Genomic DNA, 72,089 nt, shown 5'->3' on the forward strand with positions numbered 1-72,089 from the left:
CAAACACATAGATAGATAGACAGACAGACAGAGAGATACATAGATGGATATAAAGATAGACAGACAGACAGAGAGATACATAGATGGATATATAGATAGACAGACAGACAGAGAGATACATAGATGGATATATAAATAGACAGACAGATAGATGCACATATGGATATATACATAGGCAGGCAGACAGACAGACAGATAGATAGATACATAGGCAGACAGACACATAGATGAATAGACAGACAGACAGACAGATAGATAAATAAATAGATAGACAGATAGCCAGACTGATTGATTGATTCATTGACAAACAGACAGACTGATTGGTTGATTGATTCATTGCTAGACAGATAGACAGACAGATAGACAGACACACAGACAGACACACACAGACTGATTGATTGGTTGATTGATTGATTGATTGATTTATTCCTGACAGACAGACAGATACATAGATAGGTAAATAGAGTGACGGATAGATAGACATACAGACAGACTGATTGATTGATTTATTGCTAGACAAACAGACAGACAGATAAATAGATAGGTAGATAGAGTGACAGACAGACAGACATACAGACAGACTGATTGGTTGATTGATTCATAGACAGACAGACAGACAGACAGATCTCAGAGAAGCTGTATTACTCTGTAGCTTAGCGATGTCCTGGGACAAACCCCGGCTTCTGCGCTCAGCCACTCAAAATAGCGCTGAAACATCCTGGGTCTTTTAGGCGCTGTCGAACCCTCTTCTGTCCAGGGGCAGAAATATTCCCAGCAAGCCCAGCCACTCTAAATGTCACCCCAGCTCTGTCACCGACTTTCCCACTAGAGTCATTACAGTCCTGTGTGCATTATTTACACAGCAGATACCACAGCCCCTCCATCAGAGCTCCATCAAACAGCAGTGCTAGAAAAGAGCCCGAACCGAGCCTCCTGCTGTCCCGTCCGGGCTGCCGGTCACCCCGAGCTCCAGTAAGGGCGAGAGGTTTCGGATGCACTGCTGGGATCTGACTGCGACTGAAGTCGGAGAAAACAACACTTTTTAAAAACGCTTTATAAAAAAAGAGTCATTATGATGATGAATGGCTGCGGATCTGATGAGACTGCGTCTGGAACAGCCACAAATCTCGATTTTATGACTTTCGCTGCCGACGCTGATTTATGATCCTCTAATAGAAGATTCCAAAGACATTAGAGGAGCGAGCTGGAGCGTCTGTGGCTGAGTGTGCAGAGCTTCAACCATAGCAACCACCTGGGATACAATAGCAACATCCTAGCCATCACTAAGCAACTCCATAGCGTCGCCATGGGGACCACCGGGAAGATCATAGCAGCCATCCAGATATCATAGCAAAGTTTCACGATAGCAACCATCTGACAACTCCCTAGCAACCCTATAGTAAGCACCTGGGATGCTATAGCAGCTGCATATAAACCATCAACCATCAACAGCATGGCATTCACCAGGAATAGCATAGTAACCAACTTTCAACACCGTAGCTCAGATACACCCACCTCAGATACCAAAGTAAGGTCTCACCACAGCAACCACCTGGCAACTCCCTAGCAGCCCTATAGCAACTGCCTAGAAACCCTTTAGCAAAATTCTGGCAGCCACTAAGCCGATCAGTAGCAGCACCATGACAACCATCTGGAAAACTATAGCAACCACCCAGCAATACCATAGCAACAGAATGGCATTCACCAGGAATAGCATAGCAACCAAGTTGCAACACCGTAGCAACCACCTCAGATAGCAAAGGCAGGTCTCACCACAGCAACAACCTGGCAACTCCCCAGCAACCCTAAGGCAACCACCTAGGATGCGATAGCAACTGTTTGGGAACAGTTTAGCGACCTCCTAGAAACCACTAATCAGCCCAATAGAAACCACCTAGCTAAACCTTAGCAACATCATGGCATTCACCAGGAATAGCATAGTAACCAAATTTCAACACCACAGCAACCATCTGTCAACTCCCTAGCAATCCTAACGCAACCACCTACGAAGTGATGGCAACTTTCTGTCTAATCGTTTAGCAACATTCTAGCAACCACTAAGCAGCTCCATAGAAACCACCTAGCTAAACCTTAGCAACACCATGGCAACCACCTGGAACTCTCAAGCTACCCTAATGCAACCACCTAGGATGCGATAGCAACTGTCTAGCAACTATTTAGCAACATTCCAGCAGCCACTAAGCATATCCATAGAAAGCATTCATTGATACCTTAACGACACCGCGGCAACCACCTGTAATAGCATAAAAACAACCTGGCAACTCCCTGGCAACCCTAATGCAACCACCTATGAAGTGATGGCAACTTTCTGGCAACCATTTAGCAACATCCTAGCAACCACTAAGCAGCCCAATAGAAACCACCTAGCTAAACCTTAGCAACACCATGGCAACCACCTAGAACTCTCAAGCAACCCTAATGCAACCACCTAGGATGCGATAGCAACTGTCTAGCAACTATTTAGCAACATTCCAGCAGCCACTAAGCAGATCCATAGAAAGCACTCATTGACACCTTGACACAACCACCTGGCAACTCCCTGGCAACCCTAATGCAACCACCTAGGATGCGATAACAACTGTCTAGCAACTAAACCTTAGTAACACCATAGCAACACCATGGCAACCACCTATCATCACCATAGCAACCACCTCAGTTACCATAGCAATATTTCGCAATAGTGTCAGTGTAGCAACTATGTAGCCCCTCACTGCCCCCTCACTCTCCTCGGCTGACTGATCAGACGTCTAGACCAGGGCTGGCACGGACGCAGGCCGTGATTGGAAGCTGTTATCCAGGGAGAGGTCATTTAAAATAACCCAGGCTTACACCAGACTGAGAGTGGGGCTGTTCAAACATAGTGTGTGTGTGTGTGTGTGTGTGTGTGTGTGTGTGTGTGTGTGTGTGTGTGTGTGTGTATCAGGCAAGGCTTCCCGAAGCGCGAGAGCGTGTTTTCACGCATTTTGTCTGGAAGGAAATCCGCCGGGGCGCTCCCGTATCCTCCTGCATGCGGAACATTATTTCTCTTCCACAAACAAATCTAACGTGAAGCTTCTCTTCATTCCGAAAAGAGCCTCAGATCGCTCCAGGGACCGAGCTGTGTAGTTCTCATTTCTACACCCTTCCTTCCTCCCTCTCTCGCTCCCCCTATCGCTCTCGCTCTCTCTCTCTCTCTCTCTCTCGCGCTCTCTCACAGCCTTCCTTCTGCATTCATGAAAAATTCATCCCTCGTTCTGCCTCCAGGAAGAGAGGAGAGAGGGAGCCGTGGAGGGAAGGCGAAGAGAGGAGTCATGAACCTCATCTGTGTCCAGAAATGTTCCGAATATTTCACCGAACCCCCAACTCCCCCCCACCCCCAGCTTCGCCCTGCTGTGCTGCGCCTCGGAAAAAACAATAGCCGCAGTTCCGTGAGCTTGTAAATGTGAACCCCACATTTCTTTATTTAAGGAACATTGGGCCTCGTTCCCCAACCGCCCTGAAGAACCCAGCTTTCAGGAAGATTCCCCCGGACGTTCCCCAGGAATGTTTTCCGGTTAGGAGAGCAGTGGGATCAGATCATCATTCTAACATCAGAGCTGTGATCAGTCCTGCTCCTTAAAACACATCATCAGTCTGGCCTGGGCTTCCGCTGAGGACTTTTCTCAACAGCTCATTTAGGAACGTCCTTCAGAGGATCTGGAGAACATCACTGTCTTGCTGCAGAACCAGAACCAGACACTGAAGAATTCTCGGAGGTGGAACGGAAACAGCAAGCTGTTCAGGTCTGAGGAGGACAAACATCCCCACGCCCACATCCTACCAACACTAGGCATGTCCCAATCCGATCTGATTCCAGTCCCTTAATGTCGAGTATCAACCGATATTGATCCGATCTGATCCCAGTCTCTTAATGTCAAGTATCAACCGATATTGATCCGATCCCATCCCAGTCTCATCATTTTGAGTATTAACTGATATTGACCCGATCTGATCCGAGTTCCTTAATGTTGAGTATCAACCGATATTGATCCGATCTGATCCCGGTCTCTTAATGTTGAGTATCAACCGATATTCATCCGATCTGATCTCAGTCTCTTAATGTTGAGTATCAACCGACATTGATCCGATCTGATCTCAGTCTCTTAATGTTGAGTATCAACCGATATTGATCCGATCGGATCCCAGTCCCTTAATGTTGAGTATCAACTGATTTTTATCCGATCTGATTCCAGTCTCTTAATGTTGAGTACCAACCGATATTGAGCCTATCTGATCCCAGTCTCTTAATGTTGAGTATCAACAGATATTGATCCGATCCGATCCCAGTCCCTTAATGTTGAGTATCAACTGATTTTTATCCAATCTGATTCCAGTCTCTTAATGTTGAGTATCAACTGATTTTTATCCGATCTGATTCCAGTCTCTTAATGTTGAGTATCAACCGATATTGATCCGATCCGATCCCAGTCTCTTAATGTTGAGTATCAACTGATTTTTATCCGATCTGATTCCAGTCTCTTAATGTTGAGTATCAACTGATTTTTATCCGATCTGATTCCAGTCTTTTAATGTTGAGTACCAACCGATATTGAGCCGATCTGATCTGTCTCTTAATGTTGAGTACCAACCGATATTGATCCGATCCGATCCCAGTCCCTTAATGTTGAGTATCAACTGATTTTTATCCGATCTGATTCCAGTCTCCTAATGTTGAGTACCAACCGATATTGAGCCGATCTGATCCCAGTCTCTTAATGTTGAGTATCAACCAATATTGATCCGATCTGATCCCAGTCCCTTAATGTTGAGTATCAACTGATTTTTATCCGATCTGATTCCAGTCTCTTAATGTTGAGTACCAACCGATATTGATCCGATCGGATCCCAGTCTCTTAATGTTGAGTATCAATCAATATTCATTCGATCTGATCTCAGTCCCTTAATGTTGAGTATCAACTGATATTGATCTGATCCGATCCCAGTTTCATAATGTTGAGTATCAACCGATATTGATCCGATCGGATCCCGGTCTCTTAATGTTGAGTATCAGCTGATATTGATCTGATCGGATCCCAGTCTCTTATTGTTAAGTATAAACCAATATTGACCTGATCTGATTCTCTCAAGGCTGAGTTTCCACCAATACCAATCTGAGTCTTAAAGCCGAGTATCAACTGATCTGATCCGACTTTTTAAATGAAGAGTATCAACCGACAGTGATCTGATCCGAGTCTCTTAATGCTGAGTATCAACTGATATCATTCTGATCAGACTTTTCTAATTATGATCATCAACCAATATTGATCTGATCCGAGTCTCTTAATGCTGAGCATCAACTGATCTTGATCTGATCAGTCTCTTAATGCTGATTATCAACCGATGACAATCTGAGACTTTTAATGTTGAGTATCAACCGATATTGATCTGATCAGAGTCTCTTAATACTTACTATCAAATTATATTGTTCTAATCAAGTATCTTAACGCTGAGTATGAACTGATATCAGTCTGATCTAAGTCTCTTGATGCTGTGCTTATGCTTTTGGGTCAGTAGAGGTGGACGGGCATTAAGCCGGTGGTAGCTTGCTCGCTGTGCCACGTCCAGGTAGTGTAGCCAGTGTTCCTCTGACTCTCTGTGATCGATGAAGCCCTTGGTTTCCCACCTGATTTGCTCTGATGAGGAATTCTGTTCAGGAGTTTGAGCGATTCTCATACATCTGAGTTGTTTCTGTACGAATTCTGAGAGATTTCAGTTGGGCGTGTTTGATTGGTTCAACGGCAACTGCTGTATTTCCTGGTTCCCGAATCCTCATATTAGCATTCTAGCATCTAGACAGTATTCCTTTCAAGTGTATTCACAATATAGTGAGGGAGGCTCTCTGTGGTGGCCTACTGATCCATTTTTTGAAGGCAACACTGATGATAAGAGTGCGTCTCCAAGGACACAAACATCAAAGCGTGTAACCATAACAAGCCATCACACCGGTGCTAACTGTGAAACGCCACGGTCTAAATCAGAGCTGAATCAGACCCTGTAGGTCAGTACAAGGGTGCTGGAGGGAGCACTGCTGCGTTAGGCGTCTGAGCTACGCCCTCCTGGGTGTTATCGGGGTATGGAGGTTGAGGGCGTAGCTTTGTTGTGCTGCTCCAGGCGGCTAGAATTATGCCTTGTCAGAATAGCTGCTGGTCTATGCATTAAAGATGAGCCGGGGTGCAGCGAGCGTGTGTGTGTGTGTGTGTGAGACAGTTTTAGTGCCTTGTGTAGGAGTGTGGGTGTGTATGTGTCAGTTTTGCTGAGTGCCGTTGTAAAGCCTGCAGGACAGCCAAACACTGAAACTGAGAATATGGGCCTCAACCACCACCCCCACCCACCCCCTCCATCAGTTATACAGCTGATAGCTTATCTCCGTAGCTACATAGCTTCTCCATAGGTGTTCATCTGCTGGGGAAAGGCCACAGGTGCTTAATGACCTACCCCCTGATTGGCTAAGGTCACCAAGGCCGGACCCAAAGAGCTCCTTGAGGCCTTCAGAAAGAAAGTAGGAGATGCAGAGGAGTCTGGGAAGGAGTTCATATAATTGTTGCTAAGGGATGCAAGGTTGCAGTGCAGAATAGAAAATAGATGCTTTATTTGATTGAATGCTTTAAACCCATGTAGATTAGAAAAACTGAGCCACATCCCAATACAGATTAGATCTTCTACTCGCATTGAAATTCTTAGCCAGTGAAGAATTAGCATTTTGTAGCACTCAGGCCAACAGAGTAACAGAGCGGACTTCAAACGCTGAGAAAAGAGAGGAAGAAATTCATCTCCTTTGCTCGCCCCCCTGGTCCTACGAAAGCTCCCCGCCTAAACATAGGCTAATCAAAGAACCCGGCTCCTCAAATACGCTTGGTGAAATGAAACGGATCAAAACAGAAGTGATCAATCTTCAAATCCAATCAGCAGATTGACAAATTACAAATTCCGATTCCACAGGTAAACTAATGAGAGAGCGAGTCGCGCCCTCGAACCTCGGGGGGTTGAGGGAGGGACGACTATTTGGGAAATGTGGGTTTTTTTGTCATTCAGGAATCGCTGAGAAACTTTCAGACCTATAAATAACTGTACATGTGAAAGTGCTAATTTTGTACACACTGTCTAGCTGCTGATTGTTGCTGCTTTGAGGAGTCGGTGGCTGCAAATTGTTACTGCTTAGATGATCCCATGGCTGCTGATTGTTGCTGCTTTGAGGAGCCAATGGCTGCTGATTGTTGCTGCTTAGATGAGCCCATGGCTGCTGTATGTTGTTGCTTAGATGAGCCCATGGCTGCTGATTGTTGTTGCTTAGATGAGCCCATTCCTGCTGGTTTTGCTGCTTCGAGGAGCCCATGGCTGCTGTTTGTTGTTGCTTATATGAGCACATGGCTGCTGATTGTTGCTGTTTAGAGGAGCACATGTCTGCTGTTTGTTGCTGTTTAGAGGAGCACATGGCTGCTGATTGTTGCTGCTTCGAGGAGCCGATGGCTGCTAATTGTTACTGCTTAGATGATCCCATGGCTGCTGGTTGTTGCTGCTTTGAGGAGCCAATGGCTGCAAATTGTTACTGCTTAGATGATCCCATGGCTGCTGATTGTTGCTGCTTTGAGGAGCCAATGGCTGCAGGTTGTTGCTGCTTTGAGGAGCCAATGTTGCTGATTGTTGCTGATTTAGATGAGCCCATGGCTGCTGGTTGTTGCTGCTTTGAGGAGCTCATGGCTGCTGATTGTTGCTGATTAGATGAGCCCATGGCTGCTGATTGTTGCTGCTTTGAGGAGCTCATGATTGCTGATTGTTGGGACGAGGTTTGAGGAGTCTTAGAAATTCGTATCACCTGGACTTTCTTAATTGATCTGAGAGCTCAAATCTAATAATTTATTAAACTAGAGTCAGTATTCTTTGTCTATTATTGAACAAAATATGTTATTAACCCCTTAAACGTTGCAGAAGCACAAGGGATTCTGGGTGTTTTCTTACCACTAGTATAACTGAAGAACAGCTCAGCCAGTCTGCACTGCTTTGCATGTAGTTTTCGATTCGTAACCCTTAGAGTGTAATAAAAGTCACAGAGCGCAAGGGGTTAATAATCCCTCTATTCTATCACCTAGCACACCTGAGCCAGGTAATCAAAAAATACACAGCACTTCACCTTTTTTCCAGCTCCCCAAACACTTGAGCAAGGAAAGCGATGAAGTGAAGTGAAGTGGTTGGGGGTCCCGGAGGACTGGCAGGGAAGCTTCTGCCTTATTGAACAGAAGTGGAGAAGGATTCTATCAGCCTGAGAAGCTGCCAGGCAGCTCCGGAGCCGAGGTAGAAAGTGGTTGTTTAAGTGGACTGTGTCTGATCTCATTTCTGTGAGCTGCTGGGTGTTCTAATGGGCTGAACCTGCTCAGAACCCTCCTTTTGGATCGCAGCTTCTGCTTCGCTAAGCAGACAGAGGACATGGGGAGGAATGGCTGATGAGGTGAGGTGTGGAGAAGACGTGGTGGAGGCCAGCCTGTTATGTAGTCTGTTGCCCAAGATGAAGTATCGCCATCGATTTCTGTTTGTGCCGGATTTTAAATTCATTCAAAGAGGAAACAAGAGAAAGAGGAAAACTGGATGTGTTTGAAGTCCCCCCCCCCCCCATCACCACCACCCGACCCTCAGAATCCCAAACCCCAACAGCACACTCTTCAAACACCCACTTTTACATCCTAACAGGCATTTCCTCTGCTGTAAGACTCTTCACGGGGGAGCTCTCGTACAACGCAGGCAGCTTTGGCTTGCTTGGTTGAAAGGAAGGAAACTGGAGTGAACCCTCTGAACATCAGAAGATGTTCTGACAGAAGTCTGATGCCATTTCTCATCAAGAACAAATAATAACTAAAATAAAAATCACAGCATGAAGGAGACGATCATCCTCTAGAAAAACAGAGTTCCCCACCTCAGCCATAAAATCCTTATTATTATTGTCTTTTTTTTATTCAGACATTGGAGCTACGCACAACAGAATGTGACGGGGTGGTGAACTACACCCTGAAGTCTCTGCAGCTCTTTCTGTGATCAGGTTCCTGACCTAGCAATCTACTCTATGTACTCTATTCTACTCCTCTCTTTTCTATTCCAGTCCGTACAGTCCCATCTAACCTGAAGGATACTGTTACCACAGTGCTACGGCTCCAGTGACAGGTGTGTAGCCTGTGGTTCGATTAGATGAGGTCTAATGTGTCTGACTGAAGGAGATTCAGAACAGTATGTATACGCCCCTGACTTGCGCTCGCTCTCTCTCTCTCTCTCTCTCTCTCTCTGTTTGTTCCTTAAGGAATGCTGGTGATCAAAGCTGGAGCCAAGCCTCTGCTCCTTCTGAACGACCTTGCTTATTATTATCCGTGCTTATGGAAATTCATAAATGCCTTGTGGAGTATTGTTTATTCGGGGTTTCACCCTCCGGCACTGTCGGGTCCCAGATGTAGAAAAAAAGACCGGTTCAGAGAAATAATGAACATGTCAGAGCACCACACTGTTGGAGATCTTCACCTGGGGGTTATATTGGGTCAAGAGGTTATAATAAACACACCCATACATGTACAAACACACACACCCCATATTATTTTTCATTAGCATTAATGCCCCATATATGTAGGAAGCATATATATGGCCTTCTACCATCTCTGGTTTCATACAAAGTAAAACGAAAAACACACAGACAAACACAAACACACACACACACAGTATGTCGCTCTTTTAGCATATTGCCACCTGAGGGTTTGCTCGTCTGCCATGCTGACTGACTCATGCTCTGACATCATCGCTGTGGGACATCTGGACCAAATTACTGGACGCTCAGTTTCTCTGTGAGTGAAAAGGCCACAGCACCCCGTCTCCTATCAATATGGAGAGATAAAATGCAATAGTAGTGCCAAGAAAGTGTGTGTGTGTGGTGGGGGTAAAGCTTCCCCCTGAAGTTTCTGAAGTATTGTAAATTCACCAGATAGTGTTTCCATTCCTGTCAAATTATATTATAGAAGTTCTGTTCAGAGTAATACAGTGAATAAATAAACCTTGTGCACAGTGTTGTGGGAAATATAGGGTTAAAGTTTTGAGAGCTTTGCATTATGAGTATTGTAGTGATGGTACTGGAGTCCCTGCCGCAAGGAAAAAGTCATTTGCAATAAATGTGATGCTAACAAAAACGCATGAGCGTTCCCCCAGTGTTGGTATGGTGTTTTCTGACCTTTGGGTCAAGACTGGTTTCCAACCTCTGGATCAACAGTATTATCCACAAGAGTACACATGTGGACAAAATTGTTGGTACCCCTCGGTTAATGAAAGAAAAAACCCACAATGGTCACAGAAATAACTATAAAACTAAATAAAAGAAAAGCTATAAAAATGAACAAATACAAATCCGACATTGATTTTGAATCATGCTTCAACAGAATTATTTAAAAAAATAAACTCATGAAACAGGCCTGGACGGAAATGATGGTACCCTTAACTTAAGATTTTGTTGCACAACCTTTTAAGGCAATCACAGCAATCAAACGATTCCTGTAACTGTCAGTGAGACTTCTGCACCTCTCAGCAGGTATTTTAGCCCACTCCTCATGAGCAAACTGCTCCAGTTGTCTCAGGTTTGAAGGGAGCCTTTTCCAGACGGCATGTTTCAGCTCCTTCCAAAGATGCTCAATAGGATTTAGGTCAGGGCTCATAGAAGGCCATTTCAGAATAGTCCAATGTTTCCCTCTTAGCCATTCTTGGGTGTTTTTAGCTGTGTGTTTTGGGTCATTATCCTGTTGCAAGACCCATGATTTGTAACTGAGACCAAGCTTTCTGACACTGGGCAGCACATTTCTCTCTAGAATCCCTTGATAGTCTTGAGATTTTATTGTACCCTGCACAGATTCAAGACACCCTGTGCCAGATGCAGCAAAGCAGCCCCAGAACATAACAGAGCATCCTCCATGTTTCACAGTAGGGACAGTGTTCTTTACCTGATATGCTTCATTTTTCCATCTGTGCACATAGAGCTGATGTGCCTTGGCAAAACATTCATCTGTCCATAGGACATTCTCCCAGAAGCTTTGGGGCTTGTCAATATATAGTTTGGCAAATTCCAGTCTGGCTTTTTTATGATTTGTTTTCAACAATGGTGTCCTCCTTGGCCATCTCCCATGAAGTCCACTTTGGCTCAAACAACAACAGATGGTGTGATCTGACACTGATGTTCCTTGAGCTTGAAGTTCACCTTTAATCTCTTTAGAAGTTTTTTTTTCAAACAGCACTACCTGTAGCCCTATATATAGGCCCACTGACAGATTCAAGTTATTTCTGTGACCATTGTGGGTTTTTCTTTCATTAACTGGGGGGTACCAACAATTTTGTCCATGTGTGTAGTTTCCAACATTTTGGTCAGCAGTGGTTTCCAACCTCTTGGACAACAATGGTTTCCAGATTCTTGGTCAACAGTAATTTCTAACTTCTGGGTCAACACTGGTATTCAGCCTTTGGGTCAACATGTGTTTCCAACCTCTGGATCAACAGTGTTTTCCAACCTCTGAATCAATAGTGTTTTCCAACCTCTTGGTCAACATTGGTTTCCAACTTCTTGGTCAACAGTAGTTTCCTAGCAATGGGTCAACAGTGGTTTCCAACCTCTGGGTCAACAGTGGCCCAAGGTGTGCTATGGTTTCTAATTAGGGGATTTTTTTATTTCTGATAGCTGTTTTGGATTTCTGGATTTCTGACCCTGTGAAGCTTGTTTAGCCTATCACAGCAATCATTTAAACACAGTTGTATGGGGGGGACATGGAGAGGTCCTTGGATTGCTGATATTTAATAAAAATCATTATTTCAATATAGCTCAAAATGTAAAGACAACTTAGACAAAAAAAAATTCAGAATCTCCAGAAAATTAAACCTTTAGACAAACTGGAGAAAGTGATGAGCAAAACTGAGGAAGGGAGAGAGAAAATCTGGCATTCCTGGAAAGGGCAGATGGCCTGAGTGGCCATATGGGACAAAGTGTGTGTAAGTGCCTCACTGGGGACAAGGCGACAGTGACAAGGCGAGGCAAAGCTGGTTCCATTTAAGAGCATGCTTCACTGTGCTTGGTCTTAACCCTGGGCAAGACTTTACTGACTATTCCCTAATGATCTGAGAGTTCTGCTCGGTTCACATTCCTGCAGCAGTTCAGATAAATAACCTGGTTCTATGCCAGTATGATCGGTAATAGAGTAGACCAGTTAGAAGAATGTTACAGTAGTCATATGGAGGTACGGTTGAGTTTCTGTAGGCCTGACTATCCCATCCTATATTACTGATATAGGGACTGTAGCTGTGGGCTGAATAACTGGCTGCTGACTTGTGGGAAGATCTCCCATAGTTTTGTAGGATCTGGCTGAGAGGAAGCATGTCAAAATGAAATAAGAGTGGGCAAGGAACTGAACTCCGGGGGACACCACAGGTCACCAGCATGGTCCCAGAAGTTAATTACTTTCTATTTATACAAAATAATTCCTGCCTGAAGCATTTTAGTACTGGCCCAAATATCATCAATCCTTTCCCGTTCTAGCTACATGTAATCATGCACCCAAGTGCAGCTGCTGTTCTGTAACATTTGATTGTATCTGCACCATATAAAGTGAAACAGGATGGTCTTGCAATTTTGGGATGCGCTGTATGTTGTGTAAAGTCTAATTGTAAGGGTTCAGTCCACACCGCCGGTCAACAGCAAGGAGCCAAAGCGGTGTAGTAAGAAAGCAGCTGGGAGTAACTCTGAAAACTTCATTTCCCAGAATCTCCAGCGCTGATTACTTCTGATAACTGCTGATTGGGCACACTTGCTGGGCTCTGCATTAAAGCTCTCTCAAACAGTGGCTCAGTGCTGCATCTTTGTAGAGGGGCAGACGGTACTCAGGTTAAAAGAAAACTAGAACAAGAGGAAAGAAAAAGTAAATAAAAGAAGTCAGCTGAGTCTTAATTTAGGAGGAAAACTACTTCCACTAATATCTGGAGGGATTTGACAAATGAGAGGAAGCATGTACAAATTAAATAAGAGTGGCCCAAGAACCGAACCCTGGGAGTCACCACAGGTCACCCACATGATCACAGAAAAGTTCCTTTCTATTTAGACAAAGTAATGTGTAAGGTGAAACAGGCAATTCTTGCATTTTCGGGATGCGCTGTATGTTGTGGGAAGACTAATCGCTGGACTGGACTGATTTGATGAATAAGCAGAAGGAAAGCTGAGCGTTGCCTCTTATTTTTGCAGGATCTGGCCAAGAAGAAACATGTAAAAAATAAATAAGAGTGGCCCAAGAACTGATCCCTGGGGGACGCCACATGTCACCAGCTTAGTCCCACATTCTTGTGTTTTTTGGATGCGCTGTATGTTGTGGAAAGACTAATCACCGGACTGAACACGACTGGACGGGTTTGATGAATCGGCTGAATTAAAGCTGAGTGTTGCCTCATATTTAAAGTGGTTGAGAGTGTATTTGTGAATTGTTTAATAGCCATAATTAGACAAGTCTTGGTGCCATCCTGACTGGGATTTGTCCAGACGGATATTTGAAGATAGAAACCCAGCAAGTTGTTTGAAGAATTTTTTTTTCTCTGTGATTTTTCATTAATGCTTCCCAGAGGCTTCACAGGTGCAGTGTTACTGAGTTACCCAGCACTACCCAGCAGGAGTGGAGCGTGTCTAAAGCTACTGAGTGAAACACATTCTTTAAAACATCGGTTGGAAACGTGCCGAGACTGTGGGCGGTTTATTTGAGAGAACTCAGTGTATCGGTTCAGGTTTCATGGGTGATGGGACTAAACCACAGCATTGTAATCAGGACATAATGATGGGAGTAGACTCTTATTGGTGACTGGAGACCTGTTAACTTTTAAGGCCCCTTTATTAAAGCCTCAGTTAAGCAGCAGCAGTAGCAGATCCACACGTGAGGTTTTATTGAATTGCGATAAAAGGATTTTCATCATAGCAGAATCGCCAGTGGAATAGCAACACCCCAGCATCATTCACAGATACAACCAACAGCCACACAGGCACAGAAAGTGGGTAAACAGAAGGTCCACTGGTTAGAGGATCCGGCCCAAGAGTGGGACTAATGGAAGAAGCATGATGGACTGTATCTGGATTCTGGCAAAACACAGTCACTGTTGGGTACAGAGTCCTCCACTGAGGGTCTCCAGAGTGTTTGGGCAGAGGGCACTCCTACAGGAACCTTAATGAAGGCCTCAGGTCTTCAGGAACCGAGAGGTGGGCTGTCCCTCTTTCCCTCTAACACAGCGTCTGGTACAGGGCCTTCTTTCCGAAGATAAAGAGAGCGAGAGAGAAAGCGAGAGAGAGAGAGAGAGGGGCTGAGAGAGGGATAGCACAGAGAGCATTCAACCCCCTTGGGTAAGACACACACACAGCACAGCCCAGCAGGACACACTGACCCACAGCTTGAGAGAACAATTGACAAGACAGCAATTAGAGGAGCTTACACACACACACACACACACACACACACACACACACACACACACACACACTCGCGTGTGATATCCAGTTAAAAGGCCCTGAGTGCTTTTTTGTGTTTGTACTAGTGAGGTCCTTACAAGGTAAGCAATACAAACACATAGTATGCACACATACTCACAGAGGTCATATGGATGAATGGATGGATGTGTGTGTGTGTGTGTGTGTGTAAATGTTAATGTTTATTTTTCAGCTTCCTGATCTGAATATTAATACAGACATACAACCCCCCCGCCCCCCCATCTCTCTCATGTTACAAAAAACGGAACATTATTCTCCTTGAAGCAACCACTCTCACACACACACTCTCTCACACACTCTCACACACACACTCTCAGGCCTGTGGTGTGAGGGAACGATGGATCAGAGAGAGAGAAAGGAGCCGAGTCTAAATCAGAGTTTAAAGGAAAACATAATAAAATGCATCACTTATTTATACCAGCTCAGACCACACACACACACACACACACACACACACACACCAGTGAAACATGGGAGAAAGACACTAAAAAGGGAAACGAAGAGATAAAGAGAGACCCTACCAAAACTGAGACATAAAAACAATAAGAGAGGCAAGTTGAGCAACACTACTGAGACAGAGACACTGAGAAAGAGAAAGACACTACTGAGACATATACAATAAGAGAGAGATAAAGAGAGACACTACTGAGACATAGAGACAATGAGAATGAGAGACCAAGAGAAAGAGACACTACTGAGACATACAGACAATGAGAATGAGAGACCAAGAGATAGAGACACTACTGAGACTGAGACAATGAGAATGAGAGACCAAGACATAAAGAGACACTACTGAGACATAGAGACAATGAGAATGAGAGACCAAGAGATAGAGAGACACGACTGAGACATAGAGACAATGAAAATGAGAGACCAAGAGACATGGAGACAAGACTGAGACAAAGACATAGAGACAATGAGAATGAGAGACCAAGACATAGAGAGAGTACTGAGACATAGAGACAATGAGAATGAGAGACCAAGAGATAAAGAGAGACACTACTGGGACAGAACCATAGAGAAAGAGAGAGGGTGACAATGAGAAAGAGAGAGTGAGATGGACACTACTGAGGCAGAGACATGGAGACTAAGAGAGATCGAGAGACACTGAAACAGAAAGCAAACGAGACGAGGGAGAGAGAGAAAGAGACATAAGAATAGAATAATAGAGGGAGAGACAAAGCTCACTGAATTAGTTCAAAAGAGAGAGAGAGAGAGAGAGAGAGAGAGATATACATAAACAGACATGGGTAGAGAGAGACCTTCTACCTCTGCTGAATGTTTTGTGGGTTCTACCCCATATTGGCACCTGGAACCTGACACCTGGAAATGATATCCAATAGCCCGGAGTGAGCAAGCAAGAGCGAGAGAGAGAAATGTCCCATATTGCGATATCACCCTCTCATCACTCACTTATGAGACCCACTCAGTCCCAATACTTCTGTCCCCATAGCATAGGTGCAGAGACTGTAGCTCGGCCCCTCAACAACCCCCATACCTCATCAATCAACCTCTGCTGTCCAGTGACCGTTTCTGGCCCTTGTGGTGTGGCCTGCACATTCACCCGACATTAATCAGCTGATCGAGCATTTATGGGATGTGGTGGAGAGGCCCCCAGATCCCGCACCTGCAAATACCACAGAGCTGTGGGTGGCTGTCCAGACGGCACGCCTCAGCTTCACTCGAGACGTCTTCTGTCCACTTGTGGAACTGATGCCACGTTGAATTGCTGCACTTTGCTGGGCTAGAGAAGGTCCTGGAGGATGCTAGGTCTGTCCCATGACTTTTGACAGTGTCCGAGTGGTTCCCTGGAAGTCCTACTGTCTCTTAAACAAAAGGTCTGCATCTGGATGGGGGTTTGAGTGGGTGTCAGATTTGGGTGACTGCTGACTAGTCTAGAAAATGTGTAAATCTGAAGAACATCTGGACCAGGACGTCCTCAGCAGTTACAGGATCATTTATAGGTACTGAATTAGAAGGCTGTGGTTTCGGGGATTAAAAGGGGCTTTGAAATGAAAGGCTCTGCTCTCCTTGTCGTTGAATAATTTAAAAGATTCCATAAACGTTTAATCAGTCCCGAGATCAATACCTGGCAACAGGACTCATAAAATAATAAGCCGATATTCCGCCCCTGCTCGCAACTAATGTCGGAACAAAGTGAGGGAATTCGCCTTTTCCTTCCGTGAGACTTTTAGCACTCGATCAGCGAAATCCTTGCAGAAGTAAAACCTTAAAAATGCTCCAAATCCAGACTCTCTAGAGCAGATGAACGTTAATGAACCTACTGGCATTATGCTGTCTAATGCCAGGTGTGGGCTATAGAGGGGTATAAAGTCCCCCAGCATTGAGCTGTGGAGCAGTGGAAGAACTGTGTTCTCTGGAATATTGATGGTGGTGTAGCTCCATCCAGTACTTTTGGAAGGGATGACTTGGGAAGTTGGGGATGATAAGGTGAGGTAGTGGTGATCATCCATCCATCCATCCATCCATAAAACAGCCTCCTCCAAGATCTAGCAGAAAGAGACTGTTACTCCAACCAATGCAGGAGAACCCCTTTTAATAGCAGGTGTCCCGATACTTGGGTCCATATAGTGTAGGTGGCAGCATCATGCTGTGGAGATGCTGTTCCTCCAGTGGGGGGAAACCTGTAGTTTCACAAGAGTCCTGAGGAACCTGGAGCAGATCTGCAGGAAGAACCCGTGTGAAGATCCCTCCCAGACACCGTGCAAAGCTGCTAAACTCTTGCTTCAAGCTCTTACTGCAGTAAAATGTGCTTCTGCCACGTCTTTGTGCTGCAGATATTTGGGACGATCCAGCATGAGAAAAGGAGAAGAACTCGGCAGGAGGATCATAGCATTTACACAGAGCGAGAGAGAGCCAGGGGAGTGATGATCTCATTGAATATTCTCTCTGTTCAGCGGTTAGACTAATACAATCATCGACTAATACACACACACACACACACAGTGTGTACAGTTTGGGGAAAACTCCAGTAAGCATGATTGATCACTGGCCCCAGATACTCAGCGGTTAGAGCACCGGGCTACTGACGACAGGGTTGTGGGTTTAATACCCGGCACACTCTGCAAGCTGCCACTGTTGGACCCTTGAGCCCTTCACTCTCCCTGCTCCCTGGGTGCCGCAGTGATGGCTGCCCACTGCTCTGGGCATGTGTACTCCCATGTCACTGTGTGTGTGTGTTCACTACATGGATGGGTCAAAGGCGGAGGCCACATTTCATCTGTGGCTGGGTTTTGAGGCTGGTATAGGGCGATCACACTACTCAAGCGAATTGGGTTCAGGGGGGGACATGCTCGGACATTAGTCCTCAATTGACCCAGGCTTTGGGGAGGAGTGAATGGACATGATACGATATGGAGCAATCCCACTACTCAAAGACCCAGGCTTGTAAGGGGGGTTGTAAGGACGTGCTTGGACACAGTACAGAGCAATCCCACTACTCAAGCAAACCGGGCCTTGGGGGATGTTCTTGGGTGTGGTACAGAGCAATTCCACTACTCGAGTGAACCGGGCCTTGGGGGGGGGGGGTGTTCTTGGGTGTGGTACAGAGCAATTCCACTACTCGAGTGAACTGGGCCTTGGGGGGGGGGGGTGTTTTTGGGCGTGGTACAGAGCAATTCCACTACTCGAGTGAACCGGGCCTTGGGGGGGGTGTTCTTGGGCGTGGTACAGAGCAATTCCACTACTCGAGTGAACCGGGTCTTGGGGGGATGTTCCTGGGCGTGGTACAGAGCAAGCCCACTACTCGAGCGAACCAGGCCTTGGGGGGATGTGAATGGGCATTATCCGTAGTGATCGCACTACTCCAAGACCCAGGCCTTGGGGGAGGTGCTTGGGCATGGTAGGGAGCATTCGCTACTCAAACTAACCAGGCTTTGGGGGGGACATGCTTGGGCACAATCCAGACTGATCACATTACTTCAAGACCCTGTATGCTTACACACGGGATGGAGCAATCCCACTACCCAAACGAACCGGGCTTTCGGGGGTTGTGCTTGGGCATGATACGGTATAGAGCGATTACACCATTCAAAGACCTGGACTTTAGGGGGGTGCATGCTCGGACACGGTACAGAGCAATTCCACTACTCGAGCGAACCGGGCCTTGGGGGGATGTTCTTGGGCATGGTACAGAGCAATCCCACTACTCGAGTGAACCGGGCCTTGGGGGGGATGTTCTTGGGCATGGTACAGAGCAATCCCACTACTCGAGTGAACCGGGCCTTGGGGGGGATGTTCTTGGGCGTGGTACAGAGCAAGCCCACTACTCGAGCGAACCAGGCCTTGGGGGGATGTGAATGGGCATGATCCGGAGTGATCGCACTACTCAAAGACCCCGGCTTTGGGGGGTGCGGGTTGTGCTTTGGAATTATATAGTACGGCGCGATCACACTCTTCAAAGACCTGGGCTTTGGGGGGGATGTGCTTGGACACGGTACAGAGCAATCCCACAACTTGAACGAAACGGGCCTTGTGGGGGTGTGCTTGGGTATGGTAGGGAACATTCGCTACTTAAACTAACCAGGCTTTGAGGGGGCGTGCTTAGGGTTGTGCACCCCTGGCCTACGCCAAAGACTTTACCTTAGACCTGGAAGGTTTTCTAGGGCCACAGCATCTGCAGAAACAGGTTTGGATCTAAACCTTGCAGGACGGTTATCTTCTTATTCCGTCCTGTTCAACGCATACTCCTGTTCTGAGTCTAGAGAACACTGGTAATTTTGCGAGACAGTTGGATGTTATGAGGCCAGGCTGGATGAAAAGGATCACCTCTCTACTATATCACAGTTGCAGAGATGCTAATAAACGTAGCATTGAACGTCTAAGCAAGGATCGTTCGTGCCACCATGTGCCTGTGATCTCTCGCTCTCTGTCCTACCTGGTTTTCTTCTCCTGTTTGTTTCCTTCCCACCGCTCTACACTCTCAGCTCACTCTTTTGTTCTCCCCTTTGCCGGTTTTCCTTGTAGAGACTGCAGAAGCCAATTAAGGAATGCCATCACTGAGCTCGCTCTCGTGGACAGAACTGGGTTAGACTCCGGGTTGGGGGTGGTAGGGAGGGGAGGTAGACGTGAAACACACACAGACTTTGTACAATACAGGGAGGTTCCAGTTCCAGTTCCTGTTTTTTGTAACGTCTCTTTTTTGATTATTTTTGGTATTGTACCTTATGTGGACAAAAGTATTGGGACACCTACTCTTTCATTGTTTCTTCTTAAATCAAGGCTATTAAAAAGAGTTGATTCTGCTTTTGTTGGAGTTGGAGTTGGTAACTGTCTCTACTGTCCAGGGAGGAAGACATTTCTAATAGATTTTGGAGGAGTGTTGCTGTGATGGCTAGAGTGCAAGTGAGGTTAGGTTGTTGGATGGATGATTACCACTCCACCTCATCATCATCCCCAACTACTTGGCTCATCCCTTCCAAAAGATTTGGACTAGTTTACATGAACCTTGAAGCTCCAGTAAAAAGGTAAGGTAGGAAACAGCGGACTGACTGTATTTAAGGTCAGGGATGGATTGCAGCAACGATCCCAGAGTCTGAAATGTGGTCAGATTGGTTTCTTGGCCCATGCCAGAAGAGGAAAGCAGCAATTCCTCTCTTGTTGAACTTACCAGAATGGCTGACTCGTCTTGTTCCCTGAATTGAAAGACTTTACGTCTGTTTCTCCAGGCAGTTCTGACAATCGAGGTTAATGCTAACGCTAACCCCATGCTGACCAATCTCCTGGCTTTCCCCTGACTGCAATCGCACCCTCCACCAGTCTGTTTAATAACAGAGTCTGTGTTTTGCCTGGAAATTGAGGCTAAAGGTGCTATTTGGACGAACCAGCAAAGCAGTGAGAGTTTTTTTTTAATTCCAGACTCTGCTACAGTTCTCAACAACAAGCTAAACAACTTCTCCTGAACTCCTCCTGAGTTTTCCATCTCTCTTTCCTGCCTGACCTGTTCACTCATGGCGCTTCCACCAAAAAATATACACCAGTGTTTGGCGTCTGGGCAGACCTGGGACTTTTTTTAAATGTCAAGCTAATTTGGCTCACAGCGTCAAGCTGCTGTCAACAACTTTGTGTAGGTACGCTAGCTTCCCAACACAAACTCTCGGGGCGTGTTCAGTACTCTGAAAACCAACAGATGTACAAGAAGGGACTCTTATCTGCACGAGAGTGTCTAACACCAGCACTTACAGTAGCATAGAGGGATGCAGTGCTGGGCGATATGACCTCAAATAAAGATCACAATAATTTGAGCTTTTCATCTCGATAATGATTATTTCAATGAATACTGGTCATGGCCTTTTTCTTTGGTATAGGCTGTTCGGGTTGCTCGGTTGGCTCGGTGTCTGAGTTCTGTTACTTCATTTCTGTACCTTTAAGACTGAAATACGTAAATGACCTCTGTCCTGATTGGTTGCCCTGTATTACTGTATTGTCCTGTATTCATTCAGAAAGCAGTCTGAGCTAAAAATCACTTTATAGCATCAGTGTATATGAATATGGACTGTCTGTATATGGACTGTATAGACTGTCTGTGTATGGACAGTATGGACTGTTTGTGTATGGACTGTCTGTGTATGGACAGTATGGACTGTTTGTGTATGGGCTGTTCATATATGGACTGTACAGACTCTCTTCCACACCACACACAGACAGTCTGTACTTAGACAGTATGGACTATCTGTGTATGGAAAGTATGGACTATCTGTATGGACTGCATGGACTGTCTGTATATGGACTGGATGCACTGTCTGTATATGGACTGTCTGTATATGGACTGTATATGGACTATATGGACTGTCTGTATATGCACTGTATGGACTGTTTGTATATGGACTGTGTGTATATGGCCTGTATGGACTATTTGTGTATGGACTATTTGTGTATGGACTTCATGAACTGTCGGTATATGGACTGGATGGACTGTCTGTATATGGACTGTCTGTATGTGGACTGTATGGACTGTTCGTATATGGACTGTTTATATATGGACTGTATGGAATGTTCATATATGGGCTGTATGGACTGTTTGTATATGGACTGTATGTACTGTCTGTATATGGACTGTATGGAATGTTCGTATATGGACTGTATGTACTGTCTGTATATAGACTGTATGGACTTATGGACTTCTGAAAATGTAACAAATCTACATCCAGGTCTCAGGTTTGCATTAAATGCGGCCTTTAATAGTACATTTTACTCCTGGTGTCACTTTGACATTTGACGTTTGGAGGCCTAAAACCAGCATCTTATCAACGTCAGCGGTCGTCAGTGCTCTACATCAGCTGTCCTGACACTGATATCAGATTACAACATCTATCAACGTTGGTGACCAGCTGGGAGTAAACACTTTACTGACCTCCCGCTCTTTTATAGGAAATAAATGTATGTCAGTACACACATACACACCAGGCGCAGCAGACCGTAGCTGTGTATAAAGCTGAGCATGGCTGGCGGCGGGCCTGCTTACAATCTGTTCAGAGCTTCAGCAGCATCCCTTCAGCACACCATTCAAATCTATTTCAGAGCCGGGGTCCAACGCTGCGCCCCGCTCGAGAGCCCCCTGGGGCCGATCCGGGACAGAGACTCTGCTCAGGCAAGCCAGATTATCCAGAATGCTCCGGGGGGAAGACGCCGAGCACATACTAAAAGACCTGCGAATGCAGATATAAGCAATATAAGCAATTTACACACACACACACTCTTAGACTCGTAGCTACAGCACACACACAATAAAGTGGGACGACTGCTGGTGGCCACAGGGGAGCATTTGAAGACAATTCTTTTTTTTTAACAGGTTCATCTGAAAGTGGGTCACAGGGAAAGGTGTGTGTGTGTGTGTGTGTGTGTGTGTGTGTGTGTGTTGGGTGGAAAATCTTCAGTACTTGCTTCTAACCGGTCTATTACAGCAAGGGTACAGAAAGGAACCCCTTTCTACGAACTTCCACATGTTTATTTTATGATCGCAACCAAACCGTTTAACATTTAGGCAAGCCAGACAGCATAGCAACCACCAAGCAACACCCTAGCAACCAACTGGAAAGGGCCTATGAATTTCTTGGGTTGCCTTTTGCCGTATGTTTTGGCTCCTTGTCCCATCGGTAGTGTAAAGCGCCCTCTGAGCAGAAAGTCGAGGTCTTTTAGAAGAACATCTCCGGGAACACCAGTAACCCGGTTCCCACTGACAGCCATACATGTTTTCCAAATCATAGCAGTGCCTCCACCATGTTTGGACCACAGCCAGCCTGCCTCAACGACTACCGCCCAGTCGCCCTCACATCAGTCATGATGAAGTGCTTCGAGAAGCTGGTGAGAGACACCCTGGACCCGTTTCAGTTTGCATACCGTCCAAACCGTTCCACAGATGATGCCATCGCTCACCTTCTCCACACATCGATGACACATCTGGATGCTGGGAGGGGTAATTATGTTAAAATGCTGTTTGTGGACTACAGTTCAGCAATTAACACTATTATTCCCTCAAGACTCACCACAAAGCTGGAAGGTCTAGGTCTCCACCCATCCATCTGTGACTGGATCTCCAACTTCCTGACTAACAGACCACAAGCTGTTCGGGTAGGCAAGCATGTCTCACCCACCCTCACCCTCAGTACCGGAGCCCCTCAGGGCTGTGTCCTTAGCCCTCTGCTGTACTCGCTGTACACCTCAGACTGCAAAGCCACTTCCAGCTCCACCAACATCATTAAGTTTGCTGACGACACAGTTGTGGTGGGCCTGATCTCAGGAAATAACGAGAAGGCCTACCTGGGAGAGATTAGAACCCTGGAGAACTGGTGCCAGGATAATAATCTCCAGCTAAATGCCAGCAAAACGAAGGAGCTGATTGTGGACTTTAGAAGGAAACAGCAGAGGAGCTACCAACCTGTTCACATCAGTGGAACGGCAGTGGATAGGGTAGAAAGCTTCAAATACCTTGGAGTGACCATCTCTCAGGACTTGTCATGGAGTTGCCACATCAACACCATAACGAAGAAGGCTCGTCAGCGCCTATACCACCTGAGACGACTGAGGGACTTCAGACTGCCCTCCAAGGTACTACGATCCTTCTACTCCTGCACCATCGAGAGCATCCTCATGGGGAACATCACAGTCTGGTTTGGGAACAGCACCAAGCAGGACAGGCAAGCGCTACGACGAGTGAGACGTTCAGCAGAGCGAATCACTAGGATGGAGTTTCCTGACCTGCAGTCCATCTACAAGAAGCGGTGTTGGACCAAGGCCAAGAAGACTGTGAAGGACCCCAGTCATCCCAACAATGGACTGTTTTCTCTGTTGCCCTCGGGGAAACGCTTAAGAACCCTGAAGGCTAACACAGAGAGAATGAGGAGGAGCTTCTTTCCACAAGCCATCTGTGCCCTGAATGGAGACAGGGACTAGGACATTAAATTAAAGTATCTACATACACAAACTGGACCCTCACTCACTACAATACACAACCATGGCTCGCGGAAAACTCACTACGGACAATAACGAAAATATTTCTTTTTAACTCACACATACACTCACATACAGATAAATATGTACATATGTATACATACATATATATATATATATATATATATATATATACACACACACAGACACGCACTATTTCATCTGTGTATATATATTTATATATATATTTTTTTTTGCTTATATTTCTATATTTCTATATTTTCATTTTTCATATTTTATTTTTTAACTTAAATGTAACTTATTCTTTTTTTTTTTTTCTTTTGCACTTTTGCACTTTACTTCATTAAGTTAAGGTTTAGTTAAGTTTAAATGTAGATCTTTATTGTATAGCTTTGATGTGGGCAGACTGTCATAAAAGCATTTCACTGCAAGTTATACTGTGTATGACTATGTATGTGACAAATAAAATTTGATTTGATTTGATTTTGATTTGACAGTTGATGTGGAACGCTTCGGGGCACTTCTGAGAGTTTCCTTAACCATCTACCAAATCCCATGCCTACAACCAGCTCCAGACCTCTTCCTTCATTTGTTGTGTAGGAATGAGGGATCAGCTGATCTCTACTGCTCCTAAAACCTTCAAGCCACCAAGGTGATGTTACCCAGCTGATTGTCCCACTGAACATACTCTCAGCCACCCCATTACACGGGGAGAGAGGGACGCTAGACTGGGCTCCCGGGCCACGCTGCTTTGCCATCAGCAGCCAGAGTCTGAGTGGGCACAATTAGCCGTGCTCTCTCCGGGTGGCTAGATCGCACTCTCCCGATGTTGGACGGCACCGGCGTTTGTTAGCTGGTGTGGAGGCGAGGGGCAGGAATTCCGAGACCACTCAACAGAACGGCCACGTTCAGATTTCATGCATTTCAGTGAACCATTTAATTTTCATTCATTCATATGAATGTCTCGCCCTCATGTCTCTCTCTCTCTCTCTCTCTCTCTCTCTCTCTCATTAGGAAGGAAGGCAGTAAAGCGTTTTCTGTTGGGACAGGAAGTCAGCAGTAGGTGTCAGAGAGGTGACAGAGCGCAGCATGGCACACACACACACACACATACTCCATTCTCTTTTGCACACCAGTACACCCTCTTACAGTGTAGAACTCACTTTCTCTTACGCCTACACACACACACACACACACACACACACACACACACAGACTGTTCATCCCTTCCAATCATGAATAATGAGTAGTTTCACTAGCATGTTCCTTGCTTGCCCTCGCTCGCCCTCTCGCCATCTCTCTGTCTCTCTCTCTCTCTCAATTTCTCCCTGAAGCAGTAAACTCTTCTGACAACAGATGAAAAGAGAGAGAGAGAGAGAGAGAGAAATGATGTGTGTGTGTGTGTGTGAGAGAGAGAGATAATGAATTGGGGGGAGAGAGAGAGAGAATAGAAATGGGAGAGAGATATATAGATACATATAAAAAGGAGAGAGGGGGAGAAAGAATAGAAATGGGGGAGAGAGAGAGAGAGAGAGAGGGAGAGAGAGAGAATGAGAATGGTCATGTTTTATTCAGGGGGGCTCTTTTGCTCTGGAGATCAGCCTCGGTGTGGAAGGCTGAGCAGAAATGAGGAGGAGAAGGGAAAAGTCATAAATCTGTAATGAAAAGCTTTTATGAAACACTGCTGCGGTCCCCGTGGCAACGCAGGCCGCAGGTTCGTTCACCATAACGACACACACTCCCCGTCGAGACCAAACCAATCCAAAACACACCAGAATACACAAACACCACGCCTGAGGACAGCGCGAGCACTAAGGGTTAACCCCACTCTGCAGTAGCTGAATATCACACAGCCAGAGGTCCTTATTACTATCCCCGGCTTCCACTCACTGCTCATACAGATGTTCGGCCTGTAGCACATCTGTCTTCACGTTACTTCCTCACACTTTGACATAGTATTCCACAATTTCTAATAATTACATTCGTTAAGTCCCTATTATCAGTTTGGTAACATTTCTAAATAGTATCACTTTTTGAGAAAAGAAAATATTTTGAGATACCGAGTAAAACATTTTGAAAAAAGTATTATGATCAAATTCTAAGAAAATTAGTCACATTAAAATGTTAAGTAGAAGTTATTTTGAATATTTCCAGAAACTTGTTTAATAATAGATCAAAACTGAAAGAGAATACACTGTCAAAAGATAGAAAGTCAAAATTGTAAGAAAGTATTAAATTATTTTCTGATACTGTCAACATTTTAAAAGGTCCGGACACTTCTGAAATAGTAGATCAGAATATAGGAAAACAAGAAATTATTTCAATATGTTGAATAAACTGTCAGACAAAAATAAAAACTCAATTTATAATAAATCAAAGTTATTTTGAGAAATTCCAGAAATTCTTTGAAATAATAGGTCAAATGTTCAAAAAACAAATCAAGATTTTGAGATATTAAGTCAAAATTTTTTTTTGATGCTGTCAAAATGTTAAAAATCCAGAAACTTTTAAAAAAAGAAAGATTTAAATTTAACTTTTAAAATAAAAACATATTATAATGCTGTCAAAAACAAAACATCTACATTGAGATAGTAAACAAACATGTAAAAACAAAAATTTAAATTTTGACATATTTCATGAATTCCATTTTTTTTTTAAATAACTCACATTAAAATGTTAATTGGTTTCAAGAAGTTATTTTGAGAAATTTCAGAAACTTTCAAAATAATAGGTCAAAATTGTAGGACAATAAGAAATGTCAATACGCCGTCAAAAACAAATCAAGATTTCGAAATTGTAACTCAACATTCTTAAATTATTTTATGATACTGTCAAAAAAATGTAATAGTAGGTCACAATTTTGGATAAATGTAAGATTTATTTTCAATATACTGTCAAAAAAAATATTACAAATTTACAATAATTCAGCAATCAAAATTTCCAAAATAATATGTCTAATTTAAGCTGTACAATTCTTATAATCTTGTAAGAAAGATCAGTACTTTTGAGATTTTAATGACCATGTTAATGGTTAAAGTCAATAACGGGTTCAAATGTCCAGTTTCGGGTGGTCCTACATGGCATCTTGGATTCTGCTGTTGAGTGAAAGTCACTTTATTATTTTTAAAGCATCAATACAAAACCCTGCCACAGGACTGGCACTAAAACTGACCCCAGGGCCAGGGGGGATCGGTTACCATGTCAGACCCCCTAGGCCCTTGGCTGCTCTGCAATGAGGACAGCTTTGACTTGCACAGATTAGCATTCAGAAGAACCAGACTTCAAACACGTTCCATCAAAGAATGATAACTTTAATAATAGACTTCTAATCATTTTAATTACGTGGCCCACAGAGATCAAAAGGACCACAACAAAGCTTTCCCTTCTCAGTGTTTCAGTTTAAGCTTAATAACATCACAAACTTTAATCTCAAGGTTCAAAATCCTATTGCTTTTTTCATGTCATTTGCATGTATTTGATGTAGTCTTTGAAGTGGACTGTGATTGGCTCTGCTGGGCTGTAAAAGGCGCAGCGGGGGATCTGATTGGCTGAACGGCTCAGGGTGCCAGTGGCCACAGCAGGAGTTTGCTTTGATTGACGGACCAGTGGCATTGCTGCAGTGGAGGCCCATAAATATTTGAACTATGGGAACGTATCTGCAGCTGAAGTGTAGTCGGGTAAACCTTCAGGCCTTCAGGTTTGACTAGTTTGCTGTTTTTTCCAGCTTTATCGACTCCAGCGTTGTATGATTTCACCCTGCGATCGTTATCCAGAAGGACACGGTCACTCAAGTTCAGTAGATCACTCATTTACAGCCGGAAACCGAAAAAACAGACATCCCAAAGCCATCCCGGAGCAGGCGGCAACAGAAATGCCTTAACTGGAGTTAGCTTTCCTAAACGGAACTGATCCCCAGTCCTCAGCTGAAGGACCGCTGGAGCCTTTGAAGGGAACATAGTGGGACCTCACCGGGAGATCACAGATACACGATGTGAAAGCTGCCTCAACAAGTAGATTAATGTCCCACTGAGGAATCATACCCAAAAGAGCCTCAGTTGAAGCTGAAATAGCACCAGTCATATGTGGAGCTACATCAGTCATAGCCAAAACGGCACCGGCTTTTGCAAAAACTTCATCTGTCAGAGCTGGAACAGGATCAGACAAAGCCAAGACCATATCAGTCAATGCTGAAACACAGTTGCAACTACATCAGTCCTAGCCAGAACAGCGGCAATCAGCATCAGTTATAGCCTACGTTGTCAGTCAAAGCTGAAACAGCATCGACCACTGCGTGTACTATATCAGTCACATCTGAAACATTGGTCAAATCCAGAACTACATCAGTCACATCTGAAACATTGATCAAATCCAGAACTACACCAGTCACATCCGAAACCAAGTCAGTCATATATGCAATTAGGTCAGTAAAATCCAAAACTACACCAGTAATTATCCAATTGTCTTTGCTGTGTTTCTCTTCAGTCTTTGCTGTCTCTCCCCAGTCTTTGCTGTGTTTCTCTTCAGTCTTTGCTGTCTCTCCCCAGTCTTTGCTGTCTATCTCCAGTCATTGCTGTCTCTCCCCAGTCTTTGCTGTCTCTCCCCAGTCTTTGCTGTGTTTCTCTTCAGTCTTTGCTGTCTCTCCCCAGTCTTTGCTGTCTCTCCCTTCAGTCTTTGCTGTCTCTCTCCAGTCTTTGCTGTGTTTCTCTTCAGTCTTTGCTGTCTCTCCCCAGTATTTGCTGTGTTTCTCTTCAGTCTTTGCTGTGTTTCTCTTCAGTCTTTGCTGTCTCTCCCCAGTCTTTGCTGTGTTTCTCTTCAGTCTTTGCTGTCTCTCCCCAGTCGTTGCTGTGTTTCTCTCCCGTCTTTGCTGTCTCTCTCCCGTCGTTGCTGTGTTTCTCTCCCGTCTTTGCTGTCTCTCTCCCGTCTTTGCTGTGTTTCTTTCCCGTCTTTGCTGTCTCTCTCCCGTCTTTGCTGTCTCTCTCCAGTCTTTGCTGTGTCTCTCTCCAGTCTTTGCTGTGTCTCTCTCCCGTCTTTGCTGTGTTTCTCTCCCGTCTTTGCTGTCTCTCTCCCGTCTTTGCTGTCTCTCTCCAGTCTTTGCTGTGTTTCTCTTCAGTTGTTGCTGTGTCTCTCTCCAGTCTTTGTCTCTCACTTTTTAATGTACGTTTTGTCTCTTTAGTTGCTTCTGTACCTGCTCAAAAGTTGCTGATGCTAAAAGAAGGCCTAGCTTTCTCTCCATCTCTGTCAAACACACACACACACACACACACACACACACACACACACACACAGGAACACAGGCACACAGGCGCAGCAGTGAGGCGCACTCTGTGGGAGAGTGAGTTTGCTGTCTAACGTCAGGGTTTGAAGCAGCTCGAAAGGCACGACTGGTCAAACAGAGAGGGAGAGAGAGGGAGAGGGAGAGCGAGCGGGCGAGCAAGCTTCACAGTGGGGTCTTAAAGTAATAGTTTGGCCAAAAATCAATGGACACTATTTCTCCTTTACCCTGGATGCAGTGGATCAGCTGAGACGTGTGTTTATGAGCTGAAGATTCCGCTCGGATTCAGGCTATGAGGCAGACTGTTTCTGCTCAGTGGTTGCTATGGTATCCCAGGTGGTTGGTGGGTTGTTGTTGTTGTTATGCTCTTACTATCGTATGTCAATGCTACATTGTCCCAGGAGGTTGCTAAGTGGGTGCTGTGGCGGTCCACATGCTGCTATGGAACCTTAGGTGGTTTCCGAGGTGCTGCAAAGTGGATGTAAAAATCTTCAGGCGTTGGGTGTTCCTGGTGGTTGCTATGGCAGTGGCTATTCTACTTCGGATGGTTGCTGAAGAGATCTAGGTCATCATTAAGGTGTTGCCAAGATGGTGGTAAGGTGTTTCTTGATGGTTGCTAGGGTACTTCTGGTGCTTGCTACGGTGTTGAAAAGTGGGTGTTGTGGTGTTGCTTGGTACATTACTTGGGTGGTTGCTATGGTACTTCAGGTGGCTGCTAATTTGATTGCTTTCGTAGTGGGTATTGTTTTTCAGTTGTGTTTTTTAAGGTTCAACAGGTGGTTTCTAGGGTGTTGCAATGTGGGTCCTAAGGTGTTGCTAGGGTGTTTCTTTGTGCTTGCTAGAGTGGTTGCTATGGTATTTCAGGTAGCTGCCACAGTCTTCAGAGTTTTTGCATAGGGTTTGAAATGCTCTTGAGGTTTGAGGTCATGTGCTTTGAGAGTCCCCCTGTCCCCCCTGTCCTCCTCATCTGCTACACCCCCTGGGTCTTACAGACCTTGCAGTGGAACTGGTCTCAGGGAGTGTCCCACACTTTGTGCTTCTGGACTCATGTCCTGCCTGTCCTTTTTTCTTGGGCTGCGCTGAGCAACAAAACCCACCAGACTCTTTAACGATGGCCCCGGGTTTGTCTCCTCAGTCCTCGTCCACAGTGATTCACTTGCGTGATTCAGCAGAACCCACTTGTGTTTGATGGAGACTCAGCTGCAGCTCAGCGCTCTGAGTGGACGGCGCCGTCTCCTGAGCAATCAGCCGACAGAACGAACGCCAGATAGAAAAACTCTCACAGTCAGCCCAAGCTGTCAGAACAAAGGCGCCCTGGTTCTGGCTGGAGCTCTGCTGCATGTCAGGTTTGGGCTTTGTTTGGAAACATTTCATTGCAGAAAAAGGAGTAAAAACATTAAGACCACCTGCCTAACACACTGATCGTCATCTGGTGGCCACCAGAACAGCTTCCTCTACAGGACCTCTGATGGTGGGATCTGTGGTATCTTAAGTTGACATAAGAGAAAACAGGACTCCTCACACTAGACGACCTTCTTCCATCGCTCTTGTAGGCGACAGCAGGCGAGCAGGGGTCAGCATAGGCAATCTGACTGGTCTGCACCTACCCAGCAGGGGGCGCTGCACTGTGTTGCGTGGTGTTCCTCTGATAACCATCATTAAACATCTCTGTGCCACAGTAGCCCTTCTGCCAGTCCTGCTCGAACTCCGATGCCAGTTTATGATTTGTCCTCCTTCGGACCACTGTCAGTAGGTTCCCACCACTCCTGACTAAGAGCTCTGAGCCAGTCATCTGACCAATAAGTGAAGTAGACCCCTCGTCCAAAACCGGAACCTACCACCCCGAGCAGCCGTTGGGACCAAACTGGTGGACTGAAAGCAGCAAAACAAGTACAAAGGTAGAGGTCTCTGCTAAATACTAATACTAGTTACTAATACTAAGCAGAATTGTTAATGACTAGTACTAAGACTAATTGCTGATTACTAATGCTACTACTAAACCTAATTACTAGTTACTAATGCTAATACTAAGCCTAATTACTAATTACTAGTTACTAAGGCTAATACTAATTACTTAGCCTATTTGCTATTTTCTAATGCTAAGCATAATTGCTAATTGCTAATACTAATTACTAATACTACATGTAATTGCTTAATCGCTCTAAAAGCCTTGTGGAGAATTTCTCATGCAAATCAATGTCGCACAAAAAAATGATGTGACTTAGATCTTTTTACTTTGACTTCCACTGGAAGGTGAGATGGAAGAAGATTTCCTTCATGGAAGAAGATTTTAGAAGCCTCTGCATGATTTGAGGATTTGAGAAATGGTTCTTTTTCATCAGCTAATGAAACCATTTTTAATGTCATATATATATATATATTTAATATATCATATATATCTCAGCGCTGATAGTGTGTGGAGCACTCTTCCAGAGAGTTCTCAGCGCCATTCCATAACACACCCAGTAAAAGCAGTAAAAGCTGCGGCCGCTGCGGTCTCTCCCACAGCCAACACACACTCTCAGAGACAGTAATTCAGGTTATTGCTTTGTTTTGGATGTTTTATTATCAGAACGAGTGGAGGATACTCTCAGTAGACTGCACACACACACACACACACACACACACACACACACACAGGAACTCCTGGGTTTATACAAATTGTCTGTCTCTCTTTCCCACACATCCACAGCCTCTCTCAGCACAATGTGATTAAATTGTCCTCCGCTGTTCCTCAATATTGAGTTTGTGTGTTTCTCATAATGTTCCGATCTTTTTTCGTTTCCATCAGCCCACACCCGTGCCATCTCCCCCTCCCTCTGTGTTGTCTCTCTCTCTCTCTCACACACACACACACAAACACACACACATTCCACATTCAGAAAAACCTCTATTGCAGGAGAGGCTGGAGTTCAGTGTTACACCTACATCAGCCGGCTGGCCCAAGTGTTGGCCTTGTCCAGACGAGGTCACAGGTTAAATTCCTGGTGATGCCCCAGCTATCTGTCAGTGACTGGGAGTCCCAGAGAGTGTACACATGTGGACAAAATTGTTGGTACCCCTCGGTTAATGAAATGGTCACAGAAATAACCTGAATCTGAAAAATCTGAAAATTAACCAATGAAAGTCAGACATTGCTTTTTAACCATGCTTCAACATAAATATTTAAAATAATAAACTCATGAAACAGGCCTGGACAGAAATGACGGTACCCTTAACTTAATATTTTGTTGCACAACCTTTTGAGGCAATCACTGCAATCAAACGATTCCTGTAACTGTCAATGAGACTTCTGCACCTCTCAGCAGGTATTTTGGCCCACTCCTCTGGGCAGCACATTTCTCTTTAGAATCCCTTGATAGTCTTGAGATTTCATTGCACCCAGCACAGATTCAAGACACCCTGTGCCAGATGTAGCAAAGCAGCCCCAGAACATAACAGAGCCTCCTCCATGTTTCACAGTAGATATGCTTCATTTTTCCATCTTTGAACATAGAGCTGATGTGCCTTGGCAAAAAGTTCCATTTTTGTCTCATTGGTCCATAGGACATTCTCCCAGAAGCTTTGGGGCTTGTAAACATGTAGGTTAGCAAATTTCAGTCTTGCTTTTTTATGATTTCTTTTATGATTTTCTTTTCAGTGGTGTCCTCATTGGTCATTTTTATAGAATTTTTATTTATTGTGGGTTTTTCTTTCATTAACTGAGGGGTACCGACAATTTTGTCCATGTGTGTAACTGTCCTTGCTCTCTCTCGCACCTGGATAGCAATAGCAATCACCCAAGTGACCACTAGCAACCTTTCACCTTTCAACACCAAAGAAACCACCTAGCAGCCACCTAGCAACTACTAAACAGCTCCATTTTAGCAACCACCTACCTAAACAGTTTGACCCTAGTGACCACGTAGCAACATCCTAGCAACTGCCTGGAGGCAGCGATTCTGCTACGACTGTGTGTGTTAATATGGGAATCTTCTCATTAGGCTGCTGGGGTAAACACACACACACACACACACACACTGTAATTGTCATTTTTCTCCCGGCTGTAAATATTTCTCCTCCTCTTTGCATAAACGAATTATTCCTTCTCTTCCCTCCCTTTCAGATCCAGCGCCTCCCTTTATTCCTCAGGCGACGTGACCATCTACTGAGGAGTGTGACGTGTGTGTGTGTGTGTGTGTGTGTGTGTGTGTGTGTGTTAGAGAGAGAGAATTCTGGTTAAGAGCAGGTGATGTTGAAAAGAAGATGTATGGGGAAAGGGATGCTGTCTGACAACTAATCAAGGTGTATGTGTGTATGTGTGTGTGTGTTTGTGTGTGTGTGTGTGTGTGTGTGTGTGTGTGTGTGTGTGTGTGGAAGGGAAAGGGTCTTCCCTTCATTTTATTCTTAATGAACAGCAGTAATAAGCAGGCAGACGGAGAGAGAGAGCAATCCCAGCCAGTTCAGCCAGAAATGACCATTATCTCATTCTGAGTTTGTGTGTGTGTGTGTGTGTGTGTGTGTACATCTTCCTTATTCCAGGAGCGTAGCCTCAGGAACCGAGACTGACAGTGCATCACCATATCACCTGGAGATGGTGAGATGGAATGGAGCCATGCTGTGTTAACACACACACACACACCATGGAGGGCAGCTGTACTTCATGCTTGCTCTGAATAAAGAGTGTGAGACTCCAAGAACACGTAACATATAACTTAACACACTCCATGTGGTCAAAAATTTGTGGACATCTGCACATCAAGGGTATCAGCCCCTTTGGTTTTGTCCCCCTTTGCTTCAACAACAGCCTCAACCTTTTGTTCTGGTATTAGATGGAGCTCCATTCATCACTTCAGAGAACCCCACCTCCAGAATCCAGCAGAACGTCTGACAGTCACTCCAGCTAAAGCAGGAGAAACTCTTTGTAGAAGGAACAATGAATGAGTGGGTGTCCCAATACTTTTGTCCAAAAACTGTAATGACAGGAGTCCTTCACCATCCCTTCAGAGGTCAGTGCAGGAGCACTACTGTTTGTAGACGCCTGCTCTTCCAACACCTCTCCTGAAATCAAGACTATTGGCCCTTTGGGTCTGCCTCCCTACATGTTGGAACATTGCAGTGAGAAGGATTTGATTGCAAGCAACCCCAAAACAGAGTAAAGGCATCAGCAAGGTTTGGTTCTAGTGTTGGGTGACTAGTTCTGACACTACTCAACTCATCCCAAAGGTATTGGCTGGAGCTCACCATTCATCACGCCAGAGACCCCCACAGCACAATGCTGGGGAGGGTCCTCCAGAAGCTTGTGGACAGCCTTCATCCCTGGACAGCAGAGAAAGTCGCTGAATTGATGAAGTAATCCTAGACGCTGTCCACTTAGTGTTGGCGTTTGAGAGCAGGCAGCTGCACCACAGCATAGGTGTGGCTAGGTCCGGCAGTGTAATGGTTACCAGTAAGCCACGGAAGAAGAGCCGCACAGACTGAACTGGACTCCGACAGAAAGTAGGTCATCAGGAGGAGCGGAGCTGAGTACTGTACTGAGAGCAGGTGTACTTCATTACTCTCCCCTTCTGCTGCTGCTAGATGATCATCTGCACTCTGCACAGAATACGAATTCAACATACAGCTGTCTGATTAACACACACACACACACACACACACTCTAAACACCAAACATATGGACAGAGACCTTTTCCCCAAGTCTACCAGGCCTGGATTTTAATGAAGCCTTACTGAAGACTCACTCAAACCAGGCTGAGAACCAATAAATCATCCAGATACAAAACCACTGCCTTTACATAAGAAGAACCCCAGAAGAACCCCCTTTGTTTAAGAGTGTAACAACAGTTTTTTTCACTAGATAGGTTCTGGAACATTGCTGTGCGGATTGGATGGCATTCGGCCATGCGCACATTCGTGAGGTCAGACTTATCCCAATGCTGGGGGGCTTTATACCCTTCTACAGCCCACACCTGGCATTATGCAGCAGCATGGTGCGAGTAGGTACATCAGTGTTGATCAGCTCCAGGTAGTCCTATTCTATTGGCAGTACTTCTTCTTCTTCTCTACAGGGACTAGACAAGCTGTGTCGCTGTATAAAAGTAGCTATATGCACACATTAGAAGGGGTGTCCACAAACATTTGGACATATAGTGTATGATATTCCACAGCATTGAGGATCAGTACTGCCCCCTTCAGTTGGCAGAGTCTGCGCGGGCCATCCGGACCCCTCTCTCTGCTGTCCAAACGAAACCGAGCCCCCCTTCATAAACTCCTCATTGCAAATAACAACAGACTGTTAATCGGACTGTCGGTCATTATCTGTAATGAAGATTTCTACACACACTTTAATTACAGCAGGAAGAAGGAAGCAGGTAGAAAGAATGAGAGCGCGAGAGTGAGTGAGAGAGAGAGAGAGAGAGAGTGAGAGAGAGAAAGAGAGAGAGAGAGTGAGAGAGAGAGAGGGTGTGTTGTTTCCTTGTCAAAGTCAAGAGCCTACAAGAACCCTATAGAGCCATCTGAGCCTGAACTTACACTGTCTCCTAGCAACCAGAGAAAGAGAGAGAGAGTGTAAGTGAGTGAGAGAGAGAGAGAGAGAGAGACAGAGTGAGTTTGGGGGGGGGGGGTATTCTTCCAGTTAGCTAGAACTGGGTCTCAGGTAAGGGTGTAAAGATGGGGTTCAACCGAATGACCTTCTTCTTCGTCTCACAGGTCTCTGTTTTACGCTGCAGTTCCCTCACAAACATTTCCCCACCATAACAACGCTCACCATGACAACGACTCACAGCCACAGCTTGGCAGTGTCCGCTACAGTATCATCTAAATGACATCATGGTAGATGAGGTGAGGACAATATACCAGGCATTCTACCAGACACGTACATTTCACCTCAAAAGACGAGCCTTACTGTAGAACCTGAGGACAGAGTCAAACGAAGGACAGGTCAGGACTCTGTCACGGACAAATCTGCATCCGTTTGAATGGTTTCATCGTTTCAAGCATTTTCTCCTTGGTCACACGTCCCTGACTGTTTTTAGCATGGTATTTTTTTTACACATGTAGAATGTTGGATATATATCTTCACCCTCATCTGAACTGTTACAGGCATTAATCCATCACTGTTTTCTCAAATAGTCCATTTTTAGAATATAACGCTTTGTGTTGAGACAGGACTAACAGTGCTCTGACAGGATGCGTGGTGTTGAGACAGGACAGATGGTGTTGAAACAGGAACGATTTTGTTGTGACAGGACAGATAGTGTTGAGACAGGACTGACGGTGTTGAGACAGGGCGGATTGTGTTAAGACAGGACAGATGGTGTTTTGACAGGATAGATGGTGTTGGGACAGAACTGACCGCATTGAGACAGAACTGATGGTGTTGAGACAGAAAGGATTTTGTTGTGACGGGACAGACAGTGGGACAGACAGGACGGATTGTGTTGAGACACGACTGGCAGTGTTGTGACAGGGCGGATGGTGTTGTGACAGGGCGGATGGTGTTGAGACAGGGTGGATGGTGTTGTGACAGGACAGACGGTGTTGTGACAGGGCGGATTGTGTTGAGACAGGACTGATGGTGTTGAGACAGGACTGATGGTGTTGAGACAGGGCGGATGGTGTTGAGACAGGGCGGATGGTGTTGAGACAGGGCGGATGGTGTTGAGACAGGACTGATGGTGTTGTGACAGGACTGATCGTGTTTAGAAAGGACGGATGGTGTTGAGACAGGACTGACCGCATTGAGAAAGGACTGATATATGATATATATCTGATATACAGCAAAAATGGAGATACAGGGTTTTGTCCGACACTAAAAGCTGCTCTGTGTTTGTTACAGGTCTGCTGCTCTGGGTTCCTGTATTCCGTATTCTGCTGAAGCTCCGCTGAGGGAAAAAACAGCTCCCAGGTCACAAGACGGAGTGCGAAACCCTGCGTGACTCCAGTTTCCTCTGGGTTCAGGTGCACAATTACCACACAATCACCAAGAGACTGGGAAATGATGTCATCCCCACACAGAGGGCGCAGTGAGAGGGTTGCTGGCCGAGCTCTCTGTGGGAGTTTTATTTTCCACCTCAGAAGCTCTGAGACCATGTTCACGCTTGGTCTAGATAATGAAGGGGAGCGGCCTGCAGTCTCTTAAGAGACTTTTAGCAGCTATTTGTCAGCTCACCAAAGCTTCAGCCAGACAGTGACTCCACAGATAACACCATTATCAACGCCTGTCATTATGGTTCTGTGATGAAATTTAAACATTATTCTTTCATGTTAGACATCAGAAATGATGCTGGCCCAATGACAAACCTCTAGAAAGTTCTAGAAATTATGCTGGCTCACTGGCAAAGCTTCAGAATGTTCTAGAAAGTATTCTGGCCCAATAACAAACCTTCACAATGTTTTAGAAATGATGCTGGCCCAATGGGAAACCTTCACAATGTTATAGAAATGATGCTGGCCTAATGACAAACCTTTAGAAAGTTCTAGAAATGATGCTGGCCTAATGACAAACCTTTAGAAAGTTCTAGAAATGATGCTGGCCCAATGACAAACCTTCACAATGTTATAGAAATAATGCTGGCTCAATGGAAAACCTTCACAATGTTATAGAAATGATGCTGGCCCAATAGCAAACCTTCAGAATTTTATAGAAATGATGCTGGCTCAATGGCAAACCTTCACAATGTTATAGAAATGATGCTGGTTCAATGGCAAACCTTCAGAATGTTCTAAAAATGATGCTGGCCCAATGGCAAACCTTCAGAATGTTGTAGAAATGATGCTGGCCCGATAGCAAACCTTCACAATGTTATAGAAATGATGCTGGCCCAATGGCAAACCTTCAGAATTTTCTAAAAATGATGCTGGCCCAATGGCAAACCTTCACAATGTTATAGAAATGATGCTGGCCCAATGGCAAACCTTCACAGTTTTATAGAAATGATGCTGGCCCAATGGCAAACCTTCACAATGTTCTAGAAATGATGCTGGCCCAATGACAAACCTTCACAATGTTATAGAAATTATGCTGGTTTAATGGCAACCCTTCAGAATGTTCTAAAAATGATGCTGGCCCAATGGCAAACCTTCCCAATGTTATAGAAATAATGCTGGCCCAATGGCAAACCTTCACAATGTTATAGAAATGATGCTGGCCCAATGGCAAACCTTCAGAATGTTATAGAAATTATGCTGGCCCAATGGCAAACCTTCACAATGTTATAGAAATGATGCTGGCCCAATGGCAAACCTTCAGAATGTTATAGAAATGATGCTGGCCAATGGCAAACCTTCAGAATGTTATAGAAATGATGCTGGCCAATGGCAAACCTTCAGAATATTATAGAAATGATGCTGGCCCAATGGAAAACTCAAAAAATTAGACTTTCAGAAATTTCTGGAAATTACGATCTAATGTAGAAAGTAGATCTAGTTGTGGAATTTACAGCCAATTATATATATATTTTTAAATGGCACATTCATTAAGCATAGACATTCTGGCCCAATGACCAACTGCATAAGGTTGTAGAACGTATGACCCTCTGTGAACAGTTCTGGGTACGTTTCATTCCAAGCGAGCTCTTCACACCAAACCCACTCTGAATGACTCGGTTTACACCTTAAACATGTAATTAATGTAAAAATGTAAAGAAGTTTGTGGAATTCTTCTTCATAAGTGAAGCTGTTAGTCTGGAGACGGGCAATGAACAGGTCTCTCTGCAGGGTTAGAATTTTTAGACTAGAAGCAACACTGCCCTCTGGTGGCTATCTGACACAACAGCTCCATCATAAAATAAAAACCCAGAAAAGCCAATCCTGACACACACTCAACAGAGGTCCCTCACATGAGCATGTACTATGATGATGGTGTGTGTTCACATGTGTTCAGGCCTCACTGAACATTTTCATTTAACTTTTAATAAATGTTAATCATTTAAGCACTATTATTAATATGATTACTATTATTAATGAATAAATGATTCAATATGTACCACAAATGAATCAGTAACTTCTGTAAATGATCATTTCTATAAGTTATTCAGTATTTACTATATATGATACAGTATGTACTATAAATGAGTCAGTAACTTCTATATATGATACAGTATGTACTATAAATGAGTCAGTAACTACTATGAATGATTCTGTGTGTACTGTAAATAATTCAGTATTTGCTATAAATGATTACCAAAATACTATAAATGATTCAGTTACTGTAGTGAATGATTCAGTGGCTACTATAAATGATTTATTAACTGCAACAAATAACTCTAACTACAATAAATGATTCATTATTGACTATACCGATTCAGTATCCACAATAAACAATTCAGTAACTGCAATAAATGATTCCAAAAATACTAGACAGGATTCAGTAACCGTAATGAATCATTCAGTATCTACTATAAATGATTCAGTCTCTGCTATTAATGATTTAGTAACTGTTATGATGATATAGAATCTACTATAAATGATTCAGTATCTACTATTAATGATTCAGTATCTACTATTAATGATTCAGTAACTGTTATGACGATATAGAATCTACTATAGATGATTCAGTGTCTACTGTAAATGATTCAGTAACTGTTATGATGATATAGAATCTACTATAAATGATTCAGTGTCTACTGTAAATGATTCAGTAACCGCTATGAATGATTCAGTACCTACTATAAATGATTCAGTATGTACTAAAATTGTATTTTAAGTTTGTTATGAATATGATCTGTTATGAATTCATTTTGAACGTACACTTTACCGTACATTTCCTCAATCCCTGGAAACCACAGATCCCAGCGGCTGAGGTGAAAGCTTAAAGCTGTGTGGTCTGTGGAATGTTCTAGAGGAGAACCGAAATGCAGAGGGAGGGACGTCAAGGACAAGCCTTTTAAAAGAGGTCCTGCTAGGCTAATAGAAAAAAAACATCCCTCTGCAATCAATAGTGTACACTGTCCTTCTAAAGAAGAGTGTGTGTGTGTGTGTGTGTGTGTGTGTGTGTGTGTGTGTGTGTGTGTGTGTGTGTGAACAGGCAGTACAGTGCTCAGGGTCAGCAAGGTGACGGGGACTTTTTAAACTTTTTAAAAGTGAAAAACCCCACACTTCACACTCGCACAGTCAGCTACACGCCGTGTGTGTGTCCTACAGAAGAGGTCACACACTCACACACACACACACACACACACACACACACACACACACACTCACCCACACACACACTCACAGTAAAGATTAATGTATTCATCAAGCATATTAATTAACCCTCCGCTGAGTTACAGTTGCCCTTGTGCCGTGAATGATGACATTTTAGTGACGGCCTATAAACGATGAACCGCTGTTAAATCGACTCTCAGCTAAACACAGATCAATCAGCTCTCCACCAACGACTACACCCGTTCATCAGTTCAGACACTGATCCCAGCATAATCAGTCTGATTACACTGATATTAAATCATAGAGCACCGGGCCTGCACCGTACGCCTTCCTCCCTGAGGGCCGAATTCAACTGCTGCAGATTCTGTCAGGATGTCCTTCAGGGCTTCTCTACTACAACCGCTTGTTTTAAAAAACCCAAATTCAAATATTTAATGGTTGTTTTTCAAAACCCAAATTCAAATATTTAATGGTTGTTTTTCAAAGCCCAAATTCAAATATTTAATGGTTGTTTTTTAAAACCCAAATTCAAATATTTAATGATTGTTTTTCAAAGCCCAAATTCAAATATTTAATGGTTGTTTTTCAAAGCCCAAATTCAAATATTTAATGGTTGTTTTTAAAACCCAAATTCAAATATTTAATGGTTGTTTTTCAAAGCCCAAATTCAAATATTTAATGGTTGTTTTTAAAACCCAAATTCAAATATTTAATGGTTGTTTTTCAAAGCCCAAATTCAAATATTTAATGGTTGTTTTTCAAAACCCAAATTCAAATATTTAATGGTTGTTTTTCAAAACCCAAATTCAAATATTTAATGTAACCTGCCTGAGATGGGTCCCCGTGAACCCCAAGGATGCCGTGAAGTGTTGGGTGTAGTGCAGTAGTGGTGTTGGGTGTAGTGTATATAAAGCAAGCTACATGAAAATGTGAAACATTAGCTGATATAGAGGCAGGTGAGAGATCTAATAGATGCCATTGGAAAAGCATCTCTGGCATCTTCAGGCTCAATGCACCATGTTACAACAGTGTGTTAAGCAGCCCTCAGGGGTGGCCGAGAAGGATGCTGGGCAAATAGTTAAGGCCAAAGAAGCCAGATAGGAAAAAGGTGTATTCAACAGGTGAGTAAAAGACACAATGGAGCGTTTTAAACAAAAACCAAACAAACCTTTGGATAATTGAATGGTGCGGTTATATGACCAGGTGTCAATTGACAAGGATGACCATAGCCATTTTGTTGGATTGTCCCACGACCCGCAAGTGCAGGGATCAGAAGATTCAAGAGGACGGGCATATAGGCGATAATAATCTATTGGCCCTAAAGGCAAAAAGGGTGTCGGAAAGGCATGGCTTAGAAGATAGCTGGCCTGGTTCCACCTTAAAATGGCATTCTCTATCTGATGGTAGACAGCATGTACGTGAGCTTATGATGTGAAAAGCCGAATGCATAGGGCATGCAGACGAGTTGGGAACAACGGTCTTGACTACTAAAACTGCTAAGTGCTGCCTTACTAAAAACAGTTCCTCCACAAAATTAATCTGTAGTAGGATTAAGGCAGTGATTGGTTAGGCAGGAAGAATTGTCCTCCTCTAAATTCGATTCTTTAGACAAGGAGGGGGGAGAGGAAGAGAGAAAAACTGTTAAACTGAAAGAGGAGAAGAAAGTGAAAGCCAAAAAAGGGCCATTACCAGGATAATAGACAAGTTCCAGATGATAAAGAAATTAAGACTAGCACCTGGTCACAGGATTAAAAACCATTTGTATAGGTAGACATCCACTGGAAAGCAAACAATTTACAACAGGTTAGGGCATCAGTGGACATGGGGGCAGAGACCACCCTTATGCATGGTAACCCACACCAATTTCCGGGAATACCTATGACCATAACAGGGCTATGGGGAGCAGCCCATTATGAGCAAACAGAAACGGGTGAAGCCTAAAACAGGGCAGCTCCCTCTAAGCAGCTCCAGCACCATCACCATGAACACTGGGGCACCCCAGGGCAGTGTACTGAGTCCTCTGTTGTTCACCCTGCTGACTCATGACTGTGTTGTGAAACACAGTTCTAACAGCATCATAAAGTTCGCCGATGATACAATTGTGCTGGGTCTCATCAGCAAAGGCGACGAGTCAGCATACAGAGAGGAGGTGCAGCAGCTGACAGACTGGTGTACAGTCAACAACCTTCACTGGAATGTAGAGAAGACCAAGGAAATGGTTGTTGACTTCAGGAAATCAAGACCGGACCACTCTCCGCTTAACATCAACGGCTCCTCTGTGGAGATCGTTAAGAGCACCAAGTTCCTTGGTGTCCACCTAGCGGAGAACCTCACCTGGTCCCTGAACACCAGCTCTACAGCCAAGAAAGCCCAGCAGCGTCTCTACTTCCTCCGGAAGCTGAGAAAGGCCCGTCTCCCTCCACCCATCCTCACCCTCTTCTATAGGGGAACCATAGAGAGCATCCTGAGCAGCTGCATCACTGCCTGGTTTGGGACCTGCACAGCCTCTGACCGCAAGTCCCTCCAACGCATCGTGAGGACAGCTGAGAGGATCATCGGAGTCTCTCTCCCCTCCGTCATGGACATTTACACCACCCGCTGCATCCGCAAAGCAACCAGCATTGTGGGTGACTCCACCCACCCTTCACACAGAATGTTCTCCCTCCTGCCATCAGGAAGAAGGTACCGCAGCATCCAGTCCAACACGACCAGACTCTGCAACAGCTTCTTCCCCCAAGCCATCAGACTCCTCAACACAACTCAACTTCTGAACTGATATCTTTCTGGTACATGTACACTCTCCCTCTCTCTCTCTCTCTCTCTCTCTCTCCAACCATTTACCCCAGGAAAAAAGGGGAAGCATTTTTGCACAAAGCATTTGCACTAATAACTTTACTACCTCACTGGACTCTATTTATTACACATTGCACAATTTGCACACTACCGGCAATTATTTATTATTCTCTGGTCTGTACTGTGTTGTGTTGTCTGTTCACACTTGTTTGTTTGTGTTGCACTTGTGTCTTGTATGCACTGTCTATGTTGCACCATGGTCCTGGAGGAACGTTGTTTCGTTTCACTGTGTTCTCTGTATGTAGTTGAAATGACAATAAAACCCACTTGACTTGACTTGACTAAGGGAATGTAAGGTCCTAATCACTCCTATCAAAGAGTGGATTATAGGAATGGACATACTCCGAGGAATGGCATTACACTTGTTGGACAGCAAGTACCAACTTGGACATACAATTAGAACCTGACTCGTTTTAGTTGAGAAGTTGAAAATGCCACCTTTCCCTATTCCCCTGGCTGAATAGTATTGCATACCAGAAGAACATCAGGAAATAACGGACACTATTAAAGATTATGTACAGGAGTACAGGAGTACTAAAAGGAGTCACTACTGAGTGGAACAGTCCCATATGGGGTTCTCTTAATCTTCATCTTTCACTTTGCATCATGGGATTTAGGTATTTGTCTTTATATGCGTAACATGTATGCAGAATTTCTTCATGGCATGATGTACCGATAGAACGCCATGGCAGAGGGACCGTTTGTGTTAAGACAGTTTTATAGACAACTTGAATCTGTAAGTACAAAATTGTCATGGGAACATCAACAGCATACTATAGTGTATGAGAAGTAACCGTGAGAAGGTTACGCAACGCAGGGGTTACACAAACTGACTGGCTAGACACAGCTCAGGATGTGTGTGTGTGTGTGTGATAACCACTGTATCAGTAGTAGAGGTACATAATGCCCATATATAGTTATGTAGTAACGGGCCAGAATGATTCATATCATACACCAGATCTCTTGTTCCTGTTTTTGTAACCTAACAAGGGAAGTACGCTTATGAAACCAGACTAACGAGAAGTCACCCAGTTGGTAAACAGATGATGGCGCTGAGGGCTTGGGACGATGGGGGTACCTGGCCAGTTCCACTTTTCTCTCAAGTACAGATTGTGCTGTAATTTGTATATATAGAAGGGGGAAAACAAGCACTCACAGGAGCTCAGCCATCGGAAGAGCGTACATCGCCCTGCATTTCCGAAGAGCACAAGTGTTGGTCTCCTGCCAGGACTGAAAGGGGCTCCCCAGTCTAGAAATGAAGGTGAGTGATGATAGCACTCTTGAGTGTACATAGCTTTTACTGTTGAATGTGTATATGGGCATTTGGGTCGTTCTCTATTTAAAGTGGGAATTAAAGGGGATACATGTAAATATCTATTAACAACTTCTTTTAACCTGTATGCAAAATGGAGAGCTTAATTCCCAACTAATTTTAATATATTTTAACATAAATTGCATTTATTTTGTCATAAATTTATTTATTTTTAATTGAAATTACAATGTAACTAGAAATAAAGAAATTTAAGTAAACATGTTACCAAAGTACTTTCATACACAAGCACTAAAATAACAAAGATGTCTTTTTTACACTTAAAGGCATCTTCCTATACTATTTAGTAAAAAAAAAAAAAAAAAAACCCAATAATAATAAATTATTGTACATTAAACATTAAAATGTAAATATATTAGAAAAAGTGCAGAAAGAAATGATTGATATTTAATGCAGGACCATTTTAATAAAAAAGAAATTCATGAAAAAGAACAAACACCACATGTTACAACACATCTGTAACCTGTGACAAAACAAGCAACTTTACTGAATAAACATCAATGGACTAAAAATGTGGGGGGACAATTTTCAATAAATCACTTAATCACTTAATACTTAGTGATTTATTACAGTTAATACTGTATTGTCTGTAAAGATCATAAGCTTATCTTGTATTTTGTGTATTTTATCATATTTTGGCAGAACACTTACAAAAACAAAACATTATTTTTGCATTCAAAATCATTAAAAGTAATTCACATCCCAAATGAATAACAAATGAAGAGATCAGTCAATCTGCATATATTCCCCATAAATTTATTCTCTTTAATAATTGCTTTCTTCTTTGGACTGTTTGTTTCTCTGTTTTTTTTTTTTTTTTTCAGTATTTGTATCTGCACGGCTGTCAAGTGATCGTGTGCAACTACTAATGAAAAATTAATTAATATAATAAATGTGGCAATATATTTGACAAAAATATGTAAAAATTTATTTATTTAGTTATTTAAAAATTAGAGCACAAAATTGTTGGTACCCCTCGGTTACTGAAAGAAAAACCCACAATGGTCACAGTGTCAGGTCCGCGTCGCCACGCCCGCCCAGAAGTTGGTCCCGGGCCGTGGCCTGCAGGCTCTCCTTAGGACTTTTAGATTGACATTCTGTTAATGCCCATGTTCACAGACTTTTCAATTCAAGTTCACGCCGTTCATCAAGGACTCTTATTTTGACACCCACGTTTACGTTTGACTTCACAGACTCTGGTTTATGTTCACTGTGTCAATTCATGTTCATTGGTTTTGTTAATTTCTTTATTACCTGAGGCTGGGGTATTTAAGGAGCTAGAGCGAGTATTGTCACTGCTGAGAATTTACCGTCCTGAGCCTCCAGTGTTCTACTTGGCTATTACCGTTCAAGAACGTACTAATGCTCTGCTTTGTTCGTTGGTCGCCTCCTGGTTTCAGCGACTGATCTCACAGCTCCGTATTCATGCCAAGTAAGTTCTGTTGCGCCTGACGAGCGCTGTTTCTGTTATCCCCTGTCTTTCCGCAGGCACGGCCAGTAGTTTATGTTCTTAGTTTACCTCCCTGTTAAGCCGTGTTCCACAACGGGCTGGCCCCACCGTTTGCAGCGAGAGTTGGCATGCCGAGGTGAGTTGCTTGAGCTGGATGAGCTCATCGCGCTCGCCATCAGGCTCGCTCTCAGGTCATGCTACCCCCACCAGGCCCCAGGGTGCTGAGGGGCCAGGAGCTGGTTGAGAAGGGCTGACCCAACCCGTAGCTCCCAGCCATGCCACGTTCCCTAGCCATGCCATGTTCCAGAGCCACATCATCCAGCCCGCAGCCACCTCAGTTATGGGACCACTGGACAGCGAACCCATGGAGGTGGGCGTGTGCCACCTCACGCCTTCGTCCATGCCCACGGTCCCTACCCCGGTGGTGGGCACCCAGCGCCTCAGCTCCAGTCATGTCGGCACCCGCGGTCCCGGCTCCAGTCACGGCAGCAACCCATGGTCTGGGTTCAAGTCAAGACGGCGCCCTGCGCCCCCTCTCAAGTCACGTCGTTGGCCCCGCCTGCCTCTGCTTAAGTCACGTCGGCGGCCCAGCCCGCCTCTGCTCAAGTCACGACGGCAGCCCTGCCTGCCTCTGTTCATGTCCCGACTTCCATAGGAATCCTTCACGTTTCCAGTGTTCTACTCGGCTATTACCGTTCAAGAGCGTACTAATGCTCTAGTTTGTTCGTTGGTCGCCTCCTGGTTTCAGCGACTGATCTCACAGCTCCGTATTCACATCAAGTAAGTTCTGTTGCGCCTGACGAGCGCTGTTTCTGTTATCCCCCGTGTTTCCGCTGGCATGGCTAGTAGTTTGTTGTAGTTTGCTAGTAGTATGTTCTTAACTTACCTCCCTGTCAAGTTTCCCCATCAAGCTTAGCCTCAGGTGTGCATTTTGTGTTGCCCATGTTCTGTAGTCACGTTTGTTTTGGTTATTCATTAGTTCCTGTATTATTGCTGCATTTTTTTTGTTTACCCCTGGTTTTGTTGCTGAATAAAGCATTCTCGCATCGAGCCATCCCCTGCGAGTGTTTACTCGTCATTGTCTGACCTAGCCAGTCTTGACACACAGAAATAACTTGAATCTGACAAAAGTAACCAATTAAAGTCAGACATTGCTTTTCAACCATGCATCAACAGAATTATTTTTAAAAAATAAACTCATTAAACAGGCCTGGACAGAAATGACGGTACCCTTAACTTAATATTTTGTTGCACAACCTTTTGAGGCAATCACTGCAATTAAACGATTCCTGTAACTGTCAATGAGACTTCTGCACCTCTCAGCAGGTATTTTGGCCCACTCCTCATGAGCAACCGGCTCCAGTTGTCTCAGGTTTGAAGGGTGCTTTTGCCAGACAGGATGTTTCAGCACCTTCCAAAAATGCTCAATAGGATTTAGGTCAGGGCTCATAGAAGCCCACTTCAGAATAGTCCAATGTTTTCCTCTTAGCCATTCTTGGGTGTTTTTTAGCTGTGTGTTTTGGGTCATTATCCTGTTGCAAGACCCATGACCTGCGACTGAGACCAAGCTCTCTGACACTGGGCAGCACATTTCTCTCTAGAATCCCTTGATAGTCTTGAGATTTCATTGTACCCTGCACAGATTCAAGACACCCTGTGCCAGATGCAGCAAAGCAGCCCCAGAACATAACAGAGCCTCCTCCATGTTTCACAGTAGGGACAGTGTTCTTTTCTTGATATTCTTCATTTTTACGTCTGTGAACATAGAGCTGATGTGCCTTGGCAAAAAAGTTCCATTTTTGTCTCATCTGTCCATAGGACATTCTCCCAGAAGCTTTGGGGCTTGTCAACATCTTGTCAACAATTTGGCAAATTCCAGTCTGGCTTTTTTATGATTGGTTTTCAACAATGGTGTCCTCCTTGGTCGTCTCCCATGAAGTCCACTTTGGCTCACAAACAACAACGGATGGTGCGATCACCAAACAGCACAGTGACTACCTGTATTTATTATTACTTTTGTCAGATTCAAGTTATTTCTGTGACCATTGTGGGTTCTTTCATTAACCGAGGGGTACCAACAATTTTGTCCACGTGTGCAACACCAGTGATGCATATGTTATGTGCTGCCTGATAAAATGATCATTAAATTAATTAGACAAAATGAGCATGTATGGACTTAACTTCTCATGCTTATTCTTTGATGACCTGTGATCCAGGAAAGCAGTTTAATAGAGTTCAAAACATCTGACAAAATATAATACCAGTTTCCCAGTGTCTTTGTGACAAAAATATCAATTAAATTAAGTACATATTTATCTTATGTTAACTGTAAGAATGTATATATGTACTTTTGGAGTTGTTACTAATATTTTAGCCATCATTTAAGCCCTCCAACCTTTGTAACATGGTTTCCGACTCCAAATGAAGAATTACCCATTTAGGCCTTTAGTAGTCATGTCCGAGTCAAGACAGAGACTGGATTTTTTTGATCATCATGTAAAAATGAAGAGAACAAAGCAGAAAAAAAGTATTATTTTGTAATTAGGCTGTAACAGTGGAGCCCATTTAGTAAGCCCAACACCCAGTAACTCAGGACAAGCCCCCTAACTGTCCATGCCCACGTTCCACCCATGTGGGCCCCAAATTAATATGTTGGTTAGGTGGACTGGAACTGAATATAATTATACTGAAGCTCTTCCCCCTTTTATAATTACCATCCATCAATCCCCATAATTTAGTCACTTGATGCTGAAGCCCTGCTGTGAGATGTAAATACAGATCTATCCCAATTTGTTTTGATGATTTATGTTGATTTGTATCTTCACAGCACATCTTTACAGTTTGAGGAAAAGGGAGACAAAAGGTCCTTTAAAGAGCAGCAGCTCATCTACAGAAACTGTGCCATAGAAATATTGTTTTCATATCTTTCTTCAGACTGACCATGGCCAGTCACATTTCTGATGCAAATGAAGCAATCCAGGCATCTGGAGAATCCACTTTTGAAAAAGCAAAGAAAAAGGCACAAGAGCAGATTGACCATTTGTTTAATGTCTCACTGGACATAGCTGTAACTGGAGAAACTGGGGCAGGAAAGTCCTCTTTCATTAATGCATTCAGAGGTGAAGAAAATGCAGCTACAGGAGTTAGAGAGACTACTACTGAACCCACCCCTTACCAACATCCCAAATTGCCAAACGTGAAACTTTGGGACCTGCCCGGAATTGGAAGCCCAAACTTTAAGGCAAAGACGTATGTTAAGAAAATGGACTTTAAGAAGTATGATTTCTTCCTCATCATCTCAGCAACCAGATTCAAAGAGAACGACCTCATGCTGGCTGAAGAGATCCAAAAAGCAAAGAAGAAGTTTTACTTCATCAGATCAAAGATAGACATTGATATTCGAGCAGAAGAAGAAAAGAAAACCTTCAATAGGGAGGAAACTCTCTCAGAAATCAGAGAAGACTGTCAGAGAAACCTAAAGGATCTGGGAAACCCCCCAGTTTTCCTCATTTCCTCCAGGAATCTTTCTGAGTTTGATTTTGAGGAGCTCGTGTCCACTCTAACTTCGGAGCTTCCAGAGCATAAGCAGTTCGCTCTACTGCAGTCTGCACCCGTCACCTCAGTGGCTATGCTGGAGGAGAAAGTCGTCATGTTCAAGAAGGTCATCTGGGCTGCAGCCATCCTCTCCGGTGGTATTGCAGCAGTTCCAGTGCCCGGTCTGTCTTTTGCATGTGATACAGCCATGGTGATGTCTTTCTTTACGAGGTGCTACCACACGTTCAGCCTGGATGACCGATCACTGGAGAAGCTCTCGGAACGAGTGAACAAGCCAGAACTGAAGTCCCTGAAGAAGGCTCCACTTTTGAAGGAACTTGCAGAAGCATCAGTGCTCAGAATGGGAGGGTCCGCAGTTGGAGAGTTTCTCTGCAGTTTGGTGCCTGTCGCAGGAAACGTTGCAGCAGGAGTAATCTCTTTCAGCATGACACGGGGTCTCCTAGAAAATGGTCTGAGCGTGTTAGCAGATGAAGGGAGAAAAGTGTTGAGAGAGGCAGGGCTGGAGTAATGGACACAATGAGTAAGACGAGGTAACCGTGCAAGTGAGAAAGCATGATTTCATCTATTAACCCTACCTCAAAAATATTAGGGCATCCTACAAGTCATTTCTTCAGTTTGCAATGTTTAAAAAAATGGTACTCAAGAGGAACGATGAAAGTCAAGACCTGGTCTCAAGGTCTGGAAGCTCTGGAAGACCAAGAAAACACTCCAAGAGAACTGCTCATTGTGGGGAATTTTCTGAATGAGCTTCCACGGCATTATAATAATTCTTAACCTACCTGCTTAACCTACAAGCTGAAGCCTCTTTGCTATGGTCCTCACAGTCCCCCAACCTAAAAACTGAACATCTGTGGATAGACATCAAAAAAGCAGTGCAGCAAGACGACCCAAGAACCTCAGAGAACTAGGACCTTCATCTCCCAAAGAAGAACTGAAGATAGATATAGATATTATAGATAGATACTTTTGATCAAGAAGGAAATTTAGCAGCAAGTAGCAGTTACACAGTAGCAGTTATATATATATATATATATATGCATTTGAACCTAAAAATGTATAGCCGTGATGCTTGCTAAAGGGAAGGTTACAAAGTACTGGCTATGCAAAGTGCCCAGAAAAATGTATTTTCTCTTAATTAAAATATAAATTAAAATATTATATTCTTTTTAAATGTTAATTTAGTTATTTTTTTATTCAGATTTTATATTATTATTTTACTAGTATCAGCACTTTCCATTTAAATCTTTTGATGTTTAAGCCCAAAGCATATTTTGTTGGGTAACATTCTCTGATTAAAGTCTGATTAGATCATTATGTTCTCTGGTGGATTTCTGCTTCTACACCCAAAATTCCTATATTTTATCATTTAGATTGATCTTTAAATGTTGGTTTTTCATGTTCTTGTGAGTTTCCAATTCTCAAAACTACACAAAAGCCAAATTAGGAGCACTTATTTAGCAAGACAAGGTATAAGTATGGCCTACGTGTGAATTATCTTCCAAAAATAACCAGCAAACATTGCAGAACTTTTGACCTTGTAACTTTAGATAAACAAAACAAAATTTGAGCATTTTCCAAAAAAACAAAAGTGCCTATTTCAGAAGAAAGTGGAAAGTAGCTGCAGTTTGTACAAGCAGTCATTGAATTTCTCACTTTTTTTTAGAGAAAAAACCTGTGAGAGAATTCTTGCTTTTTTACATTAGAGATGTATATTTTGGCTCATTCTGCCTCAGATAAAGAGAATACACTCTATAAACTGTAAGAATTAATGGCTAAACTGTACAAACAGGTGAGTAAACCCAGTCTGAAGGTGTAAAAAGAGTGTGAACAGTATTGCTGCTCGCTGCTGATTGGCTATTGTCCAGACCAAAACTTGTGCTTAGAGCACTAGTAGAGACTTGTTTAAGCTTGTGAAATGCCTCCCTCTGCTGGTGAGAATCACAAATACCAGCTATTCCTGCTGTACCTGATGTATTATTGACTGCACTGCATTTCTAATTCCTGGAGGTTGTCCTGGGCATGTCCTGGGAGACACTTTCTTGTGAGTGGTTCCTTTTACACTAAATACAACCATCAATATCACACCACATATCAGCGACGGAGCAGCAGTGGAGCATCTGAACACGGCCAGGAGATCATCAGAGTCGTTTAATGAGCTGTGTAATACAGAGTCAGGGTCAGGGTCAGGGTAAGGGTCAGGGTTAGGGTCAGGGTAAAGGTCAGGATTAGGGTTAGAGTTAGGGTTATGGCCAGGGTTAGGGTCTGGGTTAGGTTTAGGGTCAGAGCCAGGATTAGGGGCCAGGGTTAGGTTCAGGATTAGGGTCAGGATTAGAGTCAGGGTTACGGCAAGGGGTACGGCCAGGGTTAGGGTCTGGGTTAGGATTAGGGTCAGAGCCAGGATTAGGGGCCAGGGTCAGGGTTAGGATCAGGATTAATGTCGTTGTCTTGTGATATCCTATGGTGTCATTTCCTAGTGAACCATATGATAAATAACCTTCCGATGAGCATTAGAACGTAGGGCATGTACTTCGTAGAATATTCTTCGAATGCAATATGAACTAATGTTCATAAATTAAGACTATTCTGGGCCCTATTCCTTCTCCTTTATTTCCCTTTCGTACAGTTTTTCTGAGGGGAATCCTTTAATAAAATCACAACGCTGTTGGAACTTACCTGGAGTTGTTGTGCTCTTCTTCATGTGGCAAGTCCTGGTTTACACCACCTTTCCTTCATCCACACTAACCAAAAGATCAGTGAACATTTCACAATGTGTACATACATACATGTGGTCCACAAGGCTTCCAATAATGATCTCAGGGACTGAAAAGCTTGAAGTAAAGAAATTAGAAAGATTTGTAAACTATTGTTTTACATTTTGCTATACAGTTACAGGGGGAATTATCCAATCCCTATTGCTATTTAGGTTGACTGAATTTAGAGAAAGCACTTGTTATATTTGATAATAAACCAGGGTGCTCCCATGTCTGTGTTACCTTCTGGCTTTCTCCATTCAGAACTAACTCCGCCCGCTGGGGTCCCTTCAACCTGTGCCAGACCAGCTGCCACCTGCCAGTCCAATCAGCATCGTTCAAAAAATTTCCATTTCCTTTAAATTAACATCTTTATTCAGGTGTGTTTGAGTACAATACTGTCATGTCTGTAGCAGAAAAACAATCCACTGCCCTTTTATTACAGTACTTATTGTTATCAGACAGAAGCTCAGACTTGTTGTTTCTGCTGAGAACAAGTGTTTAGACCCTGATTTCTGTTTTCATGCAGAAAAGATCATCTGCTGAACCTCCATCAGTGTAGAAATCAGCGTATCAGAGCTGACTGCAATCAGACACTCCCATCTCTCTGACTGCTTGAGCTTTGCCCATTTGTGGGGTGTACAACTCCACCAGATCCTCCACGGTTGTTGGTGTACAGCGTTCGGGTGTAGATTTGACTTCTTCGATGTTTGATATTTATTTCTTGTAGCTGCACTTTGTATAGCACACTGACCTCCTGAGTGGACACATGGACAACTCCTAAAAATATTATGTTGATTTTTAAATGGAAACATTTAACAGGCTAAAAAGGAGAAGAGAAACATTCTGGATAAACATCTGGATTGATTTCTCACCATTTCTGCATGAAAGGGTTGATTGATGACAGGCTCGTGTTTGTAGTCCTGTTTTTAGATTTTTATGATGCTTCAGTTTGGCGGAGTTTGATTTGATTAAGAATGAAGAATTATTATGGTTAATAAAAACAACAATGATCGGTTCCTTTTACAGACTCTGGGTCCATTCTAAGAGCAGCAGGCCTAAACCTAAACCTAGACCAATCAGAGTTTAATCCTCAGAGATCAAAGACTCAAAGATATAGAGAGAGGATCAATATCGAGGTTTTACTTTCAGTAGAAAACAGAAACATCCAGAACACGTCAGTGATGCAGAGCAGTGCCTCACTGCCTACCATCCAGCAGAGGGCGTGTACTGCCCACACTGATTGTAACATTACTCATTAAAAAAAGTTTTAGAACTCAAAAACCATTGCTTGCAACCTCGTAGTACCAAAATATATTTCCCCTATAAAGGGGAAAATAGGAATTCTAGATGAAACACGACTTAGTTAGTACTTAGTACTAGATGTGATGTGAAAATGAGAAAATAAACATAAACCAATCAGAATGAGGAGGGAACTCTGAGAAGGTAGTAAAGAATAAAAGACTATAGAGGGAGCTGGAAGAGAAGAATAAGGTTTCAATAAAAAACATCTCAAACCGAGCTGTTGGAGTAGTTACAGTTTCACCTGTGGTCGATAACGCATTGTAATAAAAAATAAAATAATTATATAATAATAATGACAATAATAATAATAATGACAAAAAAATAACATCTCAAACCGAGCTGTTGGAGTAGATACAATTTCACCTGTGGTCGAAAACACATTCTAAAAATAATAATAAAAATGATCATAAAGGTAATTGACACAACAATCACATCTTCTACAGGTTGGCTCCGCTTTTGGTGGAAAACCCATTCTAAAAATAATCAGGGTGCTCCGCTGTTGGTGTCCACCCTCTACATTGTTACGCTGAATAAAATGGGATATACCTTTCATAACTATTGTAAATTACACTCGATCAGCCAGTAAGGTCGCATTTAAAAGTGGGAAACCTGGGATTCTACATTAAACACGGGTTTCTTAGATGTTCCGCTGTAAGGGGTGGCTCTAGGGCAAGGCCTCCGTCTGCCACCAGGGGGTGGCCCAGAGTCACACCAGCCAGTAATTAAGGCCAACTCAAAACACCTGGGCAGTAGGCTATATAGGCACACAGATACAGTTGCCCCACTGATGGATCTTTTGACTCTGGTCGAGTGTGTGTGTGGTAACGTGATCATGGTAGTTCATTCAGTAGCGCGCCGGACCGCCTGGACCGGCGGCTTGGGTTCACAACCCGCTGTAGGTGAGTACCACGTTACATCCGCTCTTCAGCTCCGCTCTTGGTGTGACAGCAGGTCAGACAGTGAGGATGTATTTACACGTGGGATCAACGGGATTCTAGATGAGACACAACAAATCCAGGGAGAAGGTACTAAAAATTAAACACTTAAGAGGGAGCTGGAGGAGAAGGACAAGATGTAAATATTTAAAAAGCATCTAAAACCAAGCAAGTTGGTGTAGTTATAGTTTCAACTTTGGTCAAAAACACATTCTAATAATAAAAAAAATCATAATAATAATTGATAACAAAATTGGATTCTAGATGAAACGCGGGTTTATCAGATGTTACGCTCTTGGCATAGCCAAGGTTGCTAAGTTGTTTAAACCGGGACAGACGTTTTTAACCAATGTAAATTGCAATGATCAACCAGGGAGGACGAATTTACAAGTGGAGAAACTTGGGATTCTAGATGAAACACGAGTTTTCCAGATGTTCCTCTCTTTGCGTAGTGCAGCTCCTCTCTTGGCAGGTCCTGCAAGGTGTAATCCAGAACAGCATTTTTTTTATCATTAATTGCAATTGCATTGATCAGCCAGTGAGGTCGTATTTACAGGTGGGATAGGAGGGATTCTCGACAAAAACGACTTTTCCAAAATATACAGAAATCAAGCAGAATGCGGTGGATCCTCCACGATCAGGTGGTAAGGAATATAGGACTAAAGAGGGAGCTGGAGGAGGAGGACAAGGTGTCGATAAATATAATCACAGCTAAAAAACATCTGAAACTGTGCTGTTGAAGTAGATACTGTTGTCACTGTGTCCAAGTACAGAGTAAAACAACAATAATAAGACAATCACTTCTTACACCTCCGCAGTCTCCAGGCCACTAAAAAGCCGGTGGTGCGCTGGTGCTCGGCAGCTGAGGCACTGCTCCACTTCTGGCCTGGTCGGGGGGAAAACGTACAATCCACACACAATACCATCAACGTCTTCATACTCTTCTACTGTTTAACCGAGGGCCCGGTTAACCGAGGGAAGGAACCTGATTGGGCCGCCACTCCTACCGAAAGTCCCCCAGGAGGCGAGATCACAGAGGTAGAGAGGTTTTCATTTTCCAGTAACAAAGTTTAATGAAAGCAGCAATCTTGGTGAAGGGGCAGATCTTCTGACCTCCTCACACACAAACCCCCTTACACAAATTTACAGATTTACCGAAATTCGGTACGGCACATCCTCTAACTGCCTCCACTTTGTCGACCTCGTGTGAGCAGGCAGTGTGTACCGTCAGCCACCAGCAGAGGGGCCCGGCCAACAAAGTATGAAAGCTGGTGGGGTTGGAGCAAAGAACTCCAAGCCCCAGAATCCCCAGCGGTGATCAACGCTGACCAGACCCACCTGTGTGGCACGGTATAAATACACCCAGCCAAACACACTTCCCCGTCGCACCTTTGTAGAGGGGTGAACGGTAACAGTGGGTTCAAGTGAGAACAGTAAAGAAAAGCTGAAGTTAAAAGAGAAAACAGTTTGCGTTGTGAACAGTAAAGAAAAGCTAAAGTGAAGAGAAAACAGTTTGCGTTGTGAACAGTAAAGAACAGCTAAAGTGAAGAGAAAACAGTTTGAGTTGTGAACAGTAAAGAAAAGCTAAAGTGAAGAGAAAACAGTGAGTTGTAAACAGTAAAGAAAAGCTGAAGTTAAAAGAGAAAACAGTTTGAGTTGTTAACAGTAAAGAAAAGCTAAAGTGAAGAGAAAAGAGTTTGAGTTGTTGTCTTTTGTTGGAGTAAACTTCACTCCTGGTTTTTCCTTTGTTTGTTTTCCTGCCGTTTTTCTATGTTGCTTATGAACAGTGTTTATACTGCCCCCTCTCACAGCTGTGGTGGTGCAGTGGAAGTGCACTGGGCTCCCATTACCAGGGTTGGGAGTTGAAGCCCAACAGTCACCAGTTTCACCAAGCACACACCATAAAAGGGGTCGTTTCATTTAATAATATTAAAGGAAAAAGTTCAACTGCACTGGAGTCCAAACCCCACACCACACCGTAACACCTCAGGCTGTAAAACTCCTCCCTTCAGGATGTAGCCCAGGTACGACACTGTGTCCCTCGCCAGGTTGCAGTTGAAGACAATACCATTTTAGGGAATGGGCACATTTTACAAATGTAGGGGTTGATACCCGCCTCAGCATTCTTTTATATTTAAATAAATCTCACAGGCTCCGTTAATATATCATATAAGTTCAAATCATTAATATCTCGATCACTCATTTCTACCTAAAGAAAGCTACATCAATGATTTGAGTTCTGAAGATTTTAGTGAATGGGAATTTCTTATAGCTATTGGCAAAAACACTAAAAATATTTGGACTAGTTAATATAACGAACATTTCTTTGTGAAGTTGCTTAAACTAAACTATGTTTTGCTGCTTAAACTAAAACATGAATTTTCAATGAACTCATGTATGTTATTTGTTGCTTCCACAACAGTCCTTAGTTCAGTGTCTCCATATCACTGTTAGTCTCTCCTAATGGGCTGACCAGTTTAAACTTCCATGCTTAAAGACAACTAGCTAGAGCTACATAGGTTGCTAGCTAGCAAGCAAATGTTTGTCTAGTTAAGTATTAATTCTGTACAGTAAAACAAACTGGGGGGGGGGGGGGGGGGGGGGGGCAGTCGATCGGTAGGACCAGTCCATGTTACAGAATGTTAAACACCCCAGTCGGTTGTATGTCTCTCTAGGCCCGGCCAAATAAATCCCTTTTATCCACTACAGTCTTGCAGCTTCTGGTATAAAAAGCTGGTTAGTCTAGCTTGTGGTGTTTGATATTTACTCTTAATTCATACTGAATAATTATATTATGCATTGACTACAATTAAAAACTGTACTTAATGGGCCAATTACATCTCCTCACTATTATTTAAAAATATTATATTATGGGAAAGTATTATCTGTAAAAAAAAAAAGTTAAGCAAACCTTTTCTTCCTCTTGCCTCTTAGAAATATGCTGGATAAGGTCTTGCCTTTTTCCATGTCATACATACACCCATAATGATCCTGTACATGAATCTAGTACATTAACTTGCTTTATAAAATTAAAAGGTGTAAAGGTGTAGCTTTTTTCTGACGATGACGTGGAACCCCAAAACACTCTGATCTTACACATGGTCTAAGAGGCGCACCTGGTAATCGTGTGTTTATACTGTGCATTAATGTTTCTTTGATATGCCCTTTCATGGACACTGGGCAATGCATGTCTTGAACAAGATTTTTATTTTTATGAAATAAAACTTCTGAGGACATCAGTATGACTCGTGGTCATTACTCCGTTGGACCACTGTAGCTATAACCTCTATCACCTGCATTCAAATATTACATACTAGATAGTGTTGAGTTTACTAGAAGAGTGAAGACTCCTGAAGAAACATCCAGGCATTGCTTCTGGTCCAGGTAAATATGTTCAGTTACAAAGTAAAGGAAACGTTCGCTTAACTCTCATTCAGGTCGTGAACACCTGTTCCAACTCTGGACCCAAGTAAGATTTGTTTTAAATCTAGGCTCTGAGTACAGGGTGTACAGAACCTTCTGGTTCCCAGTTAGGCCAACCCACACAAGTCCCACTTGGATATGTTACCTGTGGTATCTATGAACACATACACTGCACATGGAACATAGGACCCATACGTCATTAGAGTGAGGGTGGAATATTGTGCTGTCTGCTGCCACCTGCTGGTCATGCTACATACATTCCACTGTCATATCATCTGGCCAAATTACTTATATGGCCAAATAGTTAATGGTAGTTAATGGTAGTTAGTGGTAGTAACCGGTAGTTAGTAGTTGTTAGTGTTTGTTAGTGGTAGTTAGTGGTAGCCGTGATAGAAATACAGCGTGAAATTAAAATTATTATTTATTTATTTTTCTGTTTTGAAATAATGAAACTTCTCAGGACGGTGAAGCTGCTTAACTTAAAAAAAAAACTTTATTTCTCAGGAATGTTAGTTGAGAAGATTCTCTGCTGGCTGCTCTGAGATTCATGATATAGCAGAACTTTAACATTTTTATCTACTAGATCCAATTGAGGGCCGTGATCACGATCAGACAAGCACATAAGCCCAGACATCCCAGCAGATCCCTACCTGGGGGACCACCAGGCCCTCCCAGGCCAGGCAGGAGACATTGTCCCTCGAGTGGGACCTGGGCCGTCCTGGGTCTAATCCCAGTCGGTTGTGCCTGGTACACTTTCATGGGGAGGTGACCGGGAGGCCGGTCTGACCCACCTCAGCTGGCTCCTCTCAGTGTGAAGGAGCCTGGCTCTGCCATCTCATTCTTTCGGCCAGTGCCGACGTTTCCTGACCATAGGTGAGGGTTGCGGGATGCAGATCAACCGGTAAATCAAGAGTTGTGCTTCACTGCTCAGCTCTCTCTTCACCAGTGCAGTCCAGTGACTGACAGTTGATCACATGATCCCCTCATCCCCTCACTCGCGAAAAAGACGCCATCACTTGAGGAGGGTTATCTATATCCTTGCCTTCCTGATCTGGAATACTACCATGGCCCCAAACTTGGAGGTGCAGATTCTCATGCCAACCTTTTCACACTCAGCAGAAAACTGGTCAAGTGCGCACTGGAGGGTCCTGCATGTTGAGGCCAGTGAAACTGCCTAACCTGCAATCAGCAGAGACGCAACCCCCTGGCCCTCCACCAGGAGGCACTCCCCTGGGCCCAGCCCAGAAGGAGTCCAATGCTAACACTAAACAAGCTTGAAGTGTCAGGACTATGGACACAGCTCTCACATTGCGAGCACAGGCACCGCAGGGCAGCCCCCCATGCTCCCGGAGCACCTCCCACAAGATGGCTCAGAGAACTTCTCCAAGCCCACAAAACAGATGTAGCCTGGAGTGGCAATCTTCCATGCCCTCTCAACTATCTGAGATTGAGGGAAGAGCTGGTCCGTCAGTCAATGGTAAGCACTGAGTCTGCATTGCTCCTCCCACATTTGAGGTCCAACTATCGGACAGATTCTCCTGTCCAGTACCCTGGCAGAGGCTTTCCCGGGCCACCAGCCCAGTTTGCCCAGTCCAGAGGCACTGTTCCCAGGGTTCATCCAACACTGTAGAGGCCTATCAACCAAGACAGCCCCCCAGTGTCCAGAGCCTTCAGGAACACCAGGCTACGTATCCTCTCCTGGTGCTTTGCCACTGTAAAGCTTTCCAACGACCTCAGTGACTTTGCCCAGAGAGATGGATTCTGACTCCCTGGTCACCTTCAGCCCTGCCTCCTAGATGGAAGGCATGTTCCCTGGGTGCAGGAGTTCCTCAGAGTGTTCCTGACAGTGCTCAACAACATGCTCAGCTGAGTTCAGAGCTCCACCACCCCTACTGAGATTGGACACAGTTCGGAGAGAGTCCCTCCTTCCCCTTCTGAATTGTTGGAGCATTTTGTCGAGAACCCCCTTAAGGCTGCCTGAAAGTAATTCTCCATGGCCTCTCCAAAATCCTTCCATGCCCTGGATTTTGCTTCCGCCACTGCCAAAGCTGCTACCCCCTTTGCCTGCAAATACCCATTAGTGGAGTCCGAGTGTCCCGAACCGACCAAGCTCACAAAGCCTCGTTCCTCCTCAGCAGGCATCAACAAGCTTTCGGCCACAGCTTTGCACAGCCACGTCCACATGAGGTCTCGAACAGGGTCAATCCCAATGTCCCAAACCTCCTCCAGAACATGAGAAGCTCTTTCAGAGATCAGAGGTTCAGACAAAGTCCTCTGCCAGCCTTTACCAGCAGATCCACACTACCTGTTAAGAACAACCAAGTCTGTCTGGCAGTTCTCCCACCCACTTTCACCAAGACAGCCGAGGTCTCTGGACTGGTGTTGGGCGAGTATGCATGCCTAATTTAAATCCATTAAATCGAGACCTAATTAAAAACATTTAGAGCTTTTGACTACAGATATTACCAGAATGCAGCTCCACAGAGATTCAGGTCCCAGCCTCTTTTGAGCAAGCCAATGGCGACAGTGGCAAGGAAAAACTCCTTCAGATCAAATAGGAAGAAACCTTGAGAGGAACCAAGACTCAAAAGAGGAACCCATCCTCCTTGGGTCGACCCGGATAGCACAGCAGACAGAAGAAAAAAGACGTGGAATCAAAGGTCAGATGCAGGCAGGAACTGAAGAAGAGCTGAGTGGGGTTCTCCTGATTTGGCTGATGAACGTTGCTCCAGCTTTAGGGTCTTCAGGGTCTGCTGAAGGAACTATTTACAACACCTTTGGAAGACCTCACATACCTTGATTCTAGCAGTGCTGGATGTCTGTAGAGGGTGAATCCCCTTTGGCCTTCTTCTTCAGGATCTGCTGCAGGAACAAAAGGACAAATAGATTGACCACCGGAACTTCCCGACTATCATTTAAAGAGATTTTACAAGATAAAATCTGGGGCACCTACCTTAAACTTTGGGAACCTCAGCTTCTTTTTTCCCTGCTTTGCTGAGTGCTGGGGGGGCGATTCTGCCTGTAGGGGGACGTCTGGAGCTTCTGTAGAGGCGGCAGAATGATGAGCCACCTGCTGGACAGCAGAGGAGTTGTGTACACCAGATCTATCTGTGAAAAACCTCCTCATCCTCTGGGAGGCTCTGACAATTGGTGCCACAATGAACGTGTTAGCCGCCCTTTTGAATCCAGCATAAAGGGGACAACAGCCGTACTGCTCCTCCTCCTCCTCTACAATTCTGCAAGTAACACTTGCAGCTCTACTGCTGCTCTCCTTTTGCTCAGGCTCCGGTCCCACATCTTGAGACGAGAGAGCGTCTCTGTCGGTGCTCGAACCAAAAAGAGAATGCCATTCTTCCTCTATTGACTCTTCAGCGCTGAAGAACAGCTCATCTTCAGAGGAAGAAGAAGAAGAGGAGGTTCTGTCCACCTCTGGGCTCGGCTGGAGTAATCTGACGTCTCCACCAGGACTTGTGCTGCTCCCACTGTCCTCCTGGTCTGCAACGGCCGCCCCATCCAACCTGTCTAGAACTCTGGAGATGGAAGAGAAGCAATAGGGAGATGTAGAAATGGTTAGGGGATCAATACTGTACGCTACCTATTATCCAAAAAGCTGTTGATGCATAGTGCTTTACTTACGGTTCTTCCCTCATCTGCAACCACGGGTGCTGCACGACCTCTGAGACTGAAGGCCGGTCGAAAGCGTCGAAGCACAGCATGTAGGAGATGAGATCCCGACAGGCCGTCTCCACATTCAGCGAACTTGGATAGCTCAGGGGTTGCTGCTGGAGGAGCGGGAGCTTGGCCCTGTTCACGTCCATGTAGGGAAACTGGCCGGTGATCATGGTGTAGAGGATGACGCCCAGGCCCCACACGTCATTCTTCTTCGGGTCATACGGCACCTGCAAAAGCACCTCCGGCGCAGCGAAGAGAGGCGTGCAGCAGAAGGTCCGACTGACCTCAGGGAAGCCCTTTGAAAAGCGGCTGAAACCAAAGTCAGTGAGTTTGACTTGGCCGTTGTGTGCCAGCAGGACGTTCTCACATTTCAGGTCTCTGTGAACGATGTCCTGCTGGTGCAGGTACTCCACAGCACTGAGGAGCTGGGAGAACCATTCTCTGGCCTGCTGACTGGGGACGGTGTTAAGTTCCCTGATCTTCTGCTGGAGATTCATGGCGGCGGCCTCCATCACTATGTACACCATTCCGTTAGGCATCTCAAAAACCTCCAGCACCTGGATGATGTGTGGGTGCCGGACTCTTCTAATGATGGTGAGCTCCCGGATCAGGTGTTTTCAGAAGATGGGTCGGAACCCTCTGCGCTGCATCATTTTAATGGCCACCGTCTTGCAGTGTCTCGTGGACAGGGCCAGCTGGACCGTGCTGTAAGTCCCTCTGCCGATGTTGCTGACCACAGTGTAGCCAAAACTTCCTAGGACGAGGTTGCTTTGCATTGTTCTCCTGCAGATGGAAGGTGGAGCAGAACATTAGAAGGTTAAGAAGGTGAACGGCTCAAAAAAGTCAGTGTTCTCCTGGATGGCTGAGCAGACAGACATCAGCTACGTTAGCATAGGCTGTATTAACGCTAGCTAATAACTGGGGCGTTGCAGTTTTATAGTTAGCTCGTTGCTAATGTCAGCTCGTTTGTTGGGTCTGCAACAATGACAACGGAGCTCTGATTGGTCAGCCTGATCTAACGCCTCAGTGCAACATAGAAAATAGAGCAGTATCCAGGGGGACCTTCACAATATTAGGCGACAATAGCGGTACTAATGTTATGGCTATATCGTGTATGTGTTTTTTTTTTTTATAAGCAGCGCCCCCCAGAGGCCAAACCTCATGAGACTTTATAGGGTCATGGAGTTAACAGATATAGCATTCAGGTTTCACAGTGATTGGACAATATTAAGTCAATCAAATGCCTGCTGAGTAGAGTGGGCAAAAGTTTTGGGACACTTTATGTTGATCTGCTCCAGAGAGTCCTATTCTATTGGCAGTACTTCTTCTCTACAGGGACTAGACAAGCTGTGTGTGTGTGTGTGTGTGTGTGTGTGTGCATTTGCACATCAGTGTCAGCAATGGGCGCAACTTAAAGTAGCTGAATTGCTGAGTAGCCTTCAATACAAGGGGTGTCCACAAACTTTTGGACACATGGTGTTCTAGACTCACGCTCTCAGCCTATGTGACGTCAGGCCGCATGGCCTTCAAACTGAGAGGTTCGCTGGTGTTGTGATCAGTAATCAATAAATGGTTCTTACCTCGTCCTGTTTGAAAATCGAATCAGACGTAGAACCTGTCCGTGGTTCTAGATAATAGTGCTCTAGATAAGAGCGTCAGCTTGATTAAATCCACACTGATGAGAACGTAGAAGTGCCTCGCGAGCTGCTGAAGCCTAACTGAGCCGGCGAGGGAGAGGCGGTCCTATTTATAGGTTCCGTGATGTCACAGTCAGTGTGATGTCACAATGGGGAGGTCACCTCGGGTCACTGGGGTCAGTTCCTTCATGGACTGTATAGGACTGTGTGTGTGTGTGGACACAGTGGACAGTCCTATACAGTGCTGTGAAAATGGACTGCCCCCCTCTGGAGGGTCTCTGCTACTGAATATCACTGAATTCTTTTAGAACTCCCATCAAACGGTTCCACCAGAACCAGGACCTCCGTGACTGAACCGGGAGAACGTTAAACATGGGGCTCCTCTGGGTTTTACACTTCACATGGGGGCTAGATGGGACCCATGTGAGATTACAGAGGGCTGTAACAATGGAGCTCACGATATTAGGCCACAATGCCGGTACTAATGTTCTGGCTGTTTAGTGTATATGTTTTTTTTATAAGCAGCGCCCCCCAGAGGCCAAACCTCATGACCTCTTTATATGTTTATAGAGTCAGAGTTAACAGATATAGCATTCGGGTTTCACAGTGATTGGACCATATTAAGCCTATCAAATGCCTGCTGAGTATAATGGACAAAAGTATTGGGACACCTGCTCGTTTACTGTTACTTCTATAATGAAGGGTATTAAAAAAAAAAGTCTCTTCTTGCGTTCTCATTGGCTGGAGGGTAATACCGCACTCACTGCCAGTCATAACCTGGTCGTGACGCTTTTCACGCGACAGGATTTCGACTCAGGTCAGGTCACGTCTTTGAACAATTCACACACAGCGACGATAGACGATTTTTGAGCCTCTGATTTTTGTCCTACGTGACATTTTTCAATCGTTCTCAAAATCTCTCACTTGTTGGTCGACTGAAAGGCTACATTATCAACATCAAAGAAGGCTTCTGAGTTTCTCTGTCTTTATGAAATGTCCCACTCGAAGTCCATCGGTCCCCTCAAGACAGCGGAGACACTGCCATTGACCGTTGTTGTTTTCTTAGGGGAGACTCTGCCAGTTTTCTTGGATGGCACATTTGCCTCCTCTCTGGGTTTATTCCCCACAAAGCGTCTGGAAAAATTGGAGGGTGGGCTTTTAAGCCGTGAGTTCATCTTGTCCTGTAGCTCCTTAAAACAGCTCCCTAATTTAACTGTGTTTTAACCTGCAGGAATGACCCTCTAGGTATTCTGCTACTGTGAGTGTTGTGGTCTCCATACTGACTTCTGTATTTAGTAGTAGATACATTCCGCCGAATCGGGGCCATTTCCGTCCCCAGGAAATGACATGTATAAATGTGCACAAAACATAATTGTGAAATATATTTTATTATTAAGCATTAAGGTCTTTTTCATTGACCTCATTTAAGATATAAAATGAAAAACATTCATAAAAACTACCTAGAACACTTAAAAACAGCATTTCCGACCTGTCCCTGCTTTCTAACTATCCACTTTACTATGAAATATAATTATTAAAATCCTCAGAAATGTCATTTTTTTACATTGTTGTGTGACTCTAAACCCCATCTATGCTTTAAAAATCCTCACCTTTCAGTCCTGCTACTCTTTTTATGAGGGCCAGTAACAGGAGTGAGTAGAGTTCTCTGCTTTATTGATTTATGAGTGTGAATATTAGTCAATGTGTTACTATTCACCTTTTGAACCGGTTTAAAGTTCAAATTAGCACACACTATCACAAGGCTAAGCATGATTACAATGAATGAGTGGATTTTAAATGAATCAACATAAAATTATAATGTGGTTATAATATAATTTTCCATAACAGGTGCTGCAAGTATTTTAAGACATTTTGTCCTTAATTTCATAATAAGCTCCAACACATTCCTCAGTTTCTTCTCTCAGTGAAATACTTGTAGTTGCAATATATGGATAAACAATCACCCAAGAGTGGCCTGATTTCTGATGAACAGATAGCAAACCTGTTTAACCACACCCACACCCAGACAAGGGTGATTATATTTCAGTCCCACATTAAACCTGTTGCAGAGCCCTGCTGACGACTGTGTAGAAGTGTACAAGGTAAACACTCTTTTAAAAACTCTTTAGTGTTTAAATAAAAAACTATCCAACACTTACTTTTTATTAATACATCTTTAACAGACCATTGTTAGATTACATATATGAATAATTTAGTTTCAGTACTTTACCGAGATGGACCGGGTGTATCAAATGTAGGAAGTATAAAATGCTAAATGAAAATGCTTTGGCAGATACATTTTAGGAAAAAGGGAACATACAGGTTTCCCCCGTCAGTCACATCTTGTGTCTAAATTGGTCACCATGTGCCAAATTATATATGGATGTTTCCTTACTTTTGAGACGACCTGTTTAACTTTCTAACAGTGAGTTGTTTTGGACCCCTGCAACATCTCTTTGAATTGACCAACAAGTGGGAGGCAGTTTCCAGTAAGTATATAAATATGTTCCTTAAGGGATATTTTAGGAATTATGGCCAGAGTCCAGAATTATGAAGTATGAGTCCAGACCAGTTACAACACATGCCGGTGGTTCTGTCCAGTAAAACATATACTGACCTGGAACGTCTACATACAGTTGGTAGAAAGTGCACATTCAGTTGTTATGGACATGAATATCATGGCAATGTTGGGCATTTAATTATTTGAACTGAACAGGGTCAAAATGTTCCATATAAGACTTAATATTTGACTAAATGACTAGACAGATAGCTTAGTAATAATCTTTAAGCTTCTGGCAGGATATTTGATCTGGTTGTATATTTGACCAATTGTTTAAAAAAATACATTTGTTTACTTATTTATTTGATTGTTTAATCCTAACTCCCACCCCCCACAACTGTATATTTATTCACTTCAAATCAAATTAATTTTTATAATGCTTTCTACACCTGGTCACAAAGCAGACAAAGACACACAAGGGGTACGCATCCTCTTCTGGTCAGAATTATTTCTGGATTATTGATAAAAGAAATCACTGAACCATCGCATAAGACTGTTCTACTGCTCAGGTGTGCAACATAATCATAATATAGTATAACTAACATAATCATAGTAGAAATGGTAGGAGATGAAAGAATTGTTGTTTAATGTTGGTAATAATAAAAGTGGCAGATAGTTTAAGAGTCCATGTACATTTTTAACATAGAGCAGGTAGGTATGACACAGGTGGCACAGGAGCCTGAAGGTAGGTCTGGTGGGTGGTAGCTGGTCTGGCGCAGGTACAGGAAAGCCCAGTGTTTAATTTTCCAGGTCAGGCTGGATATGTGGCCAGTGATTATTATTTTCTTCACAGTCTTTTCTTTTCCAAATCTTTGTTCTTTAAGACCATAGGCAAGAAAATGAATATCAAACTATGTTCTAGTTTGTGAAAATGTATTGTGTTATGCTAGCTTGAACTCATGTATGAATGCTTGGCTATGCTGGAGAAGAAAGTCGCCATGTTCAAGAAGGTCATCTGGGCTGCAGCCATCGTCTCTGGTGGGATTGCAGCGGCACCAGTGCCCGGTCTATCTTTGGCGTGTGATACAGCCATGGTGACGTCGTTCTTCACGAGGTGCTACTATGCTTTCGGCCTCGATGACCGATCACTGGAGAAGCTCTCGGAACGAGTGAACAAGCCAGAACTGAAGGCCCTTAATAAAGCCCCACTTTTGAAGGAGCTTACAGAAACGGCAGCAGGCAGAATAGGAGCGTCTGCATTAGGAGAGTTTCTGTGCAGTTTGGTGCCGGTTGCAGGAAATTGTGTGATCATCTAATAATATAAATCAGCAACATGTATTTTACATGCTGACCTTTTTCTTGGTTGATAAATGTCCAAGCGCCCCAAATGTCCCATTGGATACATTCAGTGTCAATGAAAAGCTTTGGAGTGTGACTGAATCCTCAGCTCATAATGTAATTAGGAAATGGCAGTTCACAGAAACGGTAGAAGTCAAGTTAAGATCTGTAAGATCAAGAGAACTGTCAGAGGAAACTGCTTGCAGGATTAATAGAAAGCAAATTAAAACAACCAGAAATGAAAGAATCGTTAGGAAGGGTGATCAGACTCAGGGTGATCAGACTCATTGAAGATTGATCAGATGAAAATGTTTTCTACATTTACATTTACGACATTTAGCTGAAGCTCTTATCCAGAGCTACTTCCATGGTTACTTATATTACAGATGTGGACCAATGCAGTGTTAGGAGTCTTGCCCAAGGCCTCTTACTGGTGTAGCGCACCCAAACTGGGAATCAAACCCTGGTCTCCAACATGGTGTAATAGCGCACTGGTAGCTACTGGTTTAATCCGTTGCGCCACACCAAACAACTTTTCTGTGTCCCAACACTAATTTTTTCAACAAAATGTCTAAACAAACCTGATGCTTAAGATATGTTTGAAGAAAAATGTGTAGAATTTCATAAGAACGTCACCTCTCCAACTGTTAAACATGGGGGTGGAGGGATCATGCTTCGGGCTTGTGCTGTAGTCAGTGGCATGTGGATTATTTTACTGGTAGAGGGGAGAGTGGATTTAATTAAATACCAGCAAACATCTCACCATCAGCATCACCACCAGCAGATGAAAAGAAGGAGTTTCTACAGCAGGATAATATTGATCCTAAATACACCTCAACACACAGTGGACACCATCAAGAGGAGGAGAAGATTTTAATTGAAATAAATTAATTTTGTAATTGTTGTTATTGTTCAAACTGCACTGAAAGGAACAACGGAAACTCGATCATAAATGTTTCTTAATACATGATTGATCAAATTGATCATCTAGATTAATAACTGGTGAAAGGTCACTTTCTTCTTTTCAGCTTTTTATATCAGCACTGTTGTATCTTATTCTCTCCATTTAAGATCCTAATCTATGAGTTCATCTCAGAATACATTTAGATTAGACATGTTGTTCTCTGGTGGGTTTCTGCTTCAACATCTAACTCCCAGAATTCCTAAGCAGTAAACTTACTTGTGTTTCACACTCTGTAGACACAACACAACTTTCAGATATTTTACACTGATCTTTAAACATGGCTTTTCATCTCCTTCTCTGTTTTCAGTTCTCAAAACTACACAAAAGTGAAAAGGCATTTTGATTCATTAAAAAGTGCAATTTGTAAAATGACCATATTTAATGACTCCATTCAACAGCTGTTTGAACTTCCACCCAGATGAGAGGAACACACAGTTCTACCAGTCTACCAGTGGGCCATGGATAAGCTTAGAAACTGGGTTCAAAGTTACTGTGTAAAAAAAGAACAACAAACTAAATGACACCCCAGTAATGAGTATGTTCCCAGATGAGTGCGTATTACCCTACACTCCAATCAAGTAAACCACACAGCAGTACCAACAAACATTCCCGTGTAATGAGCTGTATGTTGGGCATTGCAGAGGTCAGGTTGCAGAGGTCAGGGCAGTATTGCGTTTCTGCGTGGCGTCTATAACACATGAGGGTTAACAATAATGAGCAGTACAAAAGGTCAAAGGAAGGGAAGGACCAGAAAGCTCTTCTTGCTTGCGTCTTTTTTTTTGGATGTTTGCTATTCTGCTCATGGCCAAGACGAACAAAGACCAGAGCAGAGCAGCAGAAAGGAGGAGGAACCTGAAGATGTTCCTACAATGGAGACGAGCACGATGCTTCACTCCTCTCACCTGAAGTACTAACAGCTCTCTAACATCTGCCAAACCACTTCCTGTACACTGTAAGATCAAGTCTGCACAAGACTTCCTTTGCGAAGGCTGAGAACGTTTGATGTGATGTGAACATCTGTATGAGCGATGACGGCATCACAAGGCCAGCTTGTCTCTGTCGTACACTGAAGACAGATTTCCTTCTCTGCACATCATTACGCGCCTCAGACGTACTCAGCTGGGCATCCGCCAAGATCTGCACCACTTAACTCTCATGCAGCTGAAAGAGGCTGTCTGATTTGTGGTTTGGAAATTGAATGTTGTGGCAGCTGCAGTTCATAGTGTTTAAGACCATCTCACCTGAAACTGACCTGAAACAAAAGCTTGCAGGACCAGCGTTACAAAACCCGCAGTACCACTTCCTTCCCCTTGTCGAAGCATGCCAGCATCTCTCCCTCACGCTCTCACAGATGTGTGAGATGTTCTCACAGGCACACTTTGCCCAGAGTCTACACTCTTAGCCCCAGCTTAGTGTTCCTATTAAACCATTAAAGAACCAACTTTTTTGGCTCACTTTCTTCATCATCATCATCATAAGCATTTTCATGTTAAACAATGAATACAACCTAGTTAAGAGAACCTAAATCTAGAATTTCACAAACCTTCAATCTTACAGCAGCCGTTCTTATTAAAAACCACTTAGCATAAAAGGTAAAGCCACACCCCTTTGAATGATCTCTACTCCCGTCAGATTGTTTCTTCAGTACTCTACTGACGACAAAGGAGTGTGCATCTTCTTCTCAAGGTAAACTCAGGTAAAATTAGCTGTATGTTGGACATTGCAGAGGTCAGGGCAGTATTGCATTTCTGCGTGGCGTCTATAACACATGAGGGTTAACTATATTGAAAGCTCTTCTTGCTTGTGTCTTTTTTTGGATGTTTGCTCTGCTTGTGATGTAGTCTGGTGTTTTGTACTTTTTAACAAGACTTGGTTAAAAACTGCTGTTTGTCTTGGTCAGCCTAGAGCATGGTCAGGTGTGGTTTCGGGATTGCAGGGGTGCGACCAGCAGCTTAAGTGTGTTTCTTCGTTACATGGATGAATTCTTGGTCCACATCACACATCTTCCACATCTTCCTGGTCAGGGTCCAGAGTCTACCTGCAATCACTGGGCGCAAGGCAAGTTGATTGCAAGATAGATGCTCACACCTAGGGTCAATTTGGCGGAGTGAATTCACCCACCTGGAAACCGGAATACCTGGAAGAACCCACATAGATAGGCAAACACACCAAATCTCAAACCCACAACCCAGTCTTCTCGAGCTGTCCAGCACCTTCCAACATGGGCTTTGTAACAATTACCAATTTACACCTTGTACAGCACTCGAAGACATGATGGCCGATGTAGAAACCACTGTAACAGGGATCTTATCATCGCGCTCATTCACCACCACAACCTGGGTGAGCAGTTCTGGAACATCCCATCAGAAGTACGGGAGTTTTTACGTCCATTCAATCACGTAACGTCTTTTCTCCAACCAAGAAGTGGATAAGTCCTGAGAACTCTGCAACCCAGAGCAGGCAACACTGGACTTACTGCTCTAACAGTAACTTCTCTTGCCTCCTGGAAATCCCAACGAGCAACAATCTTTCTTCAAGACCAGCAAGAACCTCCCCACTGGTCCCATAGCTGATGGATGTTTTGCACCGGAACCGCAGAGGAAAGAAGTCTGGCTGAGAAGGGGAAGGAAATCACAACGAGACTCCGATCTTCTGCCAGATCAACCTTCTACAAACAGAAACTAGAGGCATCTCCACCAGAACCCTTCTGCTTCCTCAACACCTACTTCTCTTGACTTGTCTCATTACAAGCTCCTCGCTCTTCCAGCAAAGTTTTTGACCACAACTTCAACACTCTCACTCTGTCTTTCCATTACTTCATGCTTACAACTATCGTAGCCACCCTTCCACACCTCTATCCCTTCACTTCTCTCCCCCTGGAAAAAGCTACGATGACTCCTCTTTCATCACTTTCCTCTTCTGTTAATCTTATTTGTCCACTTTCATCAAGACCAGCAAGATCCTTCCCACCTGAAATCGCAGAAACTCAGATCTCTGCTCATACTGATTGACCTCTTCTGTCTCGGTTCCTAATAAAAGTAATCTCGACAACATCCAGAGAATTTCACCCTATCTTTCTAGAGAGGCCACCCAGGTTCTCCTAACGTCCCTCATCATTTCAAGGCTTGAGCACTCCAGCTTTGGGCTGTTTGTTCTTCTTGTGCTGTCAGGAGCTTCAGCTGATCAGCTGGTCATCAATCTTTCTAGGTTTAGCCTTCGAGCCTTCATCTGCTGCATTCTCCTGGCTTAAATCCCTGACGTCTCGGCTTGGTTGGAAGACAAGCACCTTCTATATCCTGGAGCCGAGGCGGTGGAACAACCATCCCCTGGGTGTTGTCTTTGAAGGGCTCATAGGTCATCGCTAATAATGCAGTTACTATACTTTTTTATTGCACCTTAAAATGTCTTACTTTGCCTCTGACATTCAGGAACTGGATCTGGGTAGCAGTACTGATTAGGCTTAGAGGTACCGTAGGTTCTCGACCTTTTTCGAATGGACAGCTAAGCACTTCTGTAAGTCGCTCTGGACAGGAGCATCTGCTAAATGCCTGAAATGTCAATGTTTTTAGAGGAAGAAGTTCAGGGATTACGACTAGGCCTTGCTCTAGTGTCGTCTCTCAAAGTGCAATACCTCTAAGCAATAAGATGGCAAATGGGCAGGAGTCTTCAAATGTTTAGATGGTCCAGACCACATTTTCATGATGATTTCATGATGTGTTTTTACAGGTTTTCTTTTGCGAGTGATGTGCAAAGCAGGAGAAATCTTCATCTGACGACATCTACGGCAATCCCAGCCTCCTCATACCGCAAAGATGATGGGCAATCTGTTCTCAAAAAAAACAAAAGAAGCCATAGAGGATCCTGGAAGTGCAGAAGCAGAGCAAGGAAATGTTGACCATTTGCTCAATGTATCGCTAACCATAGCTGTAACTGGAGAAACCGGGGCAGGAAAATCCACTTTTATCAACGCATACAGAGGTGTGGATGATGATGAT

At 43.9% G+C, this 72,089-nt stretch overlaps 2 protein-coding genes and 1 long non-coding RNA gene across 4 annotated transcripts in view; all 3 read left to right on the top strand.

Moving 5' to 3' along the window:
* The first annotated feature begins 30,873 nt into the window (after positions 1–30,873).
* Positions 30,874–39,209, top strand: LOC140539532 (uncharacterized). The gene is made up of 3 exons (XR_011977834.1): positions 30,874–31,153; positions 35,943–36,074; positions 37,072–39,209. It is a non-coding gene; the product is annotated as an uncharacterized lncRNA (long non-coding RNA).
* Positions 39,210–44,278: 5,069 nt separating this feature from the next.
* On the top strand, positions 44,279–50,856 carry LOC140539239 (interferon-inducible GTPase 5-like). Of its 2 annotated transcripts, none has more exons than XM_072661898.1 (2): positions 44,279–44,496; positions 48,843–50,856. In XM_072661898.1, exon 2 carries the CDS (start codon positions 48,957–48,959, stop codon positions 50,076–50,078), a length of 1,122 nt encoding a protein of 373 aa, XP_072517999.1. In that variant the 5' UTR covers positions 44,279–44,496; positions 48,843–48,956; the 3' UTR covers positions 50,079–50,856. The 2 variants fall into 2 exon arrangements, with proteins under 2 accessions (XP_072517999.1, XP_072518000.1); XM_072661899.1 differs by lacking the exon at positions 44,279–44,496 and adding an exon at positions 47,972–48,005.
* Positions 50,857–71,826: 20,970 nt separating this feature from the next.
* Positions 71,827–72,089, top strand: part of LOC140539553 (interferon-inducible GTPase 5-like) — a 1,245-nt gene continuing 982 nt past the window's right edge. Inside the window, exon 1 of the mRNA XM_072662287.1 lies at positions 71,827–72,089. This exon is cut by the window's right edge and continues 982 nt beyond it. Within this exon, the coding sequence (XP_072518388.1) occupies positions 71,907–72,089 (183 nt within the window). The 5' untranslated portion in view covers positions 71,827–71,906.

This window comes from Salminus brasiliensis, chromosome 18 (genome assembly GCF_030463535.1).
Source record: "Salminus brasiliensis chromosome 18, fSalBra1.hap2, whole genome shotgun sequence".
NCBI lineage: Eukaryota > Metazoa > Chordata > Actinopteri > Characiformes > Bryconidae > Salminus > Salminus brasiliensis.

What these genes read in the sequence shown, in the direction of transcription:
- LOC140539239 (XM_072661898.1), top strand. Translation starts at nt 48,957, where the DNA reads ATGGCCAGTCACATTTCTGATGCAAATGAAGCAATCCAGGCATCTGGA.